This window comes from Arachis hypogaea, chromosome 3 (assembly GCF_003086295.3).
Source record: "Arachis hypogaea cultivar Tifrunner chromosome 3, arahy.Tifrunner.gnm2.J5K5, whole genome shotgun sequence".
Taxonomy (NCBI): Eukaryota; Viridiplantae; Streptophyta; class Magnoliopsida; order Fabales; family Fabaceae; genus Arachis; species Arachis hypogaea.
Window position 1 is genome coordinate 45,343,572 of NC_092038.1, and position 72,089 is coordinate 45,415,660.

A 72,089-nucleotide genomic window follows, 5' to 3' on the forward strand; every position below is an offset into this window, starting at 1 on the left:
TGGTTTCTGTGTTTTTTATTAGGATTAGGTTAATCAGCTTTTAATTATTCAAATTTTAAATTAAAAAAAATAAAATTAATTATTAAATGAAATTGTTTAAAAAGTTTGCTAGTTTATCTTGGTTCCTATACTTTTCCTAAAAACATATACCTCCAAGATGTGGTAAGATGACGAGAAAAAAAAAGTGAGATTGAGGAAGTATGAGTTAATTTGGTGTAAGGGACCACTTTATATAGATAGGTAAACTTAGTGAAGTTCGTCAAAGAGTTTAAGCGAATCTTGTATTATTGGTTAAGTTCGTCGAGAGTTTAGGCAAACTTTTTCTATGTTGCATAAGTTTGTCAGTGTGATAGGTGAACTTGATCAAAATGAAAATAAATAAATAAATAAATAAATCCTGATGATATATTATGTGGTTTAAAATTTTTTTTAGGAATTAAAGAATTTTTTATTTTATTAAAGAAAAAAATCCTAAACATTAACAGAATCGAGCTAACTCATCTTTAATTTGTGAACAATATAATCATGTTTTTTCCTTGTGACCTAAAATCAGTGAAGAACTATAAGAGGCTTCTATAAGATTTTGAATTGATGTCTAGTCTCAAAAAAAAAAAAACCTGGTATATGTTGTGGTTTAAATTTCTTTTAGGAAATAAAATTTTTTTTATTTTATTAAAGAAAAAAAATTCTAAGCACTAACAGGATTGAGCTAACTCATCTTTAATTCATAGATGATACAATCATGTTTTTTTCTTATGATCCAAAATCAGTGAAAAACTATACGAGGTTTCTATAAGGTTTAGAATTGATGTCTAGTCTTAGAACAAAGTACAACAAATCAGTGATCATTGGATTGAATTGTGAATAGGAGAAAGTAGATACAACTTGTCATATTCTAGGGTGTAAAGGTTTTTTTTTTTTTTGGGTATATCTCTTGGGGTCAATCCAAAGAGGGTTGAAACATAGCGGCAGTGATAAGAAAGGTTAAGAAGATATTAAAAGAGTAAAAATAGAAGTATTTGACAAAAGCAAAAAAGTTAGTTCTTTATTTTTAAATAACTTCCCTATGTACTACCTTAATATGTTTAGAATCCTAAAACAGGTGGACGGCAAAAATCATGTCTTTACAATCAAGATTCTTATAGAAAAAATCTGATAAAAAAAAGGATGTCAATTACTAAAGTGGCATTAGTGCGAAAACCGAAGAAGTAGGAAGTCTTGGAGTAGGGAATGTGGTACTGAAAAATATAGCATTACTATTCAAGTGATGGTATAGATTTAGGATTTGGATCTTCTAAAGTTTGAATTTTATTTTAGAGAGTAAAGTGTGATCTCTCACCATTTATTTTATAGGTGAGGCAAAAAATAAATATGAGAAAAAAATATTCAAGGATAAAAGATCACACTTTACCTTCTAAAGTAAAAATTCAAAATTTAGAGGATTCAAATCCGTAGATTTAATAAGAAAAAGTGTTCCTTATAGAAAGAGGTAGAGCGGTTTTGCAACAACATGAAAGAGAATATAATGTATCTAGGTATTAATTATCTAAAGGTGGCGGGACTGGGTAGACATCATGAACATTAGAAGAAGAGATGATATCATGGCAAAGATATGTGAGTAAGGATTGGAGATAGTAGTAGAAAATATGGCTAAAACAAAATTCTGGCAGTATGTTTGGTTAAGGAGGGGAGATTAAGGGATAGATTTCCGCGATTGTACATGATTGCGACAAATCAACATTGTACTATTAGTAAATACGGGATTTGAGATGAATGTACATAGATATAGAATGTTGAATGGAAAATGTCATAAGGATGTGTGTGGTTCAAAGATTAATTTTTATTATTAATAATATCATTTTTAGAAATATAATGCTTAGGAATGAAATTAGTTGGTATATAAAATTTTCATGTATGGTTATAAAATTTAATGGTCTGCAATATTATGTAATAATTCTAGAAATAAATAAATTTTTATTTGGTTGAGTTTAAATTTTTTGGTCATATTATATAATATGTCAAAATTACCTTTAATAATTCAAATTAAAATATTAATAACTAAAAATTAAATATAAACCTAATTAAATATTTTTTTATATTGATTTTTTTAATTTACTAAATATCTCTAATAATAAATTTATTAAAATAATCCTAATAATAAATATGTTTAATTAAAATTATTATTGATTCTAACTTTTTAAATTTATAAAATATCCCTAATATCAAATATCTTTAGTTAAATTATTATTGATTGTAAATTTTTTTAAATTTATTAAAATATTTCTAATAACAAATATCAATTCTAATTTTTTTAAATTTACTAAAATACTCTTAATATTAGATATCTTTAGTTAAAATTATTATTGATTCTAAATTTTTTAAATTTACTAAAATACCCCTAATAATAAATATGTTTAATTAAAATTAGCATTATCACTGTAAAATCCGGTTAATTAATGGCTAATTAACCCATAAATTAAAATATATTCTAGAAAGTGAGAAATGAGATTTTTATGGTTTAATATGATAGAGAAAATCAAAACGAGAATTTTGGTACCAATTTTAAAGAAATCGGCCCAAAATTAGACCAAACCGAACCAACCGAACCCATATTAGACCCAAGGCCCAGCCAAACTCCCTTTTAATTAGAGATCTCAGCTCTCTTTCTCCTTCGTAACACACATACACACTGGTAAAGGGAAGGGAAACTCAAACCCTTGCCCAAAATTCACTTCTAACTTTCATTGATCATAACTTTTGATCTGGAGCTCCGATTGACGCATCGTTTGCGGCCACGCGACCACGGCGTCTAGCTCTACAAAGCCCACAACTTTATTTAGGAGGTAAGCCACGAATTTATTCCAGTTTTTTCAGCCCTTAATTTCAAAACTCTTGGATAAATATGTTGAGATTTTGAGTTCTTTGATGTTAGAGGATCCAAAGAGCTTGAAGAGAAGGCTTAGTCTTGCCTCCTTGATCCTTGGGTAAGGTAAAAAAAAACTCTAAACCCTTGTGGTTTGTCCAGTTTCATGTGCCCTAATGTTAAAATTGTTCAATTTTATGAACTAGTTGAGTTTATGTTGAATTAGAGTTGAAATTGTCAAATTGGAGCTTGATTGAAGTCTTGGAAAGGCTTGGAGTCGGCTTTTGGTGCTTGAAGATCCATTTGAAAGGTGTTGGAAACTTAGGCTAGTGACCCATAGAATAGGAATTGAAATCGTAATGATGATTGATTGGTTGTTGGAATATTGGCATGATTATGTGATTATTGGTTTTTGGAGAGTATGAATGAATTTCTTGATTGATGATGTGTATAAGTTTTATATGATGATGATACTTGGTATATGTAAAGGTTGAATTGAAGTTGAAATTTGTGCTTGATATGGATAATTGGTCTTGTATGTTGATCATTGTGGAATTAGAGACCTTGGTGGTGCAGTTTGATGAAAATGAAAGATTGGTATTTGATGATGTATAATGTGGATTATTGAGTTAAAATTTATGAAGTAGAGTGTTGATGTGTTGTGAAATGAATATGGAAGTTGTGATGTAGTTGAGATTGAAATAGTAAGGTTTTGGTTGGTTTTAAAAATGAATTTGGAAGTATATATTTTGAAAATTGGGAGTTTATGAACGTTGGTAAAAATGAAATTTTAGTGAACTTTAATGGATCATATCTCAAGCTATTGTTTTTGAAATTTGATGTTTTTTATGCCAAATGAAAGATAATTTGATAAGATTTAAAATGGTTTAAGTTTTGTAGCAATCTAAATTTTATGGAAGGAGATATGATCGTTGAAAGTTTGGGCCTGAAATCTAAATTCTGTAAATTCTGCAGAATTTGTGATTTCTGGTTTGTGTGTGCACGCACAGGCCTGTGCGCACATACACCCCATAGATTTTTGGACTTGTGCACACGCACAGTTTTGTGCGTATGCACACACAGGCAAAGGGCTACTGATGGAAGCGCTAGCACGCCCTGTGCGCGCATATAATCATTAAGGTTTTGCAAGCTGTGCGTCACATAGCCTTGTGCGCACGCACAAGTTGGGAATGATGTTCTGTTGGTGGTGCTAGCACACCTTGTGTGCGCACTCAACAATGGACAGTTTGCTTTCTGTGCACACGCACAACCCTGTGCACACGCACACTTTCTGAAAATACTTCTGGGTGTGCGCATGCACACCCCTGTGCGTACGCACACGACCCTGTTCTTTTCTAAAGCTTTTGTTTTCAAGTCTTTCACATTCTCAACAAGATTGTAACCTTTCGAGATGTTGTTTCACGATTATAAATCCCCAATTTCTTCCTTTAAATCTTAGATCAATGTAGATGCCTAGTGATTGAGAGGAAGCTAGGGAAGAGGGTAACTTGTGGATGAAGAAAGTGGATATAATGAGAAGTTATGACTAATGACGAGGTTATGAGTTGTTGAGGAGGATGGTGGAGTGCTGTATATATGATATGGGCCGAATAGCTGTGTATATGATATGAGCCGAATGGCTGTATGTGATATGAGCCAAATGACTGTGTGTGATGATGGTTTATGGCTGAGTATGAATTGTGATTTTAAGCCGGATGGCTATGATAAATTGTAATTTATGGCTGGGAATGAAAATATGAATATGAATGATTGTTTTATCTTGAGTTCTCTTTCTTGAAATTGCGACCCTAGAGAGATGGTGGATGGTGAGGATCCCTTCCTTGTTCCTCCTGGTATTGTAAAATCGCCCCCCAACGAGATGGTGGGAGGTTAGGATCCCCTCCTTGGTTCTTCCTGGGCATATGAGAACGTACCTCCTGAGTAAATGCAAGGGTTGTGGTTTCGCCCCCCACTTGCTCCAGGTTGGTTAGTATAGAGGCTCCCCGGATGGACGCAAGGGTTGTGGTTTCGTCCCACTTGCCCCGGATTATGATGAGTGATGATATGATTATAAGGAATGATTATGGAATGTGTATGGATGGATATGAAATGATTATCTGAGATACGAGTTTTCGTAGATGAAAGCAATGACTAGCCACCACATGCTCCAAGTTGAGACCCGATACTCTGCTGACCCTATGTCCACTACAAGAAAATGAAACATTTGTAACAAAAATTCTGTAATAAATTTAAAATTGTTACAAAAAATTATTTTTTTTGTAACAAAAATTAGTAATTGTTACATAGGGCTAACCACTAAAAATGCCCTCGAATTATTCAAACACTGACAAAAATACACCCGAATTTTACTATAAAAAAAAATGCCTTCAAATAATTTAAAAACGTAACAAGAATGCCCAACAGTAAATATATATTTTCAAAAAATACCTTAGAGAATGAATTTTGATATGATTCTTTTCAAACATGATTATAAAAATGAAATATTATTATCCTTAAAATTTGGTGATTTTTCGTTAAGTATATATTTTTTATAATTTTTTTTAACAACCAATAAAACTTTTAAAAAATCACAAAAAAATATATACTTAACAAAAAATTACCAAATTTTAAGAATAATAATATCTTATTTTTCTAATAATGCTTACAAAATATCGCATCAAAACTCATTCTCTAATAAATTTGTTGAGAAATACATATTTAATGTTAGATAATCTTGCAAAAAATCTAACATTAAATATACATTTCTCGAAAATATATATTAGGGATTGAATTTTGATGCAATTTTTTACAAGTATGATTCAAAAAATGAGATATTGTTAGTCTTAAAATTTGGTGATTTTTTTCTAAGTATATATTTTTTTGTGATTTTTTTAAAGTTTTATTAGTTGTTAACAAAAAATTTAATATATATATATATATATATTTAACAAAAAATTACCAAATTTTAAGGATAATAATATTTTATTTTTATAATCATGTTTGTAAAAAATCGTATAAAAATTCAATCTTTAAGGCATATTTTGAAAAAATATATTTACTGTTGGGCATTCTTGTTGTGTTTTTAAATTATTTGAAGGCATTTTTATCGATAGTAAAATTGTGGTGTATTTTTGTCAGCGTTTGAATAATTTAGGGGCGTTTTTGGTAGTTAACCTTGTTACATAATAATAATGTTTTGTAACAAAAATATAATTTGTTACAAAACGTTTTGATATTTTGTAACGACTTGATTTTTTTTGTTACAAATTATATTGGCTTTTGTAACGAACCAGTATTTTGTTGCAAAATTTTAAAATATTTTGTAACAAAAGATGAAGTTGTTGCAAAAATTTAAAATATTTTGTAACAAAATATCTATTTGTTTCAAAAACTCCAATTATTTTATAACAAAAAATTAATTTGTCACAAAATTCAATATTGTTTGTAACAAGTTATTTGTTTGTCACAAAATACAAGAATTTTTGTAACTAAAAAAATTATTTTAAAATATTAAAATCTTTAAGATAATTTTATTTTTAAAATATTATTTGTGTTAATTAATTATTTTTTATAAAAAAATTAAAGATGAAATGATTTATTTTTAAAAATGGTATATATTATTTTATATTTTTTATAAAATTAATATATAATTTTACTAATAATTAAGTCTTAAATGTTAATTAAAAATTAATTTTTTAAATTAAAAAATTATTTGTTAAACATAGATAAAAATAGTTAAAATTTAAAAGTAAAAACAATTATAAAAAATAAAAATCATAATTCTAACCCTCACCTTTAATTTTTTATTCTACTATTTGTCATCCTCGTCCATTTAAATAAAATTTTAAAAAACTTTCTTAAGAATAAAATATAGAGCTCTAATTTTTTAAAACTAACACTCATCATTAAGCCAGTAAAACCTCTGATTGTTAGAAAATAATAATAAATTATTTATATTGGATGTATTAATTTGAATAATTAATATTTTGAGTTTAAACTATATTTTATAAAATGTGATTAATACGATCAATTTATAATTTAAATTAAAAAATAATTGTTTGAGCCCATTGATAAATTGGTAAATAAAATTATATGTGTTCCGAAATTAACTTTTACCGTATTATACTTGAAGTCTAAATTATTATTCTATCATGAATATTTTGTAAAATTATTATATTATACATATATATTTTACCTTAACTCTAAAAGTACCAAATAAAATCCTAATTTCACTACATTCCTAAATTTGTACCCAAATTTCCTAAACCTACGTTCAGAAGGGGAAAGAAAGGAAACAGGGGAAGCTCGAAGAAGGGGAAAACGGAGAACCAAATAAGCAAAGAAAGGGAAAGAGCTTGAGGGAGAAAGGGGTGTTGCCTCCGTCGCGGCCAAGCCGCTGCGGTTGAGGTCACCGTCATGTCTGTCGAGTTTATTTATGAAGAGGAGAACGACACACGAGAGAGAAAGAGAGAGGAGACGCGATGAGAAGAGGAGAAGAAGGCCGTTTTAGTCGCCACCGAGGCCTCCAACGTCGCCGCTGCCACCGCAGACATCATCTCAGCTGTGAAGAAGAGAAGGAGGGGCGTTGTTTGTACCATCGTCACTATTCCACGTAGTCGCTGTCAAGAAGCAAAACAAAACAGAGAGAGACACGAAGGAGGATGATGGAGGCCACCACTGCTGCTATTGCCGTTGCTGGGCTAGTTGGAAGCCGCCGTGACCACCACTAATCTCTACGCTGCTGTTAGAGTCACTGATGGAGGTATCTTTGCTGCCTCTATTTCGGTTTAGGTCCTTCGCTTCCTTAAACTTGTTTTACTTCCACTTTTACTCTACTATTATCCTTTTTTCCGCTATAATTAGGTTGAATATTGATGCTAGTGTTGCCGTGGGACTATTGAAGCTGCTGCTAGTTCTAATTCGGTTAGCTTGGTACTAGTTTGATCTTTTCCTTAGGTTTGGTCTATTTACACGTTCTGTTTTGTCACTGCTATGGTTACCATGTTCTAGTATTAATTTAATTTTTGTCCTTGCTTTGAATTTTAGCAGATTGTTGATATTGGCAAAACTCTGCCATTGTTCATGGAGCTTCAAATCTTAGGTGACGGGACGTGAAGAACCATGCTCTGTAAAGTGTCTTGTTTTCAATATTGTAGGTCTCATTTAATTTGAGTTGAACTGTTTGGTTACATTTACAGAAACTAAAAAGGATGGATCCTATAGATGTTGAGACGGTATGTTTGCCTGTGTTCTTACTGTCCAATGAATCATTTCTTTTGACAGTCCATTTCCATTTGCAGGTCTCATTTACAGAAACTAAAAAGGATGGATCCTATAGATGTTGAGACGGTATGTTTGCCTGTATTCTTACTATCTAATGAATCATTTCTTTTGATAGTCCATTTCCATTTGTTTCAAACAAATAATTCCTACTCCTTAAATGGAGTTAAGATATTGAAACTTTATTTCTACAAAGGCTTTGAAATATTGATTTTGGACAGATATTAGAAATGTGAGGTTATACATTTATGTTAGAGAAGTACTTACCAAATCATACTCTGTTTAGGTGCTACTGCTGATGAGAAATCTGTCTATCAATTTAAGGAGCCCAGATTTTGAGGATCATGTAAGTATTTGTGTCATTGATCTTTATATTGCTATAACTAAATATGTAATGATGAGCAGAATATTTCCTGCTTGAGGCTCACCCCACTGTTATATTTCGGCATCTAAGTGCTTGATCTTTATAATGAATCTATTTCCTGAGGATACATAGCTTGAAGTGGTATGCTGATGTTCCTCATTTATTTGAAACTGTCTATGTCGTGCCACATTCCTACAAAAGCATCACATACATATTGAAATTCTCATCTCTGTAGAAACTTGAACGACTACTATGGTCAACATAAAATTGCATGCTCAAGGATAGAAGGAATGATAATGAGATTCATATATGTTCATGCAGAGAAGGTTGCTTGGCTCATATGAGGTGGAACTCGAAACAGACAGCTACATCAATGCAGATAGACCTATGACTAGTAGGCAGTTGAAGACAGCTACTTAGATGCGGCAGAGGCAGAAAATGACTTCATTTTTCACAAATTAGATGTTGTCATTGATTAGGATTTTGCGTGATGCGATGAAGATGCCACGGAAGAGCAGGTCTTGGTTCTTTAGATTTCGGAAAACAAATTCTAAGAACATTTCTTTGTGCAGGTCTTGGTTTCTATCTCAGATGTTGAGAGGTTTGTTCTACAATCACTAAGGTTATACAACTTGATACATAATGCTTCCCTGCTTCTAAAAATTGGTAGGCGTTTATCCTTTTCCGTGCTCTTATTGACAAAGAATCTAAGTTATAATTAGTGTTATATCTTGTTTCTAATTTTTGTTTTGATTTTTATATCTTTTTTTAATATCTTGTTTCTTATGTTAAATAGAGACAAGTGATTCTTGTAAAAATATTCTATCATAATCTGGAAACAATTAGTATAAATGATCATAACTATTATGATTATTTAAGTTAATTATGTGAGATTATGCAGATTTTTTTAATAAATTGCTTTGTCAAGGTCTAAACTCTACTCTTCAATTGTTACGTCGATAGGTGGAAGCCATCAAAAGGATTGTTGAGTATGTTGCTCAACTGAAAAAGAGTTGGAAAAGGACATGGTAAGAATTTTAGAGTTTGTATTCATTGTTGAATAATACGAGTATAGTTTTTTGTTTTTCCTATGTATTTTTAAAGGAAAAACAAATATTGTTTCTTAAGCGCTAATGTTTTTTGTTAGTGCCTTGGTGGTCTTTTCAGGTGTGGCACTTATAAGAAGCTTCTCCATGAGAAAGCAGTTGTATGAACATGATGGAGTTTGTAATTTGTAGTTTATATTTTGGAGATTTATAATTTCTTGTTTTTCTTGACTTATGTATCTATCTAGTTCATTAGGGTTCTTCAATGTGTCTTGTTAGTTTGTACTTTAAAGTTTATGTGTTGAAGATTTATAAAACAATCTTAGTTAAATGAAAGATATTTGAACTATCTATGTTATTATATATTATATAAATGTTGACTTGCTGAGTAAATTAGTTAATATATTAATTAATTAAAAAATAATATAATTTGGCAAATTATGTGTGTAATTTGTATTAAAAAAATATTACAAAATAAATAGTGTTTTGTAACTAAAAAAATATTACAAAATCAAGTTATATTTTATAACAAAATTTTATGGTAGGAAAAAATAGTCACCAAAAATATTTTGAAGATCAAAATTTGTTATGAATTTTGTAACGACTTGTGTTTTTTTGTAACAGAAAAATTTGTTACAAAATATTATTTTGAATTGTAACAGTTTCATTTTTTGTTACAAAAACTTTTTGTAACGGGACATACTACAACGGTCCCTTTTTTTTGTTACAAAATTTTTTGTTTCAAATTTTAATTTTTTGTAACAATTTTCTTATTACAAATACTGCTTTTTCTTGTAGTGGTCGTAAGTGTGGCCAGACACTGTGAAAGGTCTGGATGAGCTCGCCCCCGTGATAAACACCAAGAGTGGGTGTTGTATGATTATGATTATGATTATGATTATAATTATAAATATGTTATGATTGAGAATTACTCGAGTTGGGGATGCACGACAGAGAGACTGTCCAATGGTTAGCTACCAGGACTTGTCGAGTTGGCTCTATAACCGACAGATGAGACTCATCAGCCACTAGGACAGACATGCATCATATGCATCTATATGTCTTATTTGGATTGCTAAGTGATTGCATAACTAAATGCTACTTGATTACCTGCTATATTTGAACCCTATTTGTGATTTTTCTGTTTGTAATAATTGTGTTTGTTGCATTTAATTTCGCTGGTGGTTAGGAGGTTCGGATGAGTTGGACAGGGGAGTTTAGATAGCTCTTAAGACCCTTAGCTAGTTGCCTATTTTAATTTCATAGTTTAGTTTTGTTTTAAGCTTTAATTATCTATTGAAAGTTCTAGGATTGCCTTCGGCTTTTCCATGACATTATTTGTTAGATATGTGGGCACTGTTACCATGCTGAGAACCTCCGGTTCTCACCCATGCGGATTTTGTGGTTTTCAGATGCAGGATAGGCGGCACCTCGCTGAGGCATGCTGGAAGCTTCTGATGTTGTGAAGACCTTTATCTTTTGGGTTTATTTTGGTTAATTGTATTTGTTTAGATACTTATTATCTCCACTTATTATATATATGCTGTATTAATTTCTCTTAGAGGTGATTTTGGAGATTCCGGTTTTTTTTGTAACTCTGTATTTTGGGTTATATTTTGGGTTTTTCCGATATATCTATATATGTATAACTATGTGCTCGGACCAGTTTATCTTCGCGAGTCAAGTCTTGAGTTTTGTTACATGTCTTTTGGAACTCTTGGTATATTAACTCCTTAGCGTGTTCTATCTTGCTTCGTCTGCTTTATCGCTTTGTGAGCATTACGCTTTTAAATTTAACGTTTTTGCTTTATCCCTTTCTTCAAAGGCTCCTAGTTATAAACCTTTTTTACTATATTATATATTAAATTTTTATTTTTTAGAGGTCGTAGTGCCTTGCCACCTCTGTTTTACATCCTAGGTGTAAAGCTCTGTGTGGTAGGGTGTTACAATCACAATTAAAATTAACATAAAATACTTATCTAAATTTCCAAAAATCCATAATTTATAATTCATCTCATAATCCATAGTTGAACTTATATAAAACAAATCTCAACGGTTCTAACCATATATATTAAAAAGCTTTACTATTCTCCAAATCAAAGTTAAAAAGAAATCTCAAAAGTTAAAATTTACTAGCAGGCATACATGCACAACTCTTGTACAAGAACGCAGCACATCAATAAAATGAAATCAATGTTACAATAGACAGCCTCATACATAGAAAAATGAAGACAATTATCGAGCATGATGTCTCCTCCTCCATTGGTTCCACATTTCTTATGCAAGTTGATCCTTCCATCTACCCCAAGCATCGCTTGTCTCAATATGGTGGATCGTCCCACCATCTACTCCAAGCACATTTTGATCTACTATCTCATCAATAGGATCCACAACCATCAATCTTCTAATGCGATTATGCAAAAGACAACATGCAGTTATAAATCTTCCTTGAGTCTTAATATGATAAAATGATCTTCCCCTTAAAACTTTTCATCTTGCTTTCAATACTCTAAATACCCGTTCAATGACATTTCTAGCTTGTGAGTATTTCATATTAAAAAGCTCTTGGGTTGTATTGGGTTGATTATGTGGATTAAACTCACTCAAATGATATTTTTGTCCTCTATAAAGTGCCAAAAATCCTTCACAAATCATGTATGCAGCATCACATAAGTAGTAGCCCTAGTGTGACATATAAAATTGAACAAAATTAATAAAAGATCAAATGGTTACTTTGATAACATACTAAAGTCTCAATAAAATACCTTGGGGAACACTAAACACATTGCAAAATAATGCATCTCACAATACCCTAGAATCTGCAGCTGAACCATCCCAACCCACCACTACATAAATAAATTGCATATCGGGAGCAACCACTCTAAGCACATTAGTTGTTATGTCACCTTTTCTGTTTTGATATCTAGGCTTATCAGCCTCAAGGATATTGACCTTGATATGGGTACATCTAAGGCTCCTAGGCAATTATAAAATCTGAAAAAAAGATCAATTAACTCAATCCTAAAGCACACCAAGCATATTAGGTTTAATAACATTAGTAAGATAAATTGCCTTAAACCATTTCCATTGTTCATCTATCCTATCCTAGCTAAATGGTTGAAGTTCTTTCAGTAAGAGATTATGACATCTCAAAATAGCAAGAAATACATCATTAAATCGCCTACTAATTGTTTCTTCAGGTCTCACAAATTGTCTTTTTATTACTCTAATTTTGACGTAATGTGCTATAATATGTAAAAATATGTCAACCATTTCTTCTACACCCATATTTCTATTTGGTTCTAATGTTTCAACCCCTCTAAGCATGTTACATAATGCATGAAAAGCACGCCTATCCATTCTTGTGTTTTCTATACATGCTAGATCACTAAAATAAATAATTCTATCGACACTAACATCCCTTACTACTTGCCTACTATAACTATCATTCCATTTTCTTTTTTATCAATTGCAATATAATCAAAACATGGCAAATCATCAACAACTTAATCATAAGGTCATTCATTAATTCAAAACGTAAAATCAAGTAGGCAATAACTCTCATCTTCTATTTGGGATCCATTCTATCAAAAAACATTAAAATACTTAGCTAGAAGACATTCAAACTTTGTAAATCAATTCAAGTATGTAACACAATACAGATCATACAATTCAGTTTCATCTTCAAGCCATATATGTAATACATATGAGTGCTACTTTAGTCTAGAATTGAAAACTACACTAATTAAAACAATTTCTTCATTTCAGTATATGTATCACTAATAACTTCACCATCAAACCATAAACAACAAGTCAGGCATGCTACAACAATACAAATGTGTGTGTGTATATATATTAATCAAAACTAGTCCAATAGATATAAACAATCAACCATTTAAAATAACATAAAAATAAATAAGAAAAACAATGTCTACATACTAATTTTTTAGTATAAACAATTATAAATAATGTCTGCATACTATAAAACCATTTTAGTTGCTAATTTCTTAGTATAAACAATGCCTGCATACTAATGGAGGTAAAAGCCAATTATGGCCATAACAACATAACTAGCCAAATTCCTGATATGATCATATATATATATATATACAACATAGAGCTCTCAGGTCTGTACTGCTAATTCTCCAACTTTTGTAACTGTACGGTTCCAAAATTGTGGCCATCAAATTTAGTTTACAATGCCATCAAAGACACACGTACCCTTTTGTCCTTTCTTCATTTCACTTCATATATCTATCTATGATTTTATATATCTATTTTTCTATCTATGTCAAAGTTAATGTTAAGGTGGCCTTTCGTATTCATAATATAAATAGCAAAGTAGTCTGTCTCATGCATGCCTTTTTCAATTCACACATCCTTCTCCTTCAACTCTCTTCTCAATGATTTAATCATTTCTTAAGTCCTTCTCTTTTTGTCACATATAATTTTCCTTCCCTACCCCATTTTCTTTTTCTTCTTTATCGGTTATGTACATGTGAATCTCAAATCTACCCTCTACTTTGTTAAAAAATTTTATCACTTTTTTTCTTCTTTACTATTACTACTATTATGCACATACATAACATAAAAAAAAAGAAAAAGAAATCATTAAACAGAGTATAAACTAAGGACACAAATATACATGAGGAACATGTGCTATATCAGGAATAGAATCAGGTATGAGTTTATTATATAGGAATAATCATTATATATCACTACACTACCAAAAACACGGGAGTTACCATTGGAAAGGTACCCACGAACAACAAACAGTGGCAAAGCTCAATGACCGTCATAACCAATTTCAACGTATTATATCTCTGTGGCCAAATTTTGCAGAGTTTTTCGACGTTCTTGTTTGTCCGTGGCCAATTTGAGATGGATTTTCTCATTTGCCACAGATCCAATGATCACCGTGATAAAATGGAACGATGTCCACTTCCAATCTGCGCTTAATTTAGTCTTTTCCTTCAACACTTTCAAAATATTTTTATGCAGTTTATATTTTTCTTAAATTTAAATCGTAATTAACTTCAGATAAATACCAAGGTGTAGGTTTTTTTTTCAGTTTTCTGATAGTTGGTTTCTTCTTCCTCCTTCCCAGTGCTGCCACTGAGAATTAATAAGGTATGTTAATTATTTAATTTGAGATGTGGTACATGATTTACAATTTTCACACATTCTACTAAAATTTTTAATTTTCTCTTCTTAATTAAATAGTAATTTCTCAGTGTGGTTATGTTGTTCATTAACGGTATAAAAATTAGATGCGGATCATGATTTGCAATTTCGCTCATTCTTTCATTTTTACCATGCACATTTTTCCTGTCGATGTTATTTCTGGCCAAATGCAATTTATTCTTTCCTATTTATTTATGGTGGTTATGTTTGTATTTATTACCCTTTTATTCTTTACTATTTATTTATGGTGGAGTTAAATTTTTATTCTTTTTGAGATGCATACTTGAGAGTACAGATACAATAATCACTCCAATCATCATCAAATTATTAGAAGATAATTCAATGCTATAATAATAATGATTCATGTTATATATGTTAAAATTATAAGAAGAGTACAAAAGAGTACAAAAAAAACTAATTTTATAAACTACTTATAGACTAAAAATTACTTTTTATATCAGTTATATTTTTTCATATATATGATGGATCATTATTGTAGCGTTGAATTCTCTTTCAATAGTTTGGTGATGATTGTTGTGACTCTTGTGTCTGTATTCTTAAGTATGTATCTCAAATATAATCAAAATTTAACCCCACCATAAATAAATAGTAAAGAATAAAAAGATAAGAAATACAAATAATAAAGAACATGTAAAATTTATTCATGGTCAGGTTTTAATTCTGTTTTGAATTTCTTATTTACCTCTTAGTTTTGATGGTTACTTCTATATACAATGATAGTATTTAGTATAGTTTAACTCCTTCTGATAGAGAGCATGATTTGAATTGGGATGTGAAGTGAATGAGAATTAATTTTTTGTTAGTATATTCTAGTGATTTTTCAATCTTTTATTTGTTTATATGAATATGATTAATTGTCATTATAAAAAATATGACTAATTATGCTTTTAAAAATCTTGATATATTTGTTACTATTTAAGTCACACAAAATGACAATCGCACGACCTTGCGAAAAAGATTCTACCTGGATTACTATGGAAGAGCGTGACTTGTTTGAATGCGGTTGAAGCATCAAGTTTGCTACGGAGATGGCTTCTGCTTCTCCATTCTCCTCGTTGCAACACGCACTCGATGTGGCCTCCGATATTTGATGTAACAAGATTAATATACATTCTTGGCTGATAGCACTCAATGCTCACACCAATATCTGTGAAAAGTCGCCCTTCTCACATGCATTCTACACTAGCTGGTACCCCATCTTCTGCTATGGATTCTAGTATAAAGGTTTGCTGCCTTTAATATTCTGTTTGCGCTTTGTTATCCAATTTAACATGATGTTACCATTTAATAATTCTCTATAGTTATTCAGTTTGGTTGGAATCTTGTAGGAGATATATGCACTTAGAGTGCAATATCTGCAAAGGCATGGGTTTCCGTATTTTACTATTTCTTCTGATTGGGATGTGGATGTTATATTAATGGATCTGAAGGTAACTTTTAAAAATAAATTGTTTGCTAGCACCTGTATATAACACTATAAATTGAATATAAATCATTGTATTTTTTATCAATATAGATAAGCATTAAAACTAAGCCAGCATGTGAGTTTGAGTGGGCATGTCAAAAATAATTTATCATCAAAGAGCAACACATTGCAAAGTTTTTTCAAAAGAGAGGATATGTTCGCTCTACAACTGAATCACCAGAAACTCAAGCTGCGGTAAAGGATTTTGATCTCAACAAGAAGCCATTCTGGAAGGAAGATTTGGATCCTGTTGCTCGTGAGAAAGCTAGACGATTTTGTGAAATTTGGTATCCAGGAGAACATTATGTCTGATGTACTTCTAGTTTAGTTTCGTTGAACATAACCCCACTATATTATTAGCTCTCTTAGTTTCTTGTTCCAATTTTATCTAGACTTAGTCTTTCTGTTTAATGTTACATTTGGTTTTCAGCTGAACAAGCTATATGATCATCACTGTATGATGTACTGAAATTTCCAATTCAATTTATGATGTTGTTTTATGCTTTGTTTTCTGCTTTGTTTTATTTTCCATGTGAACATTTTTATTTATACTTGGTATTGATAGTAATGTTATTAATTCCATAAATGAAAATTGTATATAACATTAATAAATTCAAAATCTTTATTATCCACCGGTGAATGTAACAAAAAATTTGCGGGGACCAGTCCTGTACAACAGCAAACTTAAACCACCAAAGTAGATAAGAACATCATTTGCAAAGTGCCAACATAGATTTTATGTGAAAACAGATCAACAAATTCTAAAGTATAATCTTGGAGTCTTGGTGTCTGAAATACAAATTAGAACCTCATTGTGAACAGAATGCATTCATTTTTCTCTATATTATAACTCTAGCAGCGTGATCACTGTCTCAACTAATCAAATTCACATCATATTGTTAAATTCAGTGTGCCTAAATATAGATGTCCATGTTCTATAAAAACTAGCCAGAGAGTACTGATTTATTGTTAATACCATAGGTAGTGATGTTTATCACATTTTCCATCCATGTTTTATCTTTCAATTTTACATTGACATGCACTCTGAATAAGGCATTTTTATTTCTACAAACTACTATATTTGAAGATAGTATCACAGCTTTAAAGTCTAAACAAAAGTAACAATTGTTTGGAACAAAAAATTCATAATGGGCACAAAGGTAAAAGTTACCTTAAACAAGATCATGCTGGCAAAATTGGTATACATGACATAGTAAACTGTTGATACGACAGCAGTGTTGAAAGTGTCCAATGCCTGCAAAGGTTTCCAGATTAAACTAACAGCATTATAGCTTACTTAGAAAGGTTCTTATCACAAACTACTAACTCAACAAACCTATTTTTACTTCACAAACAGAATGTCAAAATGAGGTGAAGTTCTGTCATGAGTCCAGTGGAGATACTATAATAAGTAAGATGCCATGCCATTCCTAGAGTATTGCATCTCAAGCTTTATTCATCCAAGACAAATCAATTGTAATTGGGAAAAAACACTACAAAGCCTCTTGTTTAAAACTTCTCAAAATTCTATATACTGAATTACACAATGAAAGCGTGCTCATTTGGCTAGTGATATCACAATAGAATTCTAAAAGAGGGAGAATGCATAATCTTTTTTATTTTAGAAAAAGCCATGAACATATCCATCTAAAATTGAGAAATATTTTGAAAATTCTAGGAACAGCAAAGATGACTCTATTTTTAATTCTCCAATAATCAGCAAACAGAATACATTACATCACTGATAAATATGATTCCAAAGATTACCTTGTTCACATAGTTAATCTGTAAAAGACAACATCCTAACACGATCATTGTAAAAAACCAGCTCGAAAAGTACTAAAAATGATTTGTGCCTTTAAATGTAAGCTTCAAAGCTATTCCTACTGCTTTCATGCTCATAATCAATAGTATGCAACAAGAAAGCAACTATGATAATTTTTATAAGAATCGCATGTGCAAATGCATAAGCTGCAAAATTGGCTATTCCCCTAACGATAATTGCAAAAATTTAGACATCTATACAGAATTAGTTGAGAAAATTCCCTAAGATTAGTGACACGAGAAAAATGATTACAGAACACTAAGAGATAAGTGATAAACCACTATTTTATGGTTTATCTTGTGCTCAATTGAGTGGATTTTATCAACTCTTTACCCACTTATTCATACTATTTGCATGTTTTACATTTGCCTTCCTAATTATGTGCTTTGATTGAAAACATGCTTCTTTGATCTTATATTTGCTTATTATTAATCCTCTCTTATTACCATTAGATGCCTTGATATGTGTGTTAAGTGTTTTCAGAGATTATAAGGCAGGAATGGCTCAGAGGATGGAAAGGAAGCATGCAAAAATGGAAGGAATACAGTAAGTTGGAGAAATTGCTAAGCTGTCCAGCCTGACCTCTTCGCACTCAAACGGCTATAACTTTAGCTACAGAGGTCCAAATGGCGTGGTTCTAGTTGCGTTGAAAAGCTAACGTCCGGGGCTTCGATTTGATATATAATTTACCATAGCTGCCTCGACACCAGGCAACGCGAACGCGTGAGTCACGCGGACGCGTGACCTGGCAGGAATGCAACCCGCGCAGCCGCGTGGGCCATGCGGCCGCGTCACTTTTCCGCGACCTGTACGGACCAGAAAGCGCTGGAAGTGACTTCTGGGCTGCTTTTGACCCAGTTTTCAGCCCAGAACACACAGATTAGAGGCTATAAAGTGGGGGAATGCATGTATTCATAATTATGCACTCATAATTCACTTTCCATGATTTAGATTTAGTTTTGAGAGAGGTTCTCTCCTCTCTCTCTTAGGATTAGGATTAGGATTAGAAATTAGGATTTTTAGAAACTAGGATTTAGGACTTCTCTTAACTTTCTAGAGTGACTCTCGATCTAGGTTCAATATTCCTTTTTCTATTTAAATCTCTCTTTTATATTTTGATTACTCTGAAGCTTTTATTATGTTTGATTGATGTTGCCCAATTGGCTGTTGATATTTTCCGTGTTAGAATTGACATTTTTATTTAATGATATTTGAAGCATTTCAGTTTATGATTGTTCCTTTTTATTATTCCCAATCTGAGGATATTGTTATTCTAGTAGATTTAGTTTTTCCCCTTTTGGGCTTGGTTAAATAATTGGTAACTCTTGATTCATCAAACTCATTTTTGATTGAAAATTGGAATTAATTCATCCACTTAACTTACCTTCATAGTTAGAGGTTAACAAAGTAGGATTAAAATCCAATTCTCATCACAATTGATAAGGATAACTGGGATAGGACCTCCAGTTCTTATACCTTGCCAAGAGATTTTATTAGTATTGTTTTACTTATCATATAATATATTCGCACCTTACTTCCAAAACCCCAATTTACAACTCATAACCAATAATAAGAACATACCTCCCTGCAATTCCTTGAGAAGACGACCCGAGGTTCAATACTCGGTTATCAATTTTAAAAAGGGGTTTGTTACTTGTGACAACCAAAACGTTTGTACGAAAGGATTTCTGTCGGTTTAGAGACTATATCTACAACGCGGCTGTTTTTATGACATTCTTTACTGGCAAAAATCCTAACGTCAAAATGGCGCCGTTGCCGGGAAATTGCAAACGTGTGCCTTATTATTGGTTATTGTAAATATTTTTCAAAAAATATATATATATTTCTTCCTATCTTTTTTTCAAAAAAAATTATATCTTTTTTTCAAAATATTTTCTTTTTATTAATTATTATTTTTATTTTTTCTTACTACCATGAACTCTCACCCTTTTGGCTATGAGTCTGGTTACAATTATGTTGCAGGAAGAGGAGATTATAATGACAACATGCATCAAGGTTGGAACAATCAAAGATGGGAGGAGCCACAAGGATTTGATCAACCCTCATGGCAACAACCACCTCCAATGGACTATCCACAACCATTCTGTGATGCATATCAAGATGATGGCTATGGTGAGCACTCTTTTGATTATCAACAACCACCATCATATGCCTATGAACCCCCTCCTCAACATGACTTTAGACCACCATACTCACAAGCCCCTTTCCGCCATTCACCTCCATATGACCCTAACCCTCATCCACCATACCAACCACCTTATGAGCCATATGAACCATATATAGAACCACCCCAATTCCAACCCAATTACTCACAAGAACCACCACTTCAATATTCACCATCTCCATATCCATCAATCCAAGAGCATTATGATCCTACTTATGAAAACCGAGTGCATCAAGAGGCAAAGGATCGTCTCAAGGAAACAATGGATCGATTTCAGGCAACCACTCAACAACTGGGGCAAGTATTAATTCAATGGGCTTCTAGACGCTTAAATACACAAGGATCAGCCACAGCCCCATGTGGACAATCTAGTGAAGAGCATAGCATAAAGGAGATACCAGAAACTCCAGTGGACAAGACAGAGCATGAATTCATACTAGAACAAGTAGAAGAAGCTATCATTGTTCAAGAAGAAGAGTTGGTTGAAGACTTAGGAGACGCAGAACCTCCATGGGAAAGACAAGACATAGAGCCTCCTTCCAAGACGGTTGAAATTGATGCTGAAGAGGGTGTACAACCTCCAAAGCATATCATAGTTGAAGATTTGGAAGAGGTTGATCAAGAGATGGAGATTCAAGAAGAAGAAGCACAACCTCCCATGCCCTTGGAAAGCAATGAAAAGGAGATTGAATTGAAAGAGAGCTACCAAGAGGAAGAGGTTGAAATTGAAGAAGTTTGCAAAGAGGTGGTAATTATCAGAGAAGAGTACAAGGGAGTGAAGCTTGCAATTTCATTAAACATACCTCCCCCTAAGTCGCCATCATCCTTCACAACATTCAAGTGGGTAAAATTCATATCCCATAGCTTTCTAATCCCACTTGAATATGGGCTACTGGAGACGGATGGTCAACTTAGAGCTCTTTGTGGCATCAAGAGTAAAAGGAAGATGGTCAGTGGTAAGAATTGTCCTGCAAGGTTCATCATAGTTGGAAGCTTTAAGCTTAAACGTAAAGGTTGGTATAGAGCTCAACTGAATGGGTCTAGGAAGTTGTTTGGCCGCTTTAGTGAGAATTCAGATTGCTTGCTACCCGGATGGAATCATGATAATCAACACGAAGACGGGTGCAAAGGCAAGGTCTGGGACCCCGGAATCCATTCTATCAATCACCACTCTTGGGGCCTTGTCACTTGCTTTAACTTACTTGAAGGCTTTCTGCGCCTAGTTTGGGACCCCGGAGGCTACTGGAAGTACAAACATTGGTGGGGATTCCTAGATCAGTACAAGCATAAATCATCATAACAGGAAGCTCATCAAATGTCCAACTAAAGGACTTTAACTAAAAGTGCTAGATGGGAGACAACCCACCATGGTATGATCGTCCTTTTTATATTTTTCTTTAGTTTTATTTGTTTTTGAATTTTATTTTATTTTGTTATATTGAACCTGTAGTTTTGCATCACATTCATATTAACACTGCATTCTGCATTTTTCAGATTATAAAAAAAAAGCGAGCACGCGACGCGACCGCATCAGCGACGCGTCCGCGTCGCAAGGAGATGGGAGACAATATTAATATGAACAGAGAGTTTCGCAGGAGCAGCGCTGGAGGCGCGCTATTAGCACAAATTGACTCCACGCGAACGCGTCGATGACGCGTCCGCGTCATTTGGAAAAATAGCCTCCCACGCGACCGCGTCACCCACGCGGCCGCGTGACCTGAAATCGGCGTAAAAAGAGTGTATGGCCGAAAGTTGAGCTGGAATTGGGCTGGACCCGTGCTAGTAGCACAAGCCCTGCCACGCGAACGCGTCACCCACGCGTCCGCGTCATATTGGAAATAAGGCCATCCATGCGATCGCGTCGACCACGCGACCGCGTCACTCTGAATTTTGGCAATACTGACGTTTTGAACAGAGAGTTGTGCGGCCGTGAGGCTGCACTCACGCCACTAGCACATATCGAGTCACGCGATCGCGTGCCCACGCTACCGCGTCGCCCAACCTTATCGCGCACCACGCGACCGCGTCACCCACGCGACTACGTCGCCAGCGTCGCACAACCTATCCAGATTAGTGCCAATTTTCTTATCTTCTCTTTTCTAATCCTAATTTCTTCCTTCTCTCTTCTTTCTCACTTTCTTTTTTTCTTCTCATCCTTTTTCCCTCTCATTTTATTTTACTTCATTTATTTGCATATTTCATTCATTGCATTATTCTCATTGGTGTTGGAGTTTTATTTGGATAAGTGCCTTATTTTATTTGAGCACGTGGCTACTTGGAGAAGAGATTTGACAATTGACATTTACTTATGGCTCTCATATACATTTGGATTACATTATTTTCATCCCTATTTTAACTTGCACACCCAATGTATTTGGGATTATCATTCACAATTGTCATCATTACACATGCTCTTTAATTTGGCACATTTATTACTTGATGCTTGAGCTATGCCTCTCATGCCTATTATTTGCATGTTTTTACCCTCTTGCATCTAATTATTTTGAATTGCTCTTTATTGTTGTCTTCCCTACATGTTGTAGCTACCATGTAGATGGACTATCATCTTTCCTTTGGCATTCTTTATCACTTGGAATTTCTTCCCTTCTGGTCTTAGTTTTCTATATTTCACATTCTTCCTTTTTCTTCTTCCTTAGGCATGGGTACCAAGAAAGGAAAAGAGAAGGCCACTGACAAGACACCAGCAAGGAAAGGAACCAAGAGATCTCCAACTAAGGTGCCTCCATCTACAAGCGTCAGTTGGAGCAACCCGTCCACCTGCACATCTCAGCATGCACCGAGGACGGTGCAATCTTTAAGTGTGGGGAGGTCGATACCGATCTCCATGGGTTAGTTACTTCTTGACTCAACACCAATATTTTATTTTATTTGTTTGTTCATTGTTGCATTTGCATGTTTGTTTGATTTTTGTGCATATTTTACCACTTGGTTAAAGTAATATTTTCTTTTTCAAGAAACCTTTTAGAAAATTTCACTAATTTGAATAAAATTTAATGTTACACTTGTTTGAAGAGATATTATACTGGAACATGGTTTAGAACTCGAACACACAAAACCTGTGAGATTTTTGAGCCTATTTGAATTGGTTGCATTTTATCAACCAAAAATTTGTTTTAGTGTGTATTTTTCTCTCTAAAATTGTGATCTTTGTCTTGCTTAATTCTATATTTCCATTGTTTAATGTATGCATGCACTTATTTGATTGAGGCCTTGTTTCACTGAGCTTACATACCCATATAGCCTTAACCCTCCATTATCCCTTGCAAACCAATTTGAGCCTATTTTACCCCTTTGTTCTTTATTTTAGCACATCATTAACTCTAAGCGAAAAATAATAATGTCCTTAAATTGAATCCTTGGTTAGCTTAGACTAATGAGAATGCTTATGATTTAAGTGTGGGAAAGTGGGTTTCGAAACATTTGGTTTGAATAATTAGGTGTTGTATATTTTAGTGAAAATGTGCAAAATAATGGTTGAGCACATGTTATTGCATTCAATACTTTAATCATATGCATTGAAAAAAATAAAAATAAAAATAAAAATAAAAATAAAAAAATAAAATAAAAAGAAAAAGAAAAGAGCAATTAATAAAAGGGGACAAAATGTCCCAAAATAAATAGTGAAATCAATGCATATGAGCTGTACTCAAAACTTGGAATGCATAAACATGTGAGAAGCACAGTTAATGGGAAGTTAGATTTTGTATTTTAATTAAATGGATTGTCTTAAGTTAGGTGGAAAGTTTATGTTAATTAAGGATTCAAATTTTAGTCCACTTGGCCAAATACAATCCTACCTTGACCCTAACCCCATTATAACCCTTAAAAGACCTCTTGATTTGTGTATTTATGCATTAAATTTATGTTGATTGTTAGATGAAGAGCAAGCCTTAGAAAGCAAGGTTAGTAGAGAATTGAGAGAATCGAACCTAAAACACTTGAGTGATTAGAGTGATATACACTACTAAGTGAGGGTTCGATGCTCGATTCTTTGTTCCCGGCTTTCATGAGCTATTTTCTTCTACAAGTCTATTTGTACTTCATTTTTATGATTTGAATTAGTGAAATCCAGTTCATATTTATTCTTGGGGATTTATTTGCTTTTAACCAAGTAAGTAGAAATATTTTTAATTTAGTTGCATTCATAGGTTGCATTTCATGCATTCTACCATTCATCTTCATTCCTTTATAGTTTCTCTTGAGCTTAGCTAGGGGTGACAAGCGGGAAAGCCCGCCCCGCCCCGCCCCGCCTAGTGAGGTGGTCCTAGAATCCTAGCCCGCCCCGCCTAACTGCGGGCTGGCGGGCTGGCGGGCTAAACCCGCCAAAGCTCCTCTTTTTTTTATTATTAACTACTAAGTAATATATATAATTTCACAACTATATTAATAAATTTCTAATTTCTAATGGCATAAAAAATTATATTTTTTATATTCACAAACATTAAAGTCTTTGTAATTATAAATATCTAATAAATATAATTATAAACCAAATTTTCATTCAAAATATAAGTATAAATATTCTCTCCAAAGCAAAATAAATATAATCCAAAACATAATTATAAATATTGTCTCCAAAATAACATAAACATAATTCAAAACACTCAATTTTTATCTTCACACTCTTGTAAGTTAGGTTCGGGGAAGTTAGGTTTTGGCAAAAAATTGCAAAAATACCCCCTCACTAATAAAAACCTTAGCCCGGCGGGGAAGCCCACCCCGCCCCGCCAAAACCCGCGGTTTAAGCGGTGTGGGTTAGGCGGGCTTTTGCTATTTTGCGGTCCCAATTTTCCAGCCGAGCCCGCCTTTTTTGGCGGGTTACGCGGGCCGGCCCGGCGGGTTTAGGCCCGTTTGCCATCCCTAAGCTTAGCATGAGGACATGCTTTTGTTTAAGTGTGGGGAGGTTGATAAACCACTATTTTATGGTTTATCTTGTGCTCAATTGAGTGGATTTTATCAACTCTTTACCCACTTATTCATACTATTTGCATGTTTTACATTTGCCTTCCTAATTATGTGCTTTGATTGAAAACATGCTTCTTTGATCTTATATTTGCTTATTATTAATCCTCTCTTATTACCATTAGATGCCTTGATATGTGTGTTAAGTGTTTTCAGAGATTATAAGGCAGGAATGGCTCAGAGGATGAAAAGGAAGCATGCAAAAATGGAAGGAATACAATAAGTTGGAGAAATTGCTAAGCTGTCCAGCCTGACCTCTTCGCACTCAAACGGCTATAACTTTAGCTATAGAGGTCTAAATGACGTGGTTCTAGTTGCGTTGGAAAGCTAACGTCCGGGGCTTCGATTTGATATATAATTTGCCATAGCTGCCTCGATGCCAGGCGACGCGAACGCGTGAGTCACGCGGACGCGTGACCTGGCAGGAATGCAACCCGCGCGGCCATGCGGCAGCGTCACTTTTCCGCGACCTGTACAGACCAGAAAGCGCTGGAAGTGACTTCTGGGCTGCTTTTGACCAGTTTTTAGCCCAGAACACACAGATTAAAGGCTAAAAAGTGGGGGAATGCATGTATTCATAATTATGCACTCATAATTCACTTTCCATGATTTAGATTTAATTTTGAGAGAGGTTCTCTCCTCTCTCTCTTAGGATTAGGATTAGGATTAGAAATTAGGATTTTTAGAAACTAGGATTTAGGACTTCTCTTAGCTTTCTAGAGTGACTCTCGATCTATGTTCAATATTCCTTTTTCTATTTAAATCTCTCTTTTATATTTTGATTACTCTGAAGCTTTTATTATGTTTGATTGATGTTGCCCAATTGGCTATTGATATTTTCCGTGTTAGAATTGATATTTTTATTTAATGATATTTGAAGCATTTCAGTTTATGATTGTTCCTTTTTATTATTCCCAATTTGAGGATATTGTTATTCTAGTAGATTTAGTTTTTCCCCTTTTGGCCTTGGTTAAATAATTGGTAACTCTTGATTCATCAAACTCATTGTTGATTGAAAATTGGAATTAATTCATCCACTTAACTTACCTTCATAGTTAGAGGTTAACAAAGTAGGATTAAAATCCAATTCTCATCACAATTGATAAGGATAACTGGGATAGGACCTCCAGTTCTTATACCTTGCCAAGAGATTTTATTAGTATTGTTTTACTTATCATATAATATATTCGCACCTTACTTCCAAAACCCCAATTTACAACTCATAACCAATAATAAGAACATACCTCCCTGCAATTCCTTGAGAAGACGACCCGAGGTTCAATACTCGGTTATCAATCTTAAAAAGGGGTTTGTTACTTGTGACAACCAAAACGTTTGTACGAAGAGATTTTTGTCGGTTTAGAGACTATATCTACAACGCGACTGTTTTTATGACATTCTTTACTGGCAAAAATCCTAACGTCAATAAGATGGACAATTTTCTCGATAAAACGCCTCAACTAAGTATGTATCTAATACATGATAGGTTCATGTAAGGGATCTAAGATAGTTGTCTACACTTCAGAAGAGACGCTTTTTTGTTTTGTGACACTGAAAAACTTAACACGTGCCAATTATGTTTTTTCCTCTTCCAGTCTTTTCCCTTGCTTTTGAGCGTAAAAAAGGGGCAGTGTCATTTTACAAAAGCTTATCAAAGAGTTACATGAATCCTTAGTGCAACAGAGTTTATGAAAACACCAGTAATGTATTTCCTTTTTAATTAAAGATATTTCAACAATTAGAAATGATTTTGAAGACCAAAGAAAGCTGAAACTTATGAAGCTTAATTGCACCTGCCATGATTGTGAACCTTAATTGCACCTGCCCTGATTGCAAATACTACTGGAACAACGAAAAACACACCAAAAGCTTCTGATAAGAACGTTCGTTCAATTCCACTCTTCATTATGGATGAAAAAGCTTCCAGAAGGTCCATTCTTCTTGTATTTGGAGGCTTCAGTTAGAGCCAAGAATCGCTTGAACCCTGTGGTAGTAGCTCCTCGTCCAAGTGCGGCAACCCTAGTTATTACAGCCTCCTGAGATGCCATGAATCCAGTGGCAGAGGGATTAGGCACCACCAGAGCCACTTGGGAAGCCTAGACAAATGCATGTGTAATATGTATTTGCTTAATTTCGGGCCCAAATTCTAATTTGAATTTAAGAAAAATTACGACGAAGTAGAAGAAGAACAAGAGAAAGAACAAGTTGAATTCAAAGACCAAAGGCCGCTCGAGATGCATACCGTTGTCGATTGCAGATTTATCAGTGGTCATGGCTTATTAGTTGGCTTTCCTCTTCTCACTCTAGGCATCCTGTTTTGATAAGAAACAAGGGGGGAAAAATTAAAAAGTGGGTGCCCAAAAATAAAAGAGATGAACTATAAAAGCTAAAACAATTTGATGTCTGCTTTGAGCCCTTTCGAATTTTACATCTTTAAAAGATAAAGTATTCAGGTCCAAAACAAATAGCAATAAGATAAAAAGAAAAAATAAAATAGATAATAAATAAGATAGATTTTAGATAAGAGATTATGATTGAGATGGCCAAGAAAAGATATGTGAATAGACTTAGTCATCTATTTAACAGAGTTGAGTAACTAATTCCTAAACTTGTCAATTTATAGTGTTATATAAGGGCTGATATTTTCAATCATTCATAAAAATTTATTACACAATACTTCTTCAGTGTTGGTTTATTCATACATCATTAGTATTATTTCTTCTATTTCATTCCCACGAGTTTAGCATCTTTTTTGTTGCAACCGAGAAAAAAGAATAGGAAAGATAAGATTAAGGAGATCAAAGGACAACAAGTAAGTCTTTAATAGTTGATAACCTATTTCGTTGATAATCTGTTTCATTGACAACAAGTAAGTCTTTAACTGAAAAGGCATCGCCCTTATTAGCCACGAAAATGTATTCGTTGTTAATGCTTAATTACCATGGATTTTTTTATTTTAGCCACGGTTTTTTCTGTGGCTAATCACCACATTTCTGGTAATGCTATATTATGTATAAGTATTGGATAACAATAAAATAAAAGAACCTATGTACAATAAAAACATGATAAAGACAAACTTACAAGTTACAACTATAGATAAGATAAAATAAACTGAAACTAATCTCAATTAGTATAAAAAATTGTTACCCTTGATAAAAATTTATCAACATAGTCATACAACACAAAAGCATAGCCAAATTTTCATCAAAATTCTCAATCCATGTGTATAGAAATAGTAAAAACACTAGTGAAATTATTAGCAATACCATTATAAGAAAAGGAAGAAAATACTATTTACTTTAGTATTTATAGACATTATTTAAACACTTGGAGATCATATGTAAAATATTGGTGAATCTATCCATGAGAAATTTCATTATTTATTCAATGATCTCAAGTTGTCCAAAGATGTCAATAACTATGAATTCAAAAGAAACTTTAATTAAGTATGAAGGACTCACAATGATACAGTATTTAATCCTCAAATCCTTTTGCTCAAAGAGCCAAATCTGAATGCGAGCTTTCTTCAAAAAAACACAATTCAATAAAGAAAACTCAAGTTATAGAAAGGATAGAAGAATTCAAGAATAGAGGTAGGTACTACTGAGTATAGGCAGGGACTTACACTTTGAAGGAACCTAAAAATCAAGTTCTGCAAAAAGCAAAAAGAAAAGATGTTAGATCAAATAGAAACTTTAAAACACATAAATAGTGTAAGCATGGATTGTATTTTAGAATTCCATTGTCCACAATAGTGAAGTTATACAAGTATAGGAGCATAGAATAACATAGCATATATAATGCAGATTCATTGCAATGCAATACAGAGAATGTAGCAACCAAAATTTATTGATTATTTAATTATTATATTAACAACCAAAATCACAGTCATAACCTCAATCACTATCAAAGTGAAGGTGAATACAGAGAAAAGAAATACATAATTGGAGGAATAAGGGAATCGTGAATCCAAATACAAGCATACCAGGAAATGTTGTGGAATTGGGCATTGAAACAGTCAACAACAGATTAAGTTAATAATGTTTCAAACCTACCACAAACCCTCATGTCAATAAATTATAGCACAAACAGAGCTCAGCAAAAAATAAATAAATAATACACAAAAATACAAAATCATAATGAAGCAAAATAAAAAATATCCAAAATTATAACACTTTAAAACTTCAAAATCAAGAGCTGCATAAAAATGAATTTCATAAAAACTAAGTAAAACAACAACCAATTCATCAAAACCATTCACACAAACAACACAAATGTAATTGTTGAACAAGATATGGGCATTGATTATCTTAGGGACCATTACATTTAAACTACAAGCAAACAATAGTTTAGAATATTTTAACAAAATCATAATGAAGCAAAATGCAGAATCAACAAACCTTAACAAAAAAGATACAAAATCAGAAAGCAAATCCTAACGAAGCAAGAAGTAGAAACTCAAAAAATCAGTAAACCCTAAAGTTCAGAACACCCAATCTCCATCCAAAAATAATTCAGAGAACGACTGAAAATGAAAACACACCTTCACTATTTACTTTGGCTCTCAGTTTGCAAGGCAGTTCACCATCACTATCGTCATTCTTCGTCATTCTTCATCACTGAAAATGAACAAAACAGAGAGTGAATGATATAGAGGAACACGAACGCAAATGTGAAAAAGAGATCGAAGTGACTCCTACCTCTAGAAAAAGGTGCGCGGTGATCGTGCAAACCTAAATCGATGGCGAGGTGGCACCGATGCCGGTGGAGCTTCCTTGAATTTGGGAAAAAAGCTCTACTAGGGTTTTGGTTTTTGGTGAAATGAGAAGGGAGAGATCTGAAAAAGGGTTGGATTTTGTTATTTAGATAAGGGTAGTTTAGTTTTTTTCTTTTATTATACAAATTTCATTCCCGTTGGAATTAAATATACCCAAGGGAATATGGGAATAAAAATGATGGTAATTTAATTCCCTAGAATAAAATATACTTGAGAATAATATTTTAAACCTTGAACCAAATATGAAAATAAAAAATTCCTAAGAATACACACATCCTAAGGGTTTGGGAGGAAGACTTAAATAAAGACATGCTCTCCATTTTAGAATATGTTAATATTCATGAGAAAAATAAGGGCAATCTAGGTTGGAAGCATAATAATTCTGCAAGCTATTCAATATATTTTGAAGTTGTTGTACAATAATAAAGAAGAGGGGAATAACCAAAGGTGTAAAATTGCAAGAAAACTATGGAGGAATTTAACACCACTAAAAGCAAAGCTATTGGCTTGGTTTGTTTTACAAAAAAAAAACTTAATACTAAAAAAAAGTTAACCAGATATAATATTATACCTATACGATAGTGATGTATGTCCTTAGCAACAAGAAAGAGGAATCAGTTCATCATTTGTTCTTCTCATGCAATTGGGTGTGGGAGTTATGAGGTGCTATGTTGAAGGCTCAGCGTAAGCTGGGTATGACTAGGTGATGTGGTATGATGCTTTGACACGTAGATGAATGTAATTTGCTTGAAAAGAAAAAGAGTAGATGTCATTATTCATTGTTGTAATTTTCAGCATATAGGGTGATTGTAACAATAAATTTTCAAGCAAGAAAAGATGGATATAGAGAAAATAAAGCAAGATGTAGCAAAGACTCAATGTAGTATGGATCCAACAAAAGGTCGAAAGAAGATTGCTGATGTTGAGAAAGGAGAACTAGCACATGAAGAGGAGTTTCCATCTAGGTAGCTAACCGTTATTTATGAGGACATCTAGAATGAATCCTAGTTGTTATGGTTGCTACTATCATGGTTGGGTGGGGACCAGGGAGGACACAGATGATGAGATAATGCTAATGCCTAGTAATTTTTATTGGAGTCTTGCGAAGTATATGTATAAAGAGATCAGTACTAAAGTTGCAAACAGAGAAGTGGATAAAAGAATTATGAATTATCTAGATCTAGATTTTGTTTTGTTTTTTATTGTCTGTTGTCATGTAGGTGGAGCTAAGCTTACTGCTTTATTGTGGTTTTCTATTTTGGAGCTTCTTGCTAGTCTTTCTTGTTGTTGAATTGATGTTATTTTCTGTTGTTGTGTTATTTTTGTGATTATACCTTGGAACTATGCCTACGCCGTGTTAGATTGGAGTGTCCATGGACCGGACGAAGCCAGATTTGACTCGGCCTAAACCCAGCCTTAAATCATGACTAGGTATATTTTTGAAACCTATACCCTACCCTAGACCCAACAAAATTTCTATATTTTGGGCCACTTTTTACCAGGTTTGCACCAAGTTTAAACCCAGGTCTAAAGTGAAAAAAATGAAAACAAACTATCGTCACTAAAATTAAGATTTTTTTTTACATAAACTAAAATCAACATACTTACATATATATTTTAAACAACATATATAACATATATTGAATTTCAAACAACACATCTAAATGATATATCATTAGGCACAAAAAATCAAACAATATATTACCACAATAAATCTAATAAAGGGGGGATGATTTCCAAGAACAAATCTGGTCATCTGGAACAGTACGAGCATTAGGAACAGATCTGGAACAACACATGCTTGAAGAACAACGACACAGCACGGGCAGTTGCAACATGAAGCAAGGTAGAGGCTCAGTGAGGCTATGCAGAATAGATATCGGCGAGGCAGTACTTAGGTGGTGTAGAAAAATGGCATGACAAGGCAAATTGAAGTAGAAGTAGATGGCGAGACAAAGCAGAACAGATGCGCAGTGAGCCAAAGATGAACAAAGGCAGCGAATGAGAGGCTATGGTGGTGATAGGCCGCAGTGGTGACTGGGGTTAGGGGCAGTTGTTAGTGGTTGATAGTGAAGAAAAAAGAGTATATGATGTAAAGAAAGGATAAGAACAAAGAAAGCAAAATTGAAGAGGGAGGTTGAGAGGTGCCGAAATAAAGGGATTTGGATCCTCTAAATTTTGATTTATACTTTAGAGGGTAAAGTGTGATCTTATATCCTTGAATGGTTTCTCTCTTATATTTATTTTTAGTCCCACCTATAAAATAAATGGTGAGAGATCACACTTTACTCTCTAAAGTGAAATTCAAAATTAAGAGTTAGGATTTTACCGAATTAGGCGGGGTGACCAGAGACACAATCCTAGTCTGATTAAAGGTGCATATCATATTCTGATTTTGGGTTCCACTCGTTTTTACCGAAACCAGGTCAGGTCTAACCCGAATTGAGCGGGTCTAGTCTAGATACTTAGTCCAGACAGAGTTGTATTCACGTCTATTGTTAAATTTATATAGGTTAGTAACTATAAAAAAAATTACTTGTGATATTAGTAAAATGTTATAAAAAGCGCAATTGTTGTAACACCCTTACTATCAGAATGTCACGCTTCCAGCTGTGCTACTCTGATAGCAAGAAGTATTATGACGACTTCATATACTTCATTATAAAATAAGAGTCTTTGACTCGAAACCGTATCGCTATTTTCTTTTAAAAAAACGGAAATACTTTTTCATGAAAAAAAATAAGCATATACATATATACAAAACTTTTTACTCAAGTAACTTAAAAATATTATATACATACATCATTACAGTCACGATTTCTATCCCTCTTACAAGAATATAAATAATAAAGGCGAGAAAAATCTATATCATATGTATACAAATAGAAATAGCATATCTAAGAACCTAGCAAAAACTCTGCAAGCTTCTTCATTCGTCCTGAAAAGAGAAGTCTGTAGGGATTGAGAACATCGTCCTTTCTGGTTCTCAGTAGAGGGTTTAAGAATTGTTATAAGAAGATATTTTAAGTAAAACTATTTTCAATCGCAGTGATCGTTAGTTCATTATCTAAATTTAAAAAATTCATATTATTCTTCTAAAAATTTCAAGCAAAATAACATTCCATACATTCTACTGCCTACTAAGAAACTATTTTAACAAAACTTACCATAGATCTAACCAAGCACGGCCTCCGGCCGAAATCAAATCAACTCGGCCTCCAGCCCAAATCCAAAACAAATCACCATCAAAATTTGATCCCAAAACAGAATCAATCACAGGCACAAACAATGAAGGCAAACACAATCAGAGAGCAATTACAGCAAGTACGACAAATAACAATTAGACAAAAATAATCAGATAGGCAAACCAAAACACTTAAGCACACCCAGACAAAGCAAACAAATGCAATATGATGCATGCCCGTCCTACTGACTGTGAGCTTACGTGTCGGTTAAATTTCCAGAGCCCGATACATCTGGTAGTTAACCCAGACGTTGTCTCTAGGTTGCACATTCCTAAGAGGAACACAAACGAAGGAGAGTGCATTTCCACCTTCTCTTGGAAGAATTACGAAGAGAGTGTCTTTCCACATCGAAGGAGTGTGCGTTTCTACCTTACAACCAGAGAAAAATGTGGGAAAAACCAATATAAAGGAGTGCCTTTTCACATTCCCCACATCCATACCACGACAAGAGAGGGAATCCCTCATCCTCAACTTGCCAAATCCATAAGTGAGACAAAATCACCGTCTTCACAACATCAACTATACTCACATTTTAATAATATTCAAAATCATAATCAAACTCAATTCATAATTACTTTATCAAGATTTTTCAAAAGACTTAAAACATAATTCTTTCCTTAGGTAAACCAAATTCGAAACATAATAATTTTCTTAATAAATAAAGCTCCAAAACATACTTCATTTCTTTTCTTAATAATTTGAAATCAAATTATATAATTCTTGAATCTAAACCTTTTTAAATAACACTTTAAATCAAATCTCCAATTTTTATAGAAATTTTGACAGCATTTCCTCTAAAACTTGGACTTCTGCCACCCTTCAAAGATCCCAACCAAACCATCTATCAACGTATTCTCAACCAATTCCAATATTAAATCATTTCAAAATCAAACCAATTTCAAAATCGAACCGCTTCCGAAATCAAATCATTTTCATATCTCAAATCATTTGTAATTCTCAAAATCATTTCCGATAAATCAACAAAACCAAGAAAACCACTTTTCATAATATTCAACAAAATCAACTTTCCAAATCAATTTCTTATCAACGACTGCACACCAACTCAAACAAATCGTAATTCAATAAAGCAAATAATTTCATTCATCCAAAGCAATTTAATTAAATTCTTAAGGCTTACGAAAATCTTAAAAATACATTTTTCGCATTATTATCGACTTGTAACAATTCTTGATAGTAAATTGAGTTTAAGAAGTCACCCATACCTCGAATAATTGAACCTATAAAACCAAACGCGTCTAAAAACTTTATTTCTCTTATCCAGCAACAGCGGTAGAGAGCTTCGGCGGCAACGCAGCCGCTTGTTGTCGCACGCAGCAGCGCCACCGTCACCTCCACTCTTCCGGTCAACCTGAAACAGCAACGGCGGTGAAGGGAACCACCACACCTTCCTCTCTTCTCCATCGCGTCCCCCTCTCTATCTTGTTTGACTCTTCTCGTGGTAGCTCGACGGCGACGCTCCTCACAATTGAGGCTATGGAAGGTTCAGCGGCTCCCTTCGGCGATTTTTCCCAAACAAAAATGACGTCAACGTGAAGAGGAGGAAGATACAAACACTTTAATCGGATTAGATTTTTTATCGGAGTTATGGAGCTCAAGAAATCAAATGCCGAAGTTTACAGTGCCATGAAATCACATTCTTCTCACTCACGACATTCTCTGTTTTTTTTTTTATTAGTGGTTACGTTGAATGAGATGCAAATGATGATGATTAATGGTAACTATGATGACTAATATAGTTTGGTGACACATGAATGTTGGGTGTCGCTTTTTTGGGTTGGTGAGTCAGTAATTCAAGTTATAAATATTTTAAACAAATAATTATGAAATGTGAATATATTAAAATACAAGTAATAATATATATGAGTTACTAATATAAATGACATCAATAATATAATGATAAAAGATATACGATGAAGTCTTAGAAAAATTAAGTCCACCGAAAAGTATTGATATTTACTTATATCAACAGATATCGAGCTTGATAATAATATCATTAACTAAACTCCATTTTTAAATTAAAAATATAATTTACTCATATATATATATATATATATATATATATAATTTTTATTACTTATAAATTACTAAAATTATAATTTTAATTATGTAAAATATTTCATCATAATAAAAATATATAAGAATCTGAATTTAATTGAATTTAAATAATTATAAAATTAATTTAATTATTTTTAATAAAATAATATCTAAAAATAATGAGTTTAATTTAATAAATAAATCATAACTTAAAATAAATTAATACTACTTAAAATTTAAAAATATGGGGTGTTACCATTGCTAATATATAAATAACAATAGATAAAACTAAGAAAATTTCATAATTGCGATCAAGAGTTCTATTGATAGTTTTACAAGAGTTTTTAAATATTTTGTCTTTTTAAATAAAAAAAAAATTATTTTAAAAAAAATATTATTATTTTTTATTAAATATTATTCTCAAATGATCATTTAATAAATAATTTTTGAAGATAAAAAATAAAATGATAAAAATATAAATAATTTGAAAAATAATTAAAAAATATTATCACCCATTCCTTATTTTTGTGTAGAATAACTGAAAATAAATATTTAAATTAGTTTTAAGAAATTTTTATTAGATATCCTATTTTTCAGCACATTTTTAAGAAATTCTCAAAAATTATTTTCGTAAAATAAATTAGTCCTTCGTCATTTTTAATTAAATTTTTAATATACGCATTAAACAAATAAATTATTAACTAATTTTATTTATGAACATTAGTTGGAACAATTTGAGATTTAATAAGTAATAAACTTCTTCCTCTCCCTCCAAAATCCGTTCTCTCGCTCTCACCCTGTCCCTGTTTTCAATTTCCAAGGGTCCCACTTTTGTCTTCTCCGTTGGGGAATCGCTAATCTTGGTAAACGGCAAGGAGGGGGAAGCATGTCGGTGAATCTAACGGCAAACGCGATTCCGTCAATAATAGGCGGCGACGTGAACTCGAAACCGCTGGTTCAGGTTCTCGATTTGTCGCTGATCTCAAGCAGTAGCAACTCGCAGCAGCAGCGGTACCGCATGTTGCTATCCGACGCCGTTTCGTCTCACCAAGCCATGCTCGCAACTCAGCTCAACGACCGAGTCCGAACCAACCGAGTCAAGAAAGGCTCCGTCGTTCAGCTCCTCGAGTACATTTGTAGCCCTCTCCAAAACCGCAAGTCTCTCTCTCTCTCTCTCTCTCTCTCTCTCTCTCTCTCTCGTTTTAGATTAAAGTAATTTCTAACAATTATAGTAAAAGAATAGGGCATTTTTTATACTGGCAACTTTGTCTGGAGTTTTACGATCCTGTGGTTTAAATTTCAGTGAATTAGGACATTTGAATTTTCTTTCAATTTAGTTATTTCATGTGTTTGGTGAGTTTTCTATCTCATTTATTTGAAAACTTTTTGTAAAATTCAGGGAGTAACCTGTTAATGATTGAGTTCAAGGTCTTTTAGGTTCTGAGGTGCACCACAGGTGATGCAAATGGTTTTAAAGCTTTTGTTAAAGCAACTAGTTAAGGAATCAAGATTAGGATAGGTTTCGAACTTTTGCTTCATCAAATGCATTGAAAAGTTGAAGTCTTTTATATTTTCCATACGAAATTGAGCCAAGCAAGGCAACTGGTTAGGTAAACCCGTAGTTTAATAGTTTGTGCATAATTTTACAACTTTCCTTCTCCATTGAGTTTTGGCTTCTATCTCTTATGTAATGGTTGGTGATAAGAATTAAAATGTGCAACCTCATTGAATGGTCGAAGATTGGCAAAGCCTTAACATTGGTTGTTGAAGAGTTTTGCATATAGTTGAATTATGAAGAAACAAAAACATTTTGCAGTGGAATTTAGTTTATGCAATTATGAATCTATCAGATAATATTAATCTATGCTTCTATTTCTGCTTGTCCTTGAACAGGATTATTGTAGTACTCAACATGGAAACTATAATCCCAGATTGCGAGATCATTGGGAATCCAAAACCGTTTGGGGAATCTAATTTACCAACTCAGAAAACATCACCTGATAAAGTTGTGCAGACATCATCCAGGGGTCATAATAATAATCAACAACAGACTTCTCAAACAGGTCATGCTGCACAGAGTTTCCGGCCAATAGTTCAACCTGCATATCAGCCACCTCCAGTTTACAAAAACCGTGGTGCTATTGTGAAAAATGAGGCACCAGCACGCATCATTCCCATAGCAGCTTTAAATCCTTACCAAGGTCGTTGGGCAATCAAGGCAAGGGTAACCGCAAAAGGGGATCTGCGCCGCTACAATAATGTTCGTGGAGATGGGAAAGTTTTCTCATTTGATCTCCTTGATTCTGATGGAGGTGAAATACGAGTAACCTGCTTTAATGCTGTTGTAGATCGTTTCTACAATGCAATTCAAGTTGGTAAAGTTTACACAATATCCAAAGGTAGCTTGAAACCTGCGCAGAAAAATTTTAACCATTTGAAGAATGATTGGGAAATTGTATTGGATTCAAATTCAAATGTTGAACTTTGTCCGGATGAAGATGATTCTATTCCTAAACAGCAATTCTCCTTCAGGCCAATAATTGACCTTGAGAATGTTGACAATAATGCCATTCTTGATGTTATTGGGGTTGTGATATCTGTGAATCCTTCGGTTCCCATCTTGAGGAAGAATGGGATGGAAACTCAGAGAAGAATTTTGAATATAAAGGACTCCTCAGGCAGGAGTGTCGAGTTAACCCTTTGGGGCGAATTCTGCAACAGGGAAGGACAAAAGCTGCAAGAGATGGCTGATGCTGGGTCCTTCCCCATTGTGGCAGTCAAGGCAGGGAAGGTTAACGACTTCAGTGGAAAATCTATTGGTACTATTTCTACTACACAGCTTTCCATAAACCCGGACTTGCCTGAGGCTCATACCTTGAGAGAATGGTTTGATAGAGTCGGAAAGGATTCAGTTTCTCGATCCATTTCTAAGGATGTTTTGCCAGGAGGACCAAAGAATGAGATACGTAAAACTGTGTCTCAGATCAAGGATGAAGGCCTGGGGCGGTCTGATAAGCCAGACTGGATAACAGTGAGGGCAACCGTATCATTCATCAAGACAGATACGTTTTGTTACACAGCTTGCCCTCTGATGGTTGGAGACCGACAGTGCAGTAAGAAAGTGACCAGGGTAGGAGACGCAAGATGGCAGTGTGATAGATGCAACCAAGAGTTTGAGGAGTGTGATTACCGGTACCTTCTTCAAGCTCAAATTGTGGATCATACAGGAATAACTTGGGTAACTGCTTTTCAGGAAGCAGGGGAAGAGATTATGGAGTACCCAGCGAAAGAGCTGTACTTGTTGAAGTATGAAGAGCAGGATGATGACAAGTTCGGGAAAATAATCAAGAGTAGCCTCTTCAACCATTTTGTGTTTAGGCTTAAAATCAAAGAGGAATTGTATGGTGATGAACAGAGGGTTAAGGTAACAGTAGTCAAGGCAGATAAAGTTAATTACTCTTCAGAGAGTAGATACATGCTTGAATCGATTTCCAAGTTTTGTAGGCAGTAATTGTAGCTTTCTTAGCATGCTTTCATGAGATGTGACTTGGTGGATACCTGTTAGTATTAGTGTACAAGCTTACATAGAATTGGTCATTAATGGTCGAGTTATTGTTATTGTGTCATTTGAGCCCAATGTAAAACATATTTAAAATAACTTATAAGTTGAGGATTTTATGTTTCTTCTCTTTTTTGTTTTGTTGAATATTTCATTGCTCCCATCCCAGTGGAATTTCATAAGAGTTATCAACTATTGTTTTTCCTACTTTCTGATATGTGATCATTTTTGTCAGCTATTTATGCTTCATATTCCAAAATGTTCCTCAGTTGAATTATTTCTCATTAGTCATTAATCTGTTCTATGACGTGCCAAAACAAAGATTAGATTTTAAGAGTTGAGAAGGGTCAGCTCAGATAAAGCACAAGAATCACACATACTAGTAGTAGACACAAGAGGTTTCAGTTCATTACTGAAAAAAACATTACAGATACAAATCATCATAAGATAAAACACTAAAAATTCCCTGCAGCATCTCAAGAATTCCTTCAGCTTCGCTTAACAGGATCGAAATTGGCGACACCAACGACAGCGCCAACAATGACCACAAGCACAACTCCACCAGCTACTATGCTGAGCAAGAAGTTCTTGAGTGAAGGGCTGACAGCAGCCTCAGCCACATCAGGAACCATCATTGAAGCTGTCAATGCAGCTGCTGTGAGCCCTGTCACAACCTTCTCCTTCATGGAAGCACTCACTTGAAACGTACCATTGGATTTTGTTGCTGATGCTGCAACACCCTTTGGAGTCCTTAGAGGAAGTGGCTTCAAGAATGCCTCAGAGCTAGGCACCCCAACAACCTTTTTCTGGGTTGTGTATGTTGGTGGCATAGCCATTGAAACTGCTGAAGTAGATGCCATTCCTGTTATTTTTTTCCGCGTTCTCTATTGGTTCTTTCTTTGTTCTCTTGTTAGGTGGTTACTTCGCCTAGAAGCTTATGTGAAGAGAGTGAGGGAATTTGTGCAGTGTGATGTGTGATTTGAGTGTGCAACGAGAGGTGGAAATTTTTCTTCATATTTGCATGTGTCTGATGTGGCAGATTGCCCATTGAGAATTGATGGATAAGCTTATCTTGTTGGTCCAATCATCAACCATCGCCCATTCAGTTCAAGTTATGATCTGAACTCTTAAATCTTATGTGGCAATATTTGCCTACTTAGACTTGATCTCATCCGAATCAATACCTTGATCATGAAATTAGTTCAATTTTTTTTTTCTTTTAAAAACAATAAATTGAAAAGAAAAGAACTATACAATGATGTGACAGCATTGGTTTAAGAAGGTGACTAAAAATTTATTATACTACATATATACTAAAATTAACCATCAATATTAATTATTAATATAAAATATTAATTATTAATATAAAATATATATTAAAAATAAGTTAAACAATATATGTATTTATATATAAATACATAGTAATTAATTTTATTAGCTAATTTTAATGTATAAATAATATTTTTGACTAAAAATATTTCTAAAAGAATTAAATAATGATAAAAATATTTTTAAAGAATAAAACGACAAAAATATTTTTAACATATTTAAAGATTGAATTTTGACATAATTTTTATAAATATAATTGAAAATAAAATATTTTCAGTTTTAAAATTTAATAATTTTACGACAAATATATCTATTTTAAGAAAATGAAAAAGGAAGTCTAGAGTAATAGTTTGTTTCGTTTTGGACAACAAGGGTTTAAAGAAGAGTAAACTACAAAAAAAATACTTCTAAATAGATAAAAAATTTTAAATTAACAAAAACAACCAATATATATATTTTCAGAAAAATGTTTTAAAAATTAGATTTTCATATAGGTTTTTACAAGCATATGAATAAAAAATTGAGATATTTATATCTTTATAATTGAATGATTTTACGTCAAATAAATTATTTGCATTTTTTGTTTTGTAAATGATTGAACTTTTTTTAAAGAAAAACGAAAAAAGAGGTCTAGAGTTGTATTTTCTTCCCTTTTTGGCGTCTACCTTTTTAGAGAAATTTGATTGAAATAAATTAATTTAAATTGTCACTTCTAAAAAAATTCTTATTACATACACAAATATATTAGGAAAATGGAGTGGAACCACCTCAATTTTAGGGAGAATCGGTGGATCTCCTCCGATTTTAATGATACTAAGTTAGTCTTCCCCGATTTTAGTATTAATAAGGTCCACCTCCCGCGATAAAATACAACATTTTCACTATTAAAAAAAAGTAAATTCTGTGGTGTTGATTTTAGTGTCGAAATTGCCGAACTTATCTTTTATAGTAAGATTTAAATATTAAAAATTTTATTTATTTTTATATTTTTTAATTTAAATATTAACTTTTATCTCTTTTTAGTAAGTTAGGCAAATATATATAAGCACCGTAGCATGCACAAAAAAAACCCATTTATTGAATTCAACCATTCAAATTACTAGACTTCTCCATTTTCTTTTCTATTTCTACTCTTATTTCTACTATTGTATGATTGTTATGAGTATACGAAAATGTACCAAACACCATTTTTGTTATTATTTATAGTGAAAAAATTTTAAAAGATAAAAGTTTTTATCATATTTAGTTATGCTCAATTGATATTCATATATCTTTTTAACTAAAATTTGTTGCTCAACAAATTTGACAAATTTTCTTCTGCACGTGAAAGGTATGATAAAAATTAGTGTTCATTTAAAATTTTACAATCTCGCATTTCTCTTAATTGCATTTTAGGTTTACTGAATTGAGTTACTTTGTTTAGTAGATTGACTTAATCTGATTCTATTTTTTGGCGTAACTAGGGCATAGGAATGGAAATGTGTTCTTACTTTCTTTCTATCCAATGGAGTTGCTCATTTTTATTCATTTGATTGTTAGTGTGTTTAGTTGAGTTCTTTTGCATGTAGAAATGATTTACTTGATGATTGAACGTTTATCACATTTTATTCAGAACATGAATAGTGTTCAGTTCACTGGTGTTTGTCATTTGATTCACCTGATTGTTAGTGCGTTCAATTGAGTTCTTTTGCATGCAGAAATGATTTACTTGATGATTGAAGTTTATCACGTTATATTCAGCACATGATTGGTATTCGGTTCACAGGTGTTTGTCATTTGGTTCACTTGATTGTTAGTACGTTCAGTTGAGTTCTTTTGCATGTAGAAAATTTTTCTTGCTGATTGAATGTTTATCAAGTTCTATTCAGAACATCAATGAAATTCAGTTCAGCGGAGTTGGTTATTTTAATTCATTTGATTATTAGTGTGTTTAGTTGAGTCCTTTTACATGCAGAAATGATTTACTTAATGATTGAATGTTTATCACATTGTATTCAGCACATGATTGGTGTTCGGTTCATTGGTGTTTGTCATTTGATTCACCTGATTGTTATGTATTCAGTTGAGTTTTTTTGCATGCAGAAAATTTTTTTTGATGATTGAATGTTTATCACATTTCATTCAGCACATGAATGGTGGTTAGTTCAGTTGGGTTGGCCATTTTGATTCACTTGATTAAAATATGCATGATTCTGCTTGTCGGTGTATTGAGTGAAGTATTGACCAAATGTTTTTGGCTTTAAGCTCGAATATGGTCCAAATATTCTGTTGCACAAACTGAACAAAATCAGAGACCAAGTGATTCGGGCCTCTGAAGAAATAAGACTCCCAAAGTCATCTGCTATCCTCTCCAGCCCTTATTGTAAATTCACATTTGGGGATATAGATAGTAAATAGGATATACTTTATTTGACTGGTTGTAATTAACACTATTTTGTTTAACTTGTTTAAAAAACCAAACAATGTATATATGTGAATATTAATGTAAATGTTATTGGAAATTTGATGTTAATGTATATATCAAATTCAAGATGGATCAGTCCATGTCCTGTTGGTCTGAGATGTTAATATATATATCTGTTGGAACTGTCTAGTTGTTTTTTTGTTCCAGGTTAATAGTGAATGAAATCAGGGTATTTATCAAACATTAAGAGCCCCAAAAAAATAAATGAACCGAAATTAATACACAGGATGAACCGAAAAAGTGCATATATCAATATAACAGAGAGATAATTTTAAAAAAGGTTGCTATCAGTATCCAGTTTCAGAAACTCCTGAACTCTTTAGAATTATTTTTGTAGAACTTTCCAGCCTCTTCTAGTGTCTTGAAAATCATCCCGACCTTTGGGATAAATTGTTCATCCATAATATATATGGTCTGCAGAATGAACCGAACATGTTATTATGGTGAAACAATTGTATAGTATTAAATGATTGGAACATTATCCATTATATAAATTCAAATTCAAATAGTTTTCTGCATAATGAACCGAACACGTCATTATGGTGAAACAATTGTATAGTACTAAATGAATGGAACATTATCCATTATATAAAATCAAATTCAAACAGCTTTCTGCATAATGAACCGAACACGTCATTATGGTGAAACAAATGTATAGTACTAAATGAATGGAACATTATCCATTATATAAAATCAAATTCAAATAGCTTTCTACATAATGAACCGAACACGTTATTAAAGTGAAACAATTTTATAGTACTAAATGAACAGAACATTATCCATTATATAAAATCAAATTCAAACAGCTTTCTGTAGAATGTACTGAACACGTTATTATGGTGAAACAATTGTATAGTATTAAATGAACAAAACATTATCCATCATGTGTACATTCAATTCATAACACATGCGTACATTCAATTCAATTCAATTTAATAATTGCATTACATTCAATTTGATTAAAAAGAAAATCCAAAACCTCATCCGCTTGATTTGTTTCAGAAGAATAATCCAAAATGCTCTCATTCAACTGATTTGAAGTTGAATCATTCATTGTTTTGATAGAATATTGAAATCTGAAAACAAAAAAGACAAATTCACAAAATCAAAGAAGAAAAAGAAGAAGAAAAAGGACGAGCAACAGAGAAGAATAACGAACAGAAGAGAAGAAAAAAGAAGAAGAACGACGAGCAGTAGAGATTGCAGATCCGAAAATTACAATGTAAATCGTTAACGTTGAAGAAAAGAAGAAGAAGAAGAATATTTACGTTGAAGAAGAGGTTTACGTAAATCTGTTACGTTGATAAGAGGGAGAGGGGCGCGCGTATATTTCACGTAACTTTGGGGGAGGGGGGAGGCGCATTAAAGAAAAAGTGCTTGGATGACTTGGATAGGTTTTTTATATGGATGTGGAGCATTATTGTAATAATTATTATATTTAGATATATGTATTTATTATATATGCGATGTATTAGAAAAATATTAATCTTTTATTTGTGAAAGAAATCTAGATTTGTTTCATAATTCGTAGAAGACTAATCATTGTTTCATTGAGGTATTTGTTACACGATGATCATGACATTGAATTGGTACTAGAGTGGTATTTCTGTTATCCAATAATTCATTTGTTGGAGTATCTTATCATTCTAAAGGATGTGACGTAAGAAAATTTTTTAGATGTTAGGTTAATATCTAATCAAATGGCATAACTAAAACAAATATAAACTTAATGTTGATCATTGATATGAAGATGTCAGGAGAGGATATCATAAAAGGTTAAATTCAAATGTATTGTTAGAAGATTTAATGCAATGGGATCTCAAAAGCCATGAGGGGTTGTTGTTGGAGGAAATCCAACAATTGAACTTTATCTAGTTAATCATGTGTATGATATTGAGGGGATAGATGCGGAACTTCAGGATATACCGTAAAAAGAGGAAGAGATAAACTTCTTCTTCACTAATGCATAAATGGCATGGACCGATTCACTAATGCATAAATGGCATGGACTAAACATCTTGTTTTCGAAAAGGACAATCATCCTACTCGTTTCATTGCAAAGAATTTCAATCAAGCCAAGGTGGCCTCGATGGGGACCCGATGAATAAATTTGTCACGGTCTAAAATGAGTCATGACTGATCCTCGAAAAAATTTATCTCTATAAAAGCCTAAGAAGTCCATATCCAAATTAAGCAATAAATTTACAACTGTTTTTAATAACCTTACAAATATCAATAGTAGTTTAAAAATAAATTATACATTATTTTGACAAGACATAAAATAGGTTGACATGGCTAGATCTTGTTTGTGAAATATAGAGGATAAAATCTAAGAATTTGACAAAATGATTTACTATTTTTAAAGTTACTTGCCAAAAAATTTAGCAAATGGTACTAGAATTGATACTTATGACTGGAAATCATGAGAAATTGATAGGATGAGTTTTACAACTTAGTAAATAGACAGTATATCTATAACCCACATATCAAAATATATTTTATTTATAAAATACTATAAATCACATAATGAAGTGAATCAATAAGGGAGTACTCAGTGTAGAAATCAAATCAAATCAAAATAATATACACTTAGGCAGCTCTATCTCTGAGGTAGCCCTTTTCTCTTGTATGCTCGTATGGTATAATAGATCTAACGTGTGACCTACACATTAGGTTAATTACGCTTCTGCTAACTATGTTTGAGCCAGATGTATCTAGGTTAGCGTCGTAACCGTCGTTAACTACGATTTTGTAGTCCAGGTCTCCTAAACAATTCAAATCATATTAATTTTAAATAAAACAAACTCTTTAATCCTTTAAATATAGATTATCAAATCAAATAAAATAGTTTATCTCAAATAATTCCATTTCGAGTAATAAAACATTTCAACACATTCCATAAGTTCAAAACACACACACACACACCACTACAACAATTTTGATCTATGGCAACATATATTCTAAAAAATACTTAAAAAGTGTTGTCTAAAATAATAAAATGCAACTCTTAATATTTGTTGGAAAAAATAAAACTATTGCAACTTTTTTAAATCAACATGTTATAAATGTTCCTTTTTAGTTAATTAAACTACATAACAAAAATGTTGCTTTAATAAATTAAATAGACAACATTTATTGTATTCATATATTACATTTTATAAAAGTTTCTTTAAAATTTTTAATAAATATCAACTTATAAATGTTACCTAAAATAAATTAATATTTTTTCTTAAAATTATAATCTTCCCTCCAAACATTTTAACAAAAATTATTTTTTCCCACTTTAACTAAAAAAAAGAAAAACAAAACACAATTCAATTCATTATTTTTACCTTCTACTGAAACAAAATCCCAACCCTAATTTTTGAAATTACAAGCACACCAAGCGTCTCTTTCATTTCTTAACTTGTGAAGTGTATGGGAAAACCATTGGGAGCTTTCTCCCTAAGGATAGCTTGCTTCATAAGGTGAGCTCTTGTTTTCCTTTGGATTAAGTTGTTGTAGATCTGTGCACGCAAATGATAGTTTCCTAAATCATCTTCATCTTCGTCTTCTTCTCTTCGAGAATGGCAATGGAGATCTTGACACACGTTTGAGCTTTGATTCTCTCTGCTCATAGTTCGAGATTCAATCTTCTCTACTCGCATTCGAGATTCGATCCACTTTGTTCGCGTTTGACCTTCGATCATCTCTGATAGCAGTTCGAGCTTCGATCATTTCTGCTCGCTTGTTCATCACCATAGGTACCTATGATTCTGCCTATTCCTTTTCCTTTTTCATTTTGAATCCTAATTTTAATAATGTTGATGTTGCTATTATAGGGTTTTTGGTAACAATGTTGCTATTTTGAGCTTCTCTAGGTTTTGCTTGCCGTCATCTCTGATCTTTTCCAATTTGCCAGCGTTCTTCTGCTAGGGTTCATCACCGCTAGTTTTTCTAGGTTTTGCTATTATAGGGTTTATTATGGTTTTGAATTTTAGATTATTTTCATTCTATGTACTATGTAGAAATAAATATATAAAGTATATGTTGTAGTGTTGATTTTGAGATTTGCAATTATTCTGGAAAGTTTTAGTTATGACAAGTTCTTCTCCTTTTAATCTTCTTCGCTAGTTTTTGCTTCATCGGCACTTTCGCTTCACTCTTGCGTCACCTCAGCATCGAGTGTGGTGCACTGCCGCCACACCGACTACAAACATGTACCACCTGTGGAAGGAGAAGGAAGAGGAGATTTTGAGGGACATTGAACCTGTGGTTACACTAACCAAAGATATTCTTCACTCTCAAAGGTAACTGAGTAACTAACTAAGCTTGTTATTCAGCTTTGCACTCTTTCTATTTGTTATATTGTCTCATCAGTAATTGGTTACTCTTTCTTCTATCTCCTGTTTTTCTCTAAGTACAAATAAGTAGTTTCGTTGTGATTAATTTCCTTTAGAGTGTGTTGCAAGATGCATTTTAGAGGGTAAAATGCATTATTTGGGTGCTGTGTTATGTCACTTTAAAACTGACGGTGAGGTTGGTGATGGTGTAGCAAACGCCGGTGATAGAGTTGAAACTGAAGGTGATGGCATTGTTGGAGAGTACTGGCGGGAGCCTATGGGTGCAGTTCCGGTGCCGGTGGGAGGTTGCGAAACAGGGGAAGTATGTATGGTGGTTGTGATGATGTTGGTGTTGGAGCAACAACACTATAGAGAGGGCGAGAAAGTGGTGATGGTGTTTTATGAGGGTTTGGAGCAGTAGCACTGTGTGTGCCATTTTGATAGGTGTTCTATCCTTTTCGGCTTATTTCGCATCTCTTATTTTGGGATTCATTTAACATACCACTCTATTTATTATCTCTAATAATATATTATTTTAAAAAAATTGTAATCGTTACTTTATGCGAAGCATATTAATATTTGTCAGCATGTTATCTTAAAAGTGTTAAACACCATCTTAAATTAGTGAAAAGCACCGTTAAAAATGTGATTTTAACAACCTTTTATATATTTCTTTTATTTTTTTAAGTATGTTATACAAAGTGTTTTCTATAAATATGCGTAGGCTTTAATAATACACATTATAGTTCCTGTGTGTGGTCTTTAGACATGTTTTGTCATTTCATCTTATCTTTGATTTGATCTCCTTAATGCATCTAGATGTTAGTACCTATCATACTTGGAGACAATTTTCATTAAGTAATACTGGACTACTAAATGTTATGTCAAATTTAAAAATGCAAGTCTTATGTACCTCTGTAAAGTTTCTGGTCGATATTAATTTTAAGTATCAGTAGTTTGATTTTCTATCAATTGAAGCTTTGCTTGTTCCTAGGCTGCACTTAAAATAGACATCCATTAATCCAGACTTGAGTTATAGTTTTAGTTCCAACTTGATAATTCACTATGTGGTATGCAGATACTTAATAAGAAGTGGATCTGTTCTTTTTTAAATTTTCTAAATGGAATCCTATGTGAAGGAAAACACCTCATTTATGCTGATCCTGTTTTGACTGTTGGAAAACATAAAGTTTTTAGTCTTGTTCTATTTTAGGTTCTTTTGTCAATTTGCTCATTGTTGAGGAATCCCAACCCTGATGATCCTCTTGTTCCTGAAATTACGCACATGTACAAGACTGACAGGGCTAAGTATGAAGTTACTGCACGCAACTGAACACTAAGTGCAAATTGTGCATATATAGCAAATTGTTGCGGCATGACCTCGTAAGATATTTCTATCTTATACTTATTTGCTATGTTTATGTTATTCTTTTGCACTTTTTTATGTAACAAAAAATTGATTGTTTAAATAAAAAATTAAAATATAAAAGCATTTTTATTTTAAAATATATCTTTTCAAAAGTAATTATTAATATTTCTTTTAGAATAATAAAAGAATTATGATTAGTTTTTATTTAGTTAGCTTTTTTTTTAATTTTGGTCTCATTCTTATATTTTAATAAGAATGAAGAGACCCCATTTTAAAATTATTACGGATCAATGTGGATTATAAATTATATTCAAACTAAGGAGAATTCTATATGTATTTGAATTCCTCAAATTTATCTTTCAAATATTATAAATAAAGAGTTTAATCGACACTTAAAGTATGTTGTATATCTTTACTCTTTATTATACTAATTGATATATGTTTATGTTATTCTTTTGCACTTTTTTATATATTTTATATTAAGCAACCGTGCATATATAGCAAGTTTCAAATTCCATTTTGATAAATGAAAATCGTTTTTAGCTGATGTTTAAGACGATAATCGTTTTTAGTTTAATAGTAATATCACTATGAACAATTAGGTTCTACCAGGACTCATCCAACAACTGGATGAGTTTACCAAGTCATAGCTAAGAGTTTAGGGACGGCATCAATAGATTCTTGGACTATGCTTACTCTGTTGGAAATTGATAAACCACTATTTTATGGTTTACAATGTGTTTAATTGTGTGGTTTTATCATGGTCTTTACCCACTTATTCATATAATTAGCATGCATTTATATTTCCTTCCTAAAATTATTACATGATTGAAAACATGCTTCTTTGGTCTTAATTTAGCTAATCTTAATCCTCTCTTATTACCATTCGATGCCTTGATCTGTGTGTTAAGTGTTTCAGGCTTTATAGGGCATGGATGAGTGAGAGATTGGGAAAGAAGCTTGCAAAAATAGAAGGAAAAAAATAAATTGAGGAGATGACCAGCGAGAAGTGACGCGTACGGGTCAGCGAAGCGACCGCGCGGAAGAAAGGAATTCGCAGTGACGCGGCTGCATGGCTCACGCGATCGCGCGGATTGGAAAAGCACAAGTGACGCGAAAGCGTGGACGACGCGAACGCGTGGCTGGGAAAAACGCGAATGACGCGTCTGCATGGATGACGCGATCGCGTGACGTGCGCCATCTGCAGAATTAGAAAAGTCGCTGGCAGAGATTCTGGGCCGCATTTTAACCCAGTTTTCGGCCCAGAAACACAGATTAAAGTCAGGAAACTTGCAGAGACTCATGATGCTCTCATATAATTCATAATTTGTAGTTTAGATGTAGTTTTTAGAGAGAGAGGCTCTCTCCTCTCTCTTAGGATTTAGAAATTAGGATTTTTAGAAAGTAGGATTTATTTCAACTCTTCATCAGGTTCAATATTTCCTTTACTTTATATTTATCTCTTATTTTTAGATACTTTAATGCTTTATTGATATTTGATTTATGTTGCCCAATTGGCTTATGAACTTTTCATGTTAAGATTATACATTATTAAGATGTTTTCAGATTTATGATTTCAATTCAGCTTTCCTTTTTGTCTTGGTTAAGAAATCAGTAAGTCAGGAGTTATCTTAGCTCAACATAATTGATAACTGTTATCTTTGCTAATTGAATTGAACTTCAATAATCCCAACCTTTTCTTAGGAAATAAATAGGATTCGAAGGTCAAACTAATTAGTCCCTTGACTTTCCTTTGCTTTAGCAAAAGTTAACTAAGTGGAATTAAGATTCAACTTTAATTATTATTGATAAGAATAACTAAGTCTAAACTTCAAATTTCTCATACCTTGCCAAAGGGTTTGCTTTATAGTATTTATTTATCTTAATTGTCATTTGAACTACTTGTCATACTTCTTCCTTATTTGCAAAACCCCCCAATTTTACCTTTTTCATAGCCAATAATAAGAACATACCTCTCTGCAATTCCTTGAGAAGACGACCCGAGGTTTAAATACTCGGTTATCAATTTCAAAGGGGTTTGTTACTTGTGACAACCAAAACGTTTGTACGAAGGAATTTTTGTTAGTTTAGAAGCTATATCTATAGCGCGAATATTTTTATAAATTCTTTACTAGCAAAAATCCTAACGTCAAAATGGCGCCGTTGCCGGGGAATTGCAAACGTGTGCCTTATTATTGGTTATTGTAAATATTTTTCAAAAAAAAAAATTTCTTTTACTTGTTTATTTGTTTTTCTCTCTTCCCTCTTATTTCTGATAGCTATTATGAATTCTCACCCCTCTCGCTTTGAGTTTGGTTCTAATTTTGTTGCAAGGAATGGAAGCTATAACAGGACTATGCATCAAGGTCTAAGCAATCAAAGATGGATGGAGCCACAAGGATCTGATCACCCCTTTAGGCAACAACATCCTCCTAGATATCATAGACAAAGACCATTTTACAATGCATGCCTAACTGATAGATTTAGTGGACCGCCTTGTAGCTACCAACAAGTCCCACCCTGTGCTTAGAGACCATCCTCTCGACTTAACCTCGAACCACCACACTCACAAGCCCCTTTCCACCATTCATCTCCATATGACCCCAATCCCTATTCACCACACCAACCACCATATGAACCATACCCAGAACCACCACCTCAATATACACCATCTCCATGTCCTTATCAAGAGGAACCACTTCTGTGTTATGAACCTTCTCTCCCAACAAATGAACCTTCCTATCCACCCCAAACCTCCATGGAAAGCAAACTTGCCTCTATCACTAGTCTCGCCTCTACTCTTTAAGCACTTATATCCCGCTTGGGCCAACCCTCTACACCCAATATTCAATCCTCAAGCTCCACTACACTTCCATCTCAACCACATAATGATCCACCCATCCTATCCCACCATCCATGGAAGAGCACCAACATCCATCAATCCAAGAGCAACATGATCCCACTGATACTATTGACATGGAACGAGAGAGAAGGGATCATCTTCGCGAATCTATACTTCCTAAGGAGCTAGAGGAGGCACTAAAGGTGAAGGTAGTAGACACCTTTGAAGTTGACAGCGTGGTTGAAGAACTAGTGAAAGAAGACAACAAGGAGGATTTTGTGCTTAAAGGTGAAGAAATAGTTGAAAAGAAAATCATCGAGGACGAATACGATTGCATACTTAAATACTTGGATCAAGAAAGAAATTGATTACCTTTCCGACGTTCGGACATTTAAAGAACCCCCATGGTTTCATGTGGGAAATCTACTGAAGAATGTAGCAGGAAGGAGAAATTGGGCACTCCGGTGGATAGTGAGCAGCACGATTTGATATTGGAACAAGTGGAGGAAGCTGGCATTATTGAAGAAGAAGAGGAGGCAGTGGATGAAGACTTAGGAGATGCGGAACCTCCATGGGAAAGTCAAGTTATAGAGCACCCTTCAAAGACGTTTGAAGCTGATGTTGAGGAGGGTGTACAACCTCCAAAGCATATCATAGTTGAAGACTTTGAAGGAGACGATCAAGAGATGGATTCAATCATTGATGAATTCTTATTTACATTTGAATCCTCTTCCATTGGACTTGATATGGAGTTTAAAGAAGATGAAACACAACATCCCATGCCCTTGGTGAACAATGAAGAAGAGATTAACTTGGAAGAAATTCACCAAAAGGAAGAGGTTGATATTGAAGATTACAAAGAGGTGGAAGATGTCGAAGAAGAGCACAAGGGAGTGGAGCTTGCACGTTCATTAGAAACACCTCCCCCTAAGTTGCCATCATCCTTCACAACATTCAAGTGGGTAAAATTCGTATCCCTTAGCTTTCTAATTCCACTTGAATATGGGCTACTGGAGACGGATGGTCAACTTAGAGCTCTCTGTGGCATTAAGAGTAAGAAGAAGATGGTCAGTGATAAGATTTATCCTGCAAGGTTCAACATGGTTGTGTGCTCAACATTTAAACGCAAAGGTTGGTGTAGAGCTCAACTGAATGGGTCTAGGAAGTTGTCTGGCTGCTTCAATGAGAATTCAGACTGTTTGCCACCCGGATGGAACAATATTGCTCAACAAGAAGACGGGTGCAAAAGCAAGATTTGGGACCCCGGAATTCAATCTAGAAATCAACACTCTTGGGGTCTTGTCACTTGCTTTAACTTGCTTGAAGGCTTTCTGCGCCTTGTTTGGGACCCTGGAGGCTACTGGAACTCCAAACATTGGTGGAGATTTCTGGATGAGTTCAAGCACAAGCCGCCATAATAGGAAGCTCCTCAATTGTTCAACTTAAGGACTTTAACTAAAAGTGCTAGGTGGGAGACAACCCACCATGGTATGATCGTTCCTTTTTCATTTTTATTTAGTTTTATTTGTTTTCAAGTTTTTCATTGAACTTGGAATTACTCATAACATTCATATCATTTTGCATTCTGCATACTGCATATTAAAAAAAAAATTTTACGCACGCGACGCGGCTGCGTCGCTGATGCGTCCGCGTCACCAGTGCGTTATGAAGAAAAGAAAGTTGAACAGAGAGTCACGCTGGAGAGTGCCAGGAGGCGTGCCAATGGCCCAAATCGTCCCACGCGACCGCGTCACTGACGCGTCCGCGTCACATGGGAATAATGGAGGCGACCGCGTGCCCCACGCGGCCGTGTGCCCTAATTTTTGACGTAAAAAGGGTGCACAACGAATTATTGTGCGAGAGTGGTGCTGGATTGGAGCTGGACGCACAATTTCTATCACGCGACCGCATCGCCGACGCGTCCGCATCATTCCTTTCTGGAGCCCAGTCACACGATCGCATGCCCCACGCGATCGCGTCACCCAAAATTTGGCAAAATAAGATTTTGAACAGAGAGTTGTGCGAGCGCGAGGCTGCCCTCGCACCAGTAGCATAACTTGAGTCACGCGTCTACGTGACTGGCGCGACCGCATCGATTAATTTAAGCGCAAGTCGCACGACCGCATCCCCCACGCGTCCGCGTCGCTTGCGCCGCACAACTTTTCCAACGCAGCCAAATATCTTATCTTTTCTTCCCTATATCTAATTCTTTTCTTCCTTTCTTATTTCTTTTCTTCTTTCTTCTCCCTTTTCTTACTTTCTTCTTCTCATCCCTCTTCACTTCTATTTAATTTATTTGCATAGTTTCATTCATTGCATTATTTTCATTGGTGTTAGAAATTTATTTATTTTGCTTGTGGGTTATTCAAAGAATTGTTTGACAATTATATATTATTTTTATAGGGTTTCTTGCATGTTCTAATTAATATTTTCAATAACATATTCACCATGCATGCTAAGTGTTTGTGAAAAAGCCCGTATGGCATTGTGCATTATTTTAAATTATTCTCTTCTACTATTCAATGCCTGCTTTTCACAAATTTCCTTTACTATTTTATTAATTAAATATAATTGTTAATACAAACATTATTGTTAGTTTCTCACGACTAACAATACATTAAATCTTTTGATGCTTGATCTATGCTACTCATGCCCTTGCCGGCATGCTAAGAAACATCTTGCATCCAATACTCCCCATGCCTTGCTATATTTCCATTGATGAACTGATCACATGGAGTCGCAACCATGTCTTTCATTCACTATTTTTTTTACTTGGCATGATTATCACTCGTACCGCCCTCCTCTTTGCTCTGTCCCTTTGACTTCATGTCCCTTTCTCTTCTCCCTTTTTCAGGTTGGCCACCAGAACGGGTAAAAAGAAAGCTTCTATAACGAGCAACATCTGAGGAACTACAACACCCGCCCACCTGTACATCTCAGCATGCACCGAAGACGGTGCAATCTTTAAGTATGGGGAGGTCGATACCGATCTCTACGGGTTAGTTAGTCCCTTCTCAACACCAATTTTTGTTTTTCATTGTTGCATTTACATGTTTGATTGCTTGTTTGTTTTTTTTGTGTGCATATTTTACCACTTGGTTAAAGTAATATTTTCTTTTTCAATAAATTTTTATAGTATTTCACTAATTTGAATACAACTTTTTGAAAAACTTGTTTGAAGAAATATTATTTTGGAACATAGTTTAGAGCTCGAACACACAAAACCAGTGAGATTTTGAGCCTATTTGATTGGTTGCATTTTATCAACCAATATTTTATTTTTGGTGTGTGTTTTTCTCTCTAAAATTGTGATCTTTGTCTTGCTTAATTCTATATTTCCATTGTTTGATGTATGCATGCACTGATATGATTGAGGCCTTTGTTTCACTAAGCTTACATACCCATATGGTCTTACCCTTTCATTATCCTTTGCAAACCAATTTGAGCCTAATATACCCATTTGTTCTTTACTCTAGCTCATTACTAACTCTAAGCGGAAAACAATAATTTCCTTAATATGAATCATTGGTTAGCTTAGACTAGTAAAAGTGCTTATGATTTAGGTGTGGGGAAGTTGGGTTTGAAAATATTTGGTTTGAATAATTGGGTGTTGTATACTTTAGTGAAAATGTGCAAAATAATGGTTGAGCACATGTTATTGCATTCAATACTTTAATTATATGCATTGAAAAAAAAAGTGAAAAAGAAAAAGAAAAGAGCAATTAATAAAAGGGGACAAAATGTCCCAAAATAAATAAGTGAAATCAATGCATATGAGTTGTACTCAAAACTTAGAATGCATAAATATGTAGTAAGCACAATTAATGGGAAGTTAGATTTTGTATTTTAATTAAATAGATTGTCTTAAGTTAGGTGGAAAGTTTATGTTAATTAAGGATTCAAATTTTAGTCCACTTGGCCAAATACAATCCTACCTTGACCCTAACCCCATTACAACCCTTAAAAGATCTCTTGATTTGTGTATTGGTGTATTAAATTTTTGTTGATTATTAGATGAAGAGCAAGCTATAGAAAGCAAGATTAGTATAGAATTGAGAGAATTGACCCTAGACACTTGAGAGTTAGAATGATATACACTACTAGTAAGGGTTCAGTGCTTAATTCTATGTTCCTTTCTTTTATGAGCTATCTTCTTCTTGCATGTTATTTATATTATATTTTGTGATTTGAATTAGTGAAATCCAGTTCATATTTATTCTTGAAAGATTTATTTACTTTTTCACCAAGTAGGTAGAATCATTTTAGCATGTAGTTGCATTCACATTCATCGGTTGCATTGCATGAGTCTTGCCCTTCCCTACGCATTTATTTGGTCTCTTTGAGTTTAGCATGAGGACATGCTAATGTTTAAGTGTGGGGAGGTTGATAAACCACTATTTTATGGTTTACAATGTGTTTAATTGTGTGGTTTTATCATGGTCTTTACCCACTTATTCATATAATTAGCATGCATTTATATTTCCTTCCTAAAATTATTACATGATTGAAAACATGCTTCTTTGGTCTTAATTTAGCTAATCTTAATCCTCTCTTATTACCAATTGATGCCTTGATGTGTGTGTTAAGTGTTTCAGGCTTTATAGGGCATGAATGAGTGAGAGATCGGGAAGGAAGCTTGCAAAAATGGAAGGAACAAAAGAAATTGAGGAGATGACCAGCGAGAAGTGACGCGTACGCGTCAGCGACGCGACCGTGCGGAAGAAAGGAATTTACAGTGACGCGACCGCGCGGAAGAAAGGAAATTGCAGTGACGCGGCCGCATGGCTCACGCAACCGCGCGGATTGGAAAAGCACAAGTGACGTGGAAGCGTGGACGACGCGAACGCGTGGCTGGGAAAAACATGAATGACACGTCCGCATGGATGACGCAATCGCGTGACGTGTGCGATCTGCAGAATTACAAAAGTCGCTGGCAGAGATTCTGGGCCACATTTCAACCCAATTTTCGGCCCATAAACATAGATTAAAGTCAGGAAACTTGCAGAGACTCATGATGCTCTCATATAATTCATAATTTGTAGTTTAGATGTAGTTTTTAGAGAGAGAGAGGCTCTCTCCTCTCTCTTAGGATTTAAAAATTAGGATTTTTAGAAATTATTATTTATTTCAACTCTTCATCTGGTTCAATATTTCCTTTACTTTATATTTATCTCTTATTTTCAGATACTTTAATGCTTTTATTAATATTTGATTTATGTTGCCCAATTGGCGTATGAACTTTTCATGTTAAGATTATACATTATTAAGATGTTTTCAGATTTATGATTTCAATTCAGCTTTCCTTTTTGTCTTGGTTAAGAAATCAGTAACTCAGGAGTTATCTTAGCTCAACATAATTGATAACTATTATCTTTGCTAATTGAATTGAACTTCAATAATCCTAACCTTTTCTTAAGAAATAAATAGGATTCAAAGGTCAAACTAATTAGTCCCTTGACTTTCCTTTGCTTTAGCAAAAGTAAACTAAGTGGAATTAAGATTCAACTTTCATTATTATTGATAAGAATAACTAAGTCTGGACTTCCAATTTCTCATACCTTGCCAAAGGGTTTGCTTTACAGTATTTATTTATCTTAATTGTCATTTGAACTGCTTGTCATACTTCTTTCTTATTTCCAAAACCCCCAATTTTACCTTTTTCATAGCCAATAATAAGAACATACCTCCCTGCAATTCCTTGAGAAGACGACCCGAGGTTTAAATACTCGGTTATCAATTTCAAAGGATTTGTTACTTATGACAACCAAAACGTTTGTATGAAAGGACTTTTGTTGGTTGAGAAGCTATACTTGCAACGGAAATTTATTCTGAATTCTAGACCACGCAAAAGTTCTCTCATCAGAAATCCTCAAGGAGAGGAAATTCTATGTCATTGTGGAAAATGTTGCAACTTCCAATTTCCAAAAGAATGAAAAGTACGCCAAACTAGAAAATTGGAGCTAGTGAATAAGAACCAGAAAATCTTAAAAAGCGTCCAACCATGGGTATGGATAAATTTTTGGAGACACATGAGATTCATTTGGAAAGAGAAGATGATGATTTTGAACCAAGTGCTGAAAATGAAATATCTATTCAGAAAAAGTAACAAAATCTTAGGAAGATAAAAGATTATAATTTTTCAATTTTAATGATAAGTTGCTTATTTTTGGTTGTGTACTATTTGCAGATTTAGCATATGGGACAAGTCAAGTATGGATATAAAATATGCAAGTAGATTGACATCTTTTTGATAAATATTAATTACTATTTTGTTATGACAATTATTGTTAGACAAGAATTTTATTATTTTGTTGTGAATTATTGATGAACATGTATTTGAAATACTAATGAAACTTTTCAATATCTATTTTAATTAGAATTTTATTATTAGTTATTTTGTCTCTTTTAGTGTGCACAAATTTATTTATTAATTAAAAAAATTACACATGTATGAACAAAAATTTTTATCAAAAAGGCAACCATTTTATTAGTTGCATATTTTGAATATTAGACAACACTTGTATGGTTGCATATCCAAAAGAAAAAGCAACACTTGTATAGGTTGCATATCCAAAAAAAAAAGGCAACACTTGTATAGGTTGCATATTCAAAAGAAAAGGCAATGCTTTAAAAGGTTGCATATTCAAAACTAATAGGAAACACTTTAAAATATAGCAAATTCAAACTTATAAGCAACACATAAAAGAGTTGAATTTTATTGCAAATAGGCAACATTTTTTAGTAGTGGTCAAAATTTGAGAAAAGACAACATTTCAAAAGTGTTGTCTCAAACACACCTTTGAAATATTGTTGTTTTTCAACCAAAGGCAACACTTACTAAGTGTTGCTCTCAAAAGCGCTTTTGAAACAAAAAAGTGTTGCCTTGATCTAAGGCAATGGCTACATTTGCAACGCTGCCCAAAAATATTGGCTTAGGTCTAAAAGTGTTGCCATAGATCAAAAGCAACCTTTTGTCAGCCTTTAGGCAATACTTTTTAAATGTTGCCTCAACCTGAAAATGTTGTAGTGCACACACACACATATATATATACCAAAAATATTTTAAATTTTTCAAAATTTGTATATAATTTGGTAACATCAAATTTTTTTTACAATTATAAAAATTACATAAAAGAAATACATATAGTGTCATGTGTATTTTTCAAAATTCAATCATTATAAAAATAATTATTCAATTAAAATACGTCAAATATCATAATCAAATCAAATGATATGAAGTCTACTCACAATTTGATGCCAATGAACCAAGAACTTTGCAGACAACTCTGAGTGCATTATTAAGCCATTAGTTAATACCCAACAACTTTGTAGTTGTATGATAAGACAATAATAGTATATGTAAGCTAGTGAAGTCGTTAATTTAACATAATTTATCTCAATTGCACAAAAGTCCAAAATTTTCTAATATTGTAAACCTAATTCGGAATTATAGATACTCATAAATATGAAGATGACAAAAATTAGAGACAGTTAATTATTAGGTCAAAGAGTTATCTAGAAATTTCAATAATCACTGAAACTCGAAATTGTTAGTGTTTTCTTCACCCACTAAGATGGAACTCCTTTAATGGAGTTGTGAGAAAAAACTATAAGTGATACATAGGATGTATATATATTGTGTTGAAAACATGACAAGAGAGTGAAAAATAAAATTAATGGAGTGGAGATTTGTTAGAAAGAAAAGAGAGAAGTTGAAAGTAGAATGAGAGGGCGTATATGTCTAAGCTTTGTGGAGAGAAGAAAATGAAATTTGAAAGAAAGGGGGTAAGAGTGTGCTATGGATAGATAAAGAAAAGAGAAAAAAAGATTAAATGGAGTGGGCCCAATATGTTTTATTTATTTCTTCCTCTTTTAATTTTTTTTGTGGTTATTATACACTATAAGAAATATGTTGATTACTATTGGATTTATCATCGTATTTAGTGGTGTTTTTTTTTTTTTGCATTGGATACAAGCAAGATTTAGTTCCTTGAATTAGTTATCATCAGATTTTATGTTCTGCCACTAAATCTGACGATAATTAATGGAGTGAAATCTTATTTCAGCAGCGCCAACTTTACCCGTAGATCTTTCATTGGATTTGACCACCAGTATAATGATTTAATGAAACGCTGCGTTTAGGCAAAATTGGGATAAAATTTAAATGTGAACCCCCTCCCCCTCACTTCTGCAAACTCACCCTCTCACTTCTCTCTTTCCTCTTGTATTCTCTCTTCTTCCTTGAAGCTGCCACCATCGCCACCACCAACTGGAGCCTCTGCTGTCGATGTTGCTGCACGTTGTAACCGCTGGAGCTGTTGGGAATGCCGCAGCTATTCATGTTCATGGTCATTGCCATCAGTGATGATCACATTGTCACCGTCACTGCCGCCTCCTGTCACCACCATGCCTCCACCATCATGCAGCCACTATCAGAAGTAATTTTGGCAAAGTTTTTTTAGTTTTTTCATATTTTTGTGAGTTTAGGATTTTGTTATGTAGTTGACCAAATTATTGATTAAATTAGTGTAATGAAGTTTGTGATTAGGATTTGGTATAATTTTTTTTATTTTTTTCAGATTTTTTGTGAGCTTAATTTTGTTAGGTATTTTATCAAATTATTGATTAAATTAGTGTAATGAAGTTTGTGATTAGGGTTTGGTATAATTCTTTTATTTTTTTCAAATTTTTTTATTTTAGAGTTTTGTTAGGTATTTTATTATCAAATTATTGATTAAATTAGTGTAATAAAGTTTGTGATTAGGATTTCTTATGTTAATTTAATATAAATAGAAATTAAATTAAAGTACGATAGGTTAAGCAGGGTGAGATTAAGAGTGATCGAGCTATTAGAAAACTTTGTTTAGTTAGTTGAATTAGTTTCACCTTTTGAATTTAATAAGTTGTCTCTTTTATTAGATTAATCGGAGTTTGCTTAATTCGTATTATGTGCGTCTATGTTCGGATCAATTGGCTAACTAAGTGGTTAGGACCTTTGGATATAACACTTCACCTATACTGTAATAGGTTCAAGGATGCGTATTGGTTGTGGACTGAACACAGAGAAGTGGATGAGCAGGGAATTAACCAGTCTGCCTCAAAATTCAATATGGCTGGGGGTCGATCAATGAGAATTTGGGTGGTTAAACATGTAAGAAATAAATTGGGAGGGTAATAAAGAAATATACAACGAGATGGTGTTTGATGCAACAGGTGTTACTGATACGGAAGATGCTGAACAAGAGCCTAACCCGGAAGCAAAAAGCTTTTATCATCTATTAAAATCTACAACGAAACCCTTGTATGAGGGGTTTGTTCATTCAAAATTGTCTGCATGTGTTAGAATGATGAGTATTAAGTCTGAGTTAAATTACACCCAAGAGTCTTTTGATAAGTGGACAACTGTTTGCAATGAATTAGTACCTGTCGGGACTAGTGGCATCCCCCAGAGCCAGTACGAAGTAAAGAAGTTAGTTTCGAAATTAGATTTAAATTCGGTGAAAATCCAGTGTTGTTTGAATGGTTGTATGTTGTATTACAATGGGATGTAAATCTAACTACTGTAGATTTTGTGATGTACCGAGGTTTCAAGTTGAAAAAGAACGGATTGGTAAACGATGGATAAAGAGAATTCCAAATAAAAGGATGTACTACTTGCCTTTAATCCCTAAGCTAAAATGATTATATGCATCGATGAGTTCACCACCTTACATGACCTAGCATAGTAACAACAAGAGAGATGATGGTTTTACGACGCAACTGTCACATGGAGATGCTTAGTATTAGAAGCACCTTGATAAGGTCCACCCCACCTTTGCGAGTGAGCCCATATTAGATTAGCTTTGTGTTCTAACGAGTTTGCACCAAATTCTAATTTTGGTAATGTATACTCTTGTTGGCCTGTAATGGTGACTCCTTATAATCTACCTCCTAAAATGTTCATTAAGGACTCATACATGTTTCTAACTTGTATCATACCTGATCCAAGCAATTAAAAGGCCAAGATAGATGTCCTTTTGTAATCCTTGGTGGATGAGTTGATGGAGTTGTGTGTTAATGGTGTAGAAACGTATGATATTTCAATCAAGACAAACTTTCAACTGCATGTTGTGTTAATATAGACCATTAGGTAGCGTTTGTTTGCGAGATAGAGACCAAGAGACAGAGACAGAGAGACAGAGACCAAGAGACAGAAACAGAAATAAGTATTAGTATTGTGTTTGGTGTGAAAGTGTACAAGACTGAGTTATGTCTCAGTATTGTGTTTGGTTTGAAATAAAAAATAAAGACTAAATATTAAAAATTACTAAAATGCCCTTAATTTGACTCAACAACCCTGACCCCCAAAAACAATTTCATTTTTATCAGCTTCAAACCCTAACCCCCTTTCTCCTCTCCTCTACCCTTTCTCCTCTCCTCTTCCGTCAACGAACCCTGGAGCCCGACCCGCCGCCGGTAGTACCTCCAAGGGTCGGAACCACGAAGGCGGCTCTCCAGTTCTCCTTGGTTCATCTTCGTGGCCCCATTTGTCACCCTCGGTTTGTGAAGCTGCTGCTGTATCCACGTCGGTGTGTGTGCGTCGCCACCGTGTCAGAGCTGTGCGTCTGGTATCCGTTATTTCTCTGTCAATGGAGTTAGTATATTTCTTAAACTTTCAAACTTTCAAAGGTGCTCCTTCCCTCTTCCCTGTACGCTGTAAACCCTAACCCTCGGAATTATTTATAATTGTGAATTCATTTTTAGCTTAGTAATTAGACAAAGATTCTGTAGGAATCCGCTCAATTGAGGCTTTAATTAGTTACATAGTCGTTAATATGTTGGAATTAGACAGTGGATTAGCTCTAAAGGAAACATTGGAGCTGAATTATATGGAACTACTGTTTTTATTCCTGCTAAACAACCAAGTTGTTACTAGGTTAAGACTTGAAGATACTGTAATTAAATGTGGGCACAACTAGGATGGTTCATTCATGTAGATGATTTTGTAGTAGAATTTTTTTATTTCCTATTCAAATGTCTTTTTAAGGGAAGCTGAAATCCTTTTGGTTTTTGCATAAGTTCATTTTGCAGACATTATTAATTTTTCTATGAAATGCAGGTAGAAGTTGAGGAGTTACGGAAAGAAATTACTGATATCCAAAATCTGGTAAGAAGATGTAAAGCGCCTAACTTTTTGTACATTTGTTTTAGTCTTTAGTTCACTAAAAAGATTCATTGTATGTTGCAATCACAAGATACAAACACAACTAACAAAATGACCATATATGTTTGGTGTTGTCCGCATCAGTCCTGCATCAAAATGATTGAAATCCATACATTGTTTGTTTCTTAAAACTTTTTTTTTGTTTAAAAAAAAGAGAGAAGAACAGGTACATTGTTTTGATTCCTACCAAAACAGAGTACTTTGTAATTTTGCTATGTAAATATTTGTTGATTTTTGTTGTTGTACAATACAATCCACTTTTTGAGGAGCAAGGAATTGCATATTCGCATTCATGGCTTCTTCTTCTTCTTCCTCCTCCTCTTCTTCTTTACCTGAGGTTGGTTTTGTATTTGTTTATTTTCTTTTTGTTATATTTTCCCTCCATTTTTCAAGTTTTAGGTAGCATCCATTTTTTGATTTCATATTTTATATGTTGTTAGTTATCTGTTGTTGCCATTTTTGAATTGGTTTCTGTTGAATCATCTTTGGTTGTTTCATATATGAATCCTCGGATATTTTTGGCACCTTGGATTATTAGAACTTTGTGACTGAAAACAAAAAATGTGAAATTTGATTAGAATCAAAAGCATTTTGTTAGTGTAAGTCTGTAACACCCTTAACTTTTTTGATAAAAGTAACACCAAGGAAGGAAAAGGATCACTTGGAACTTTTGAAGAATGACAATTTGACAAGAGGGGAGATACTAAGATAATTGGCCTATTTTCTCGATAATGGGGTTTTATTGGGAGGAAGATTCTCTCTCTCATTCTGGTAGAGGGTATAAATTCCTTTTAGTATCTCTTTTATGTGTAGTATGTACTAAATTAATAATTTTGAATTACTGTTAAAGGTATAGCCTGGTTAACAATGGCTTCCACAAGTAGATGATCTACAAGTGGTACGTACAGCAGCTGCAACATAACAGGAGATCGTTTTTGTGAGTGTGGTTTAAGAGCACAGTTACATGTTTCGAATAGCGTGGCCAACCCGGATAGAAAGTATTACGCGTGTCCTACAAGGCGATGTGGATGGTTTAGATGGGCAGGTCCAAGTATCCAACATTCTGACGTTGGAGATGATCGATCTTCTCAGTTGAACTCTAATTTTAAGACGAGTGAACGAGTGGAAAAACTTCATACTGATGTTGTAATATGACCTTTGAACTCAAATAGGCAAATGAGAAATTGTAATAACTAGTTTGAGAATATGTTTCTGTAATTTTTATTGGTAATTATAAAATGAGGACAGGTTCAACATCTCTTCTTCTATTTGTGACTGTGTCCTTTTTACTTGACTACTGCTCTCACATTATATTTCCTTTTTGTTATTCAATACCGTATAAGAGGAATCATATTATACACATTATGTTACATTAAAAGAAATAGATATGAAGTTAAGTTAGAACACAAGAAGAATGAAGACAAAATGGGTCTAATAGTGCAATGAGAAAAAAGAGAAGAAAATGAAATCAAAGCTAACTGGAAGAAGTTGAAAGTAAGTAGCACTGTGACATACATAACCAAAAAATAGTTGGTAACTTTTGTTTAATTATGGATAATCTGGATATATTGAATCTTTGCATAAGTCATTCAAATAAGATCATGTGCACAACATATGTCCATTTTGAGGAAAAGGTTTATAATGGAAACACAGAATTGTTAAATAATTCATTATCGAAGTATCTATCTAAAACAGAGCAAAAGAAAGGCATTATCAAAGTTATACCATCTTAAACATAACCATGTCCTAAAATCCTAAAACCCTATGGTGAAAAAGTTAACCTGTTCTTGCATTGCTGGCCCTCCGTCCTTGTCTGGATGTGGAGACATCTCAGACTCATCAAATTCAACTGCAGTGTCCTCTGTCTCTTCGTTAACCTGTTCCTCCGCATCAAAGACACTAACGGCCTCTGCTCCCGTGGCTCTATCCCTGCCAAATATGCCCTCCAGCCGGTGAAATAAAGGAAATGGCTTGCCAGGACTGTAGAACTTGGTCGGATGTGCCTGTGAAAATATATACCGAACTTAACAAATTTTTTGATGAAGTTGCAGTTGAAAAACTAGTTACAATAATGTTTACTGAATAATTTAATAATATACAGAAAATATGATAATAAGAGATATACAAACTCCTGAAACAATATATGAGAAGTTTATGCAACTTTTAATTAGTAGTCAAAGCTGCTACTCCCAAATTTTGAACCTGACCCCATTTCTCTCTTTTCTTTTGTTACCCTTTCCAAATTCAATTAAAACTCCAAAAAAAGAGCATTCAAGGAGACTCAAATACAGTTAATTGTGGTTCTATCACTAAATAAAACTAAAATATTACTTCATCAGATAAGAGAAAAAGACCACTTGGACTGGCACAAAGGCTATTAACAATTAACAAGGCAGCACAAAATTTATATGCGCAGCTAGTTAAAGAAACTAAAATAGACCACTCTATGGATAAATAAATAAATAAATGTCAGGGACCAATTGGACTTTAAGAATGTGTTCTGAAATCTTATCAAGGCAATGTGTATAAAAAAACTAGAGTTATCATACAAAAAGCACTTTATGTTAGAATATTTTTATGCACAAATTGGATCCTGCATCTGGCATTTTTGTTGAAACAGCCAAAGTTAAAATTATATATTAATTAGGGTTTAGAAGCTTAAGCACATGTTCAAAGAGGATTAGCCTTATAAAGTTGGAGATGGTGAAGAAAGAATACTCACATAGGCTGCTCAAATCAATGCAAATTTTACAATTTCCATATAGTTTGCACCTAAAAGTACTCCTAGGCTAGAGGCAAATAGAAGTTTACTGAAGTAACCTATTTCTACTGAAGTTTACTTCTCAATTTTAAGTTAGTATTTTACAAATCAAAGCCTATCAAAAGCTGGAGTGCCACTAGTCTTTAAACTACAACTAACCTAACAAATTCCACCAAAAGAATTTCATATTCTCGCATCAAATAGACATAAATTAGGCAAATAAAGCAGCCCAGATTTCAGGATCAGAAGATGCATAAGAAAGAAAAATAAAATAAACAAGCATGACCAAAACCAATTCATAGGAAGCACATCACACACGGAAACAACCAAACTGAAATGAACAGAGAAGAACCCAGATTACACAAACTAATGAAATCCACAGAGCATAACTAACCTAGGTTACACAAAGCATAACCAACGAATGAATGAAGGAACGAAATCCACAGAGCATAACTTGCTAAATATTAAAAACGACCCAAACCAGTAATGAAATTTTCCCAGAACTAACCTAGGTTACACAAACTGTGATGACAACAACGCTTTCTGATGAACGCTTTCTGATGAACTCAACAACGCTCTCTCAACTGGGTTCGTCGGACTTAATCCTGTGAAGGAGCAAACGAAGACTTGAGAAATCGTGGCTAGGAAGAGGAACTTGAAAAGTGTGACTCACTTACCTTGCAGTGGTTACGACGGTGGCTACGACGGAGCTGGGCTGACTAGCGACGCAGACATGGAAGGACTTTAAGCATGAATGAGAAGATGGAATGAGGGGCTGCTTCAAACTGAAGCCCTAATTCGATTTTAAGAAAGGGTAGATGTTGGAATTAGTTAATTATAATAGGGGTATTTTAGGTATAAAATAATTATTCAAGTTTCTGTCTCTGTCTTTAAAAATCTCAGTCTCTAGTGTTCCTACTTTTTGGAAGTACTGAAATACTGAAATTTCTGAGACAGAGACACAAAGTTAAGTACCAGTCTCTACCTCAACAAACATAATATTGAGTTCTTGTCCTCCAGTCTCAGTTCCAGTCTCTGCAAACAAACTCTACCTTAATGACTTTCCTGCGTATAGAATGTTATCAAGTTGGTCCACTCAGGGCAGAATACCGTGTTCCATTTGTATTGAAGATACAAAGGTATTTTGGCTGACGAATTAGGGTAAGAATTCGTGGTTTGATTATCATTGAAGGTTCCTCAATATTGATCATCCTTTTCGACACAACAAAGACTCGTTTAAGAAGAATAGAACTGAATAAGAAGAGGAACCCGTGAGATTGAGTGGTTTCCAAGTTTGGCATCGTATTAGTAGAATCCTAAGGATTGTCGATAACGGGGCAAGTGTGAGACCTCCAAGATATGGTAAGGAGCACAATTGGATCAAGCAGAGTATATTTTGGGACTTACCTTATTAGAATGACAATTTGGTTCGACATTGTCTTGACATGATACACATTGAAAAGAATATGTTTGATAATATCATGCACATGGTAATGGATTATGAAAGGACAAAGGATAACGATAAGGGAATGTTAGACTTGGTGGACATTTGCAGACGGTCAAATTTAAACTTAACAAGACTTAATAACGGTCGGTAGGTTAAACCAAAGGCCATGTTTGCTCCAACGAAGGACCAGAGACAAAATATTTGCTGGTATCATTGAAATTCATTTTGCTCGGGATCTTAAGAGATATCTTTGGATTAATTTGGGGCATGATCGAGTTGGCATAGCCTCTTCTCAAGAAATTTTAGAGAAAATTTAGCAATATATGGCGGCTTAAAAGGGTATGCTTTTCAACAAAGCAAGTAGACTCTATCTTATTAAGTTTATTGTTGCTTCTCTTCCTATTTATCATCTGCAAATCTAATTGTTTTTATCTAGTGTGTGCAACAAATTGATTCTATGATGAGACATTTTATTTGGAAAGGAAAGACTGAGGGACATTGTCTAAGCTTGCTCGATTAGAAGAGGGTTATCATTCCCAAAAGGTTCGGAGATCTAGGTGTGAGAGATACTTACTGTGTAAATTTTTTTATTCTGGGTAAGCTTGTTTGGAAACTTTTTAATTGTCCCGATAAGTTTTAGGTCTGTATTATGTTGTCTAAGTATCTCTCAGGAACTATGAAAAGAGTTGGTGAGATCCCAAATTCTACTTCTCATGTTTGGTACAGTATCCTAAAATCTCTTCGTAATTTGAAGGATGGCTTAAGTGGTGTACAGGTAGTATGGATCAGTCTCTCTGATATGATGTTTGGAGACCTAATGGCAGGCTTTGTGGTGATATTCCTTATGTGCATATTTCTAACGCTGATCTTATCATTAAGGATGTTTGGTATAATAATGCTTGAAAGTTTAATTGTTTATCTACTATTCTTCCTACTTGGTTGTGACAGAATCTTCACAAGGATAATCCTTTGTGGCAACTGGCAACAAGGAATTAAGGTTGGTTGGGTGTGGCATTCTTCTTCTTCAAAAGTTTATTCTTTCAAGGATGGTTATGATTATTGGATGGCAAAGAGAAAATGTGGTTGATAAGACAACACAAATTGATTATAACTGTGGCACTTGAAAGTTTCTGAGAAGATTAAATTTTTTTTATAACTCTACCTTAATAATGTTGTTCCCATGGCTAAGTTTTGGGCAGGGTCTTGTAGCAACGGATGCATGTTCTAGATGTAATAGTACTGTTGGGACTGTTATCCATTGTGTTTGGGATTGTTCAAGGGTGTTGGATGTTTGAAAAAGTCTGCTCTCTCAATTCATTAAGAACGATCGAAGTGGTGATTTATGGCAGTGGGTTCAAAGGCATTCGGGTGAATAAGACTTCTTTGTGCTGGAATTTTGGTGCATTTGAAGGGATCGTAACAATGATATTTTCAATTCAGATTAGTGGTCCACTAATAAAGTAATCACTCTCAACAAAAATTTTACCTCGGATCTTAATAGAGTCTCTTTTTTTTTTAATTTGAGTTTGTTGCCTTCATCCTTATGTTATATTTGGGTGCCTCCGACTTCTCATTCAATCAAAGTTAACTGTAATGTTAGTGTGACTGAGGTTTATTTTATTGTTGGATTTGAGTGCATTATTAGAGATAATTCGGAGAATTAAATTAAAAGTTGTACCGGACTGCTTTCTTATACTTTTTTCTCATATGTGAATTATTTGTCCTTTGTAAAGAACTGATGTTAGTTTAAAAATGTTGTTTTTGGAAAGTGATTTGTGAGATAAACCGTCTAAATACGTTCTTTGATACTCAAAATTCTAGAAATTTTAGTGTTTATGCAAATAATGATTTAATAAATAAAATGCATGAGATGCTTTATTGGAATTGGAGAGTTGAGATGAAATTAATCCAAAGTACAACTAACTATATAACATACTCTCGCTAAATATGATGTGAATCACCAGGCAGAATATATTAAGTGGCTTGAGCCCTGGAATAATCTTTATAGTTTGCCTTGCAGGGAATTTAGTCTTCACTCATAGACTAATTTTTCTTTGTTTTTTTTGTTAAAAAAAATCTACATTACTGAACTTCTACTCTAATATACGATAATTTAAATTTGTTGGACAATGCTGTGATGTATCAAACAAAATTTAGTATATCATTCACTAAAATAATTTAATATTTTAAATTTGATGTATAATAGATGTTTAGTGCATGATTAAATGTTGCGCTAATTAATAAACCATTATCAATATTATAGCAACAAAAAATTTGAATAATATGTCAAGTATTAAATTATAACGCCCAAGTAAATCAGATATCGATCTTAATTAGACAACTTTCAAACTTTGGTTTAGACTTTCTTTACCAAAAGTCAGCAATTTTTTAGTATAGCCAAACCCCACATCTATACGTCTTAACAACTGTTTTTCTCCAACTTGAAAACACTTCTATCAAATAATATAATAACAAAATGGAAAAGAAACGTAACACTTTCAAGTGTGTCAAGCGCAAATTTTGAATTCTTGACCATACAGCTCAGAAAAGTCATATATGCATGAGGTTCTAAATTATTATATACATATGTAAAGCTATGATATAAGTTATTAATTTATTATCAAGTGGTAATAATAATAATAATAATAATAATAATAATAATAATAATAATAATAATAATAAAACAAAAACAGGTCATACATCCATTATGATATGTACAAACATGACTATGCATATTATTTACCAGAAAAACAAAAAAGATTTTCTATTTAGGGAAAGATAATAAAAGAAACAAAATCACGTGTGCACTTGAAACATTTCCACCAACTCCCTCATTCTAATAATGTGTGTGCGCCATCATTTTACTATATATTATAAGCAACTTAACATTCTTTGTGCAGATTGCAATTTGGGAGCCTCTAATACTTCAACCAAAGTACAAAAACCATCACACACCAACTATTCTTTTATTTAACTAAACAAAGTTAGTCGTTTTGATTATTGTTAATCGAATAAACTCCAGGCCAGGTCGTCTCTCAATTTGATCATTGCAATATTTAACTCCATTGGGAAAAAAAAGGTAATTCATTGATTAGGTTATTATTATTATTATTAGAGTAACAATACTTTTAAAAGATTATTTCAAAGACAAAAAGTATCCAAGAAAAATCATATGTTCAAACAAAATTACGCATAAAATAGTAACAATTCATTTGGTATGACAAAAAAACTCAGTTCAAGGGACAAATTTATCCATAAAAATCTTGAAAAACTATCTACGTGTTAGCTAGAGTTATTTTTCAAATTATGCCACATATATATGTTGGGAAAACTCAACACAGGTTTAAACCAAGAACCTGTCTAACAGCGGAAGCACCAAAAATAATTTTCCCACAACTTGTGCAATTAAATGGGCAACACCAAAGATACTCCAAACAGCAAAATATAATGGCAAAAATTAAATAATCAGACACCAGAATTTTAACGTGGGAAAACCCCCAAAAGAGGGACAAAAAACCCACGGGACCTAATCCAGAAAAATCTTCCACTATCAGAATAATGGGTACACAAACAATCTTCCTAGTAACACTAGGGCATCTCAACAATCAACAAAATACATCATCAAAACTGATGGAATTAACATAAACCCTCTACAAAAGTGGGTATCTCAAATCAGGCAAAAGAGAAGGCAATACAACTAACAAGTTATATCCTAATGTTCATCTCTACACCAAGAATAACATACTAAAATTTCATAAGAAATGGAGCAAGTTTACCAAATCAATGTGATCAAGATTGACATGCCCTTTTCCCCCAAATTTTCTCTTCTCTTCGACGCCGAATTTCCTTTCATTCAAAATGAATGAAAACTCTTCTCTCTCACCGTGGCTTAAAGCCTTTCTTTCTTTATTTATTTGTTTTCCTTTTTTTTTAAATGAGATGTGGGCCCTACTTAGTTGGGGACCCACCAACAAATCTCCCCCTCACCAACTCAAGTAGGGATAGGCTGCTCCACCAAGCCCGCCTTTTCTTTGCAGGAATCAAACTTCACTGCAGGTAAACTCTTAGTCATCATATCTGAACCATTATCATCAGTATGGATCTTCTCAAGTGCATATGACTTCATCTCAAGCACTTGACGCATCCAATGATACCTCACCTCTATGTGCTTCGATCTAGAATGAAACGTCGGATTCTTGCTGAGATGGATAGCACTCTGACTGTCACAAAATAACACAAACTTCTCTTGATTGATGCCTAACTCTTGTAGGAATTTCTTCATCCACAAGAGTTCCTTAGAAGCTTCAACAACAGCAATGTATTCTGCCTCTGTAGTAGACAAAGCAACACATTTCTGAAGTCGAGATTGCCACGACACAGCTCCCCCTGCAAAAGTCATCATATAACCAGAAGTAGACTTCCTTGAATCAAGATCCCCAGCCATATCTGCATCTGTGTAACCATCCAACACAGGTTGGCCACTCCTAAAGTACAAACAAACTCTGGAAGTACCATTAAGGTATCTGAGAATCTACTTCACTGCTTGCCAGTGTTCCTTGCCAGGATTAGAGAGAAACCGACTAACAACTCCAACTGCATGAGCAATATCCGGCCTGGTGCAAACCATAGCATACATCAAACTGCCAACTGCAGATGCATATGGAATCTTCTTCATTTTCGCTTTCTCTTTCTCACTTGTAGGACATTGCTGCGAACTCAGCTTGAAATGACTAGCAAGTGGAGTACTAACAGGTTTGGAATTACTCATGCTAAACCTCTCTAAAACCTTCTCAATGTACTTCTGCTGCGACAACCACAGTTTCCCATTCTTCCTGTCACGAGTGATACTCATGCCAAGGATTTTCTTTGCAGGACCCAAATCCTTCATAGCAAAGGATCTGTTCAAGTCTTTCTTAAGACTTTCAATCTTCTTAGTGTCATGACCAACAATCAACATGTCATCAACATAAAGCAAGAGAATTATAAAATCACCATCAGAAAATTTCTTAACATAGACACAAGGATCAGAAGAAGTCTTACTGTACCCATGACCTTCCATGAAGGAATCAAACTTTGTGTACCACTGCCTTGGCGCTTGCTTTAACCCATATAAGCTCTTCTTCAACTTGCATACAAGGTGCTCCTTTCCTTTAACCTCGAAACCCTCTGGTTGCTCCATGTAGATTTCTTTATCTATGTCACCGTGAAGGAATGCAGTCTTCACATCAAGCTGCTCAACCTCTAAATTCAAGCTAGCCGCCAATCCAAGCACAACTCGAATAGAGGACATCTTCACAACTGGAGAGAAAATCTCTTCAAAATCAATACCTTTCTTTTGCTCAAAGCCTTTCACAACCAATCGAGCTTTGTACCTTGGCCGTGAGACACTTTCATCTGCTTTCAATTTGAACACCCATTTATTCTTGAATGCTCTCTTACCCTTCGGCAACTTCACCAATTCAAAAGTATGATTCTCATGCAAGGATTTCATTTCTTCTTGCAT

General features: G+C 33.7%; 2 protein-coding genes and 2 long non-coding RNA genes across 4 annotated transcripts; 2 read left to right on the forward strand and 2 right to left on the reverse strand.

Annotated features, from left to right (window-relative positions):
• Positions 1–7,077: 7,077 nt before the first annotated feature.
• LOC140181795 (uncharacterized) lies at positions 7,078–9,902 on the forward strand. Its single transcript, XR_011877172.1, has 8 exons — positions 7,078–7,625; positions 7,727–7,795; positions 7,913–8,015; positions 8,164–8,212; positions 8,430–8,489; positions 8,829–9,173; positions 9,471–9,535; positions 9,675–9,902. It is a non-coding gene; the product is annotated as an uncharacterized lncRNA (long non-coding RNA).
• Positions 9,903–26,410: 16,508 nt separating this feature from the next.
• Positions 26,411–30,264, reverse strand: LOC112790489 (uncharacterized). Its single transcript, XR_003196658.2, has 6 exons — positions 29,914–30,264; positions 29,757–29,832; positions 28,839–28,865; positions 28,675–28,737; positions 27,456–27,525; positions 26,411–27,309 (listed from the first exon to the last, which is right to left on the reverse strand). It is a non-coding gene; the product is annotated as an uncharacterized lncRNA (long non-coding RNA).
• A 5,725-nt stretch (positions 30,265–35,989) lies between these two features.
• Positions 35,990–39,824, forward strand: LOC112790491 (replication protein A 70 kDa DNA-binding subunit A). The gene is made up of 2 exons (XM_025832918.3): positions 35,990–36,448; positions 37,184–39,824. Exons 1-2 carry the CDS (start codon positions 36,177–36,179, stop codon positions 38,799–38,801), a joined length of 1,890 nt encoding a protein of 629 aa, XP_025688703.1. The 5' UTR covers positions 35,990–36,176; the 3' UTR covers positions 38,802–39,824.
• LOC112790492 (uncharacterized) lies at positions 39,233–39,709 on the reverse strand. The gene has a single exon (XM_025832919.2). It carries the CDS (start codon positions 39,707–39,709, stop codon positions 39,338–39,340), a length of 372 nt encoding a protein of 123 aa, XP_025688704.1. The 3' UTR covers positions 39,233–39,337.
• Positions 39,825–72,089: the final 32,265 nt, after the last annotated feature.

Bases quoted from the DNA above. Each gene is read 5' to 3' on its own strand.
- LOC112790492 (XM_025832919.2), bottom strand. From the start codon at position 39,709: ATGGCATCTACTTCAGCAGTTTCAATGGCTATGCCACCAACATACACA.
- LOC112790491 (XM_025832918.3), top strand. From the start codon at position 36,177: ATGTCGGTGAATCTAACGGCAAACGCGATTCCGTCAATAATAGGCGGC. The intron at 36,449-37,183 runs GTCTCTCTCTCT...GTCCTTGAACAG, and splicing joins AGCCCTCTCCAAAACCGCAA to GATTATTGTAGTACTCAACA.